General features: G+C 34.0%; 4 protein-coding genes and 1 non-coding gene across 13 annotated transcripts in view; 4 read left to right on the plus strand and 1 right to left on the minus strand.

Annotated features, from left to right (window-relative positions):
• Positions 1 to 9,153: 9,153 nt before the first annotated feature.
• LOC127901673 (small nucleolar RNA R71) lies at positions 9,154 to 9,257 on the plus strand. Its single transcript, XR_008053917.1, has one exon. It is a non-coding gene; the product is annotated as a small nucleolar RNA R71 (small nucleolar RNA).
• A 16,884-nt stretch (positions 9,258 to 26,141) lies between these two features.
• On the minus strand, positions 26,142 to 34,003 carry LOC102629711 (rhodanese-like domain-containing protein 8, chloroplastic). Of its 4 annotated transcripts, XR_003062254.2 has the most exons (9): positions 33,502 to 33,999; positions 31,750 to 31,803; positions 30,620 to 30,769; positions 29,898 to 30,060; positions 28,873 to 28,964; positions 28,528 to 28,631; positions 27,480 to 27,752; positions 26,487 to 26,721; positions 26,142 to 26,394 (listed from the first exon to the last, which is right to left on the minus strand). XR_003062254.2 is itself a non-coding variant. In XM_006466057.4 (8 exons), the coding sequence occupies exons 1-8, from the start codon at positions 33,841 to 33,843 to the stop codon at positions 26,568 to 26,570; spliced, it is 1,332 nt and encodes a 443-aa protein (XP_006466120.2). In that variant the 5' UTR covers positions 33,844 to 33,999; the 3' UTR covers positions 26,142 to 26,567. The 4 variants fall into 4 exon arrangements, 2 of the variants coding, with proteins under 2 accessions (XP_006466120.2, XP_052294747.1); XM_006466057.4 differs by having other exon boundaries at positions 26,142 to 26,721; XM_052438787.1 differs by having other exon boundaries at positions 26,142 to 26,721; positions 30,620 to 30,764; positions 33,502 to 33,596.
• Positions 34,004 to 43,025: 9,022 nt separating this feature from the next.
• On the plus strand, positions 43,026 to 49,746 carry LOC102620492 (pleiotropic drug resistance protein 1-like). Its single transcript, XM_052435844.1, has 21 exons — positions 43,026 to 43,267; positions 43,393 to 43,513; positions 43,596 to 43,684; positions 43,762 to 43,846; positions 43,935 to 44,094; positions 44,172 to 44,248; positions 44,907 to 45,051; positions 45,160 to 45,461; positions 45,556 to 45,837; positions 45,921 to 46,237; positions 46,320 to 46,480; positions 46,589 to 46,692; positions 46,787 to 46,943; positions 47,032 to 47,258; positions 47,369 to 47,701; positions 47,844 to 48,134; positions 48,235 to 48,318; positions 48,447 to 48,580; positions 48,669 to 48,896; positions 49,014 to 49,185; positions 49,295 to 49,746. Exons 1-21 carry the CDS (start codon positions 43,026 to 43,028, stop codon positions 49,583 to 49,585), a joined length of 4,002 nt encoding a protein of 1,333 aa, XP_052291804.1. The 3' UTR covers positions 49,586 to 49,746.
• A 10,950-nt stretch (positions 49,747 to 60,696) lies between these two features.
• LOC102620755 (pleiotropic drug resistance protein 1-like) lies at positions 60,697 to 67,022 on the plus strand. Of its 6 annotated transcripts, none has more exons than XM_052438285.1 (22): positions 60,698 to 60,909; positions 60,987 to 61,071; positions 61,154 to 61,313; positions 61,402 to 61,478; positions 61,696 to 61,840; positions 61,948 to 62,030; positions 62,151 to 62,249; positions 62,394 to 62,675; positions 62,764 to 63,080; positions 63,164 to 63,324; positions 63,404 to 63,507; positions 63,593 to 63,749; positions 63,836 to 63,958; positions 64,044 to 64,204; positions 64,307 to 64,639; positions 64,748 to 65,038; positions 65,125 to 65,208; positions 65,320 to 65,453; positions 65,547 to 65,774; positions 65,866 to 66,037; positions 66,123 to 66,377; positions 66,558 to 67,022. In XM_052438285.1, the coding sequence occupies exons 2-22, from the start codon at positions 60,988 to 60,990 to the stop codon at positions 66,813 to 66,815; spliced, it is 3,708 nt and encodes a 1,235-aa protein (XP_052294245.1). In that variant the 5' UTR covers positions 60,698 to 60,909; position 60,987; the 3' UTR covers positions 66,816 to 67,022. The 6 variants fall into 6 exon arrangements, with proteins under 6 accessions (XP_024951720.2, XP_052294245.1, XP_052294246.1 ...); XM_052438286.1 differs by having other exon boundaries at positions 62,163 to 62,249; XM_025095952.2 differs by having other exon boundaries at positions 60,697 to 60,909; positions 61,948 to 62,249; positions 65,140 to 65,208.
• A 3,381-nt stretch (positions 67,023 to 70,403) lies between these two features.
• The window catches only part of LOC127900659 (uncharacterized), a 2,052-nt gene continuing 693 nt past the window's right edge, over positions 70,404 to 71,762 (plus strand). Inside the window, exons 1-2 of the mRNA XM_052435845.1 lie at positions 70,404 to 70,983; positions 71,338 to 71,762. The exon at positions 71,338 to 71,762 is cut by the window's right edge and continues 693 nt beyond it. Of these exons, the coding sequence (XP_052291805.1) occupies positions 70,404 to 70,983; positions 71,338 to 71,762 (1,005 nt within the window). The remainder of the gene's footprint in view (positions 70,984 to 71,337) is intronic.

Raw genomic sequence — 71,762 nt, forward strand, 5'->3', positions numbered from 1 at the left:
CAATGCCACATCATCGGTCAATGCCACGTCATCATCCGTCTATGTGAACAGTGTCGTGAACAGTAACGTATACAGTACCGTACACGTGAATAGTACCATTTTTCCTTTTATGCTCCTCCTAAGGTTTTCGACCGTCCTGAGTTCAAAAGTGATGTCCGTTTTGCCGTCTGATCTCTCCTTTATTGTGAAATGACTATAATGCCCCTAAAATACTTAATTAAAATAAAACACATGTAATTAAATCACAAGAAGGTTAAATATATAAAAGTAAGGGTTGTTAGTAAGACTTAAAATGTAAAATGACGGTTTTCTCCTTTATAAATATGCATTTTCTAACACTCAACACACCCCCCAACCAGCTTATTGCTAGTCCCTAGCAAATAAAGCGAAAACAAAATTCAAATTCAAAATAATTTTTTTTTTGTTTTAATAGAAGCACTCGTATTTATTCCATCAGATTAATGATAGCAATCAAATAAAAGTATAAGCATTATCTCCAGTCTAAAGCAACATCACACCCATATCAACCATCCACATGAATTAGCCCAGTAGACTTTGTTTTAGCTACTCTCAAGAATGACATGTCAAACCCCAAAATCTCACTGGAAGTAGTGACACTCTCACAAATAAATTAATCCCAATAAAAATAGTCACTCCAATGAATGGTAATTGAGAGAGAAAATAATAAAGAAGTGATATCACATGCTCTCACCAAGATGAAATAAATATGCCCTCAGCTTAGAAATAATACGATCTCAAGTCAAATAAAATGTTAGTCAACCCACTTTATTTATCTTTTTTTTTTTTAATTATGCATCACTACATCTTTTTAGCCCATATAACTAGCTTCTACTTCGGACTATAGTTCCCTAAAATCAAGAAGGACTTTTATTAGGACGTAACGTAGGCTAGGGACATGGTTAACAAAGAAGGGAAATAAGGAAAACAAAGTGTATGTTTGAGAAAAATGCAGAGAATTTTTTTTTTTTTTTTGGAAGTTGCAAGGTGGATTTCACCTATTTTTATTCTTTTGAAACAACAACTTTTGTTTTTGTTTTTTTTTTTGTTTTTTTTTTGTTTTTTTGTTTTTTGCTTTTATTTGGCATAACTTCACTGAACAAAATAATTATTTACATTTTCTCAAACATAAATAGGTGATGGGACTTATAAGATATCGGGTAATACTCCAAATCGGAGTGGGTCAAGATGATAAGTTGACAAAGAAAAGGTTTTTTTTTTTTTTTTTTTTTAAAGGCTCAAAAGGGTTAACTATGGATATTAAATAAAATGGATGGCTTGAAAGGCACAAACGGATCAAAGATGGCCTCTCCATCGTCTTTTAGGGCTCTAAATAATCTTCCATATCTACTAGTTAGATGGGCCTCCAAATGTAACAACACACTTTTTTTTTCTTTTTCTTTTTTTTTCTTTTTTTTTATTTTACAATTTTTTTTAAGGGTTAACTCAAAAGTAATTTAGAGATCGTGTATAAAATAATAAACTGCTAAGCTGTATAAAGAGTGGGCAAAAGGGTTATTCTCCAAGAAAAATAATAGGCTCAAAAACTCACTTGGTACTTATTATGACATGTTCATTCCTTCAAGCAACTCACATTTGTCTCCGACATCAACATGTAAAGTAGCAAATATAGCGTAACATCACTTAAGACCAAAGATAATACAAATACTAAAATTTGAAATTAATCATGTCATCCAATGTTAAAACAAATCACACATTTTTTTTTTAAACATCATTCTACCCCCCTACTTATTCTAAACATGAAAGGAAAATATGCATGCAGAAATGTGAAAATGATGCATAAAAACTAATTAGAAAAGTTACACGTAAAATGATAGAAAACGAAAATGAATTTTTTTTTTTTTAAAAGAAGATGCGTTTCTAGAGGAACTACACTCCATATTCAGCCATCTTCGACTCAAAAGTTGGAAAATGTATATTTATAAAGGAGAAATTAAAAAGAAGAAAAATAAACATAAACACATAATAAAGAAAAAGAAAATGTCTGAATTTTTTTTTTTTATAAACGATGAAGATGCGTTTCTAGAGTCACTACACTCCATATTCAGTCATCTTCAACACAAAAAGTTAGCAACAGTTAGTTCTACAACAAAAATTAGTAAAAACTTAACCAAAATTCCACAATTGTCGACTATTCCCTCCCCCCAACCAGAACGAAACATTGTCCTCAATGTTTGAAAGGAAAGAAGTAGAGTTTAGAAGACATCACCTGGGTGGTGCAACACAGAAGAAAATATTTATAGGCGGAGAGTTAAATCTAATTTGTACTTCTTACTGCTGCTACTGTTACCATCATTATTTGGACGCTCCAACACGAGGGTCCAGGGGTCTGGCTCCGGTCTATAAGCTTGTAACAGATCAAGTAGCTCATTAGCAGTGTGAGCACAAATAAAAAGTTTTTTCACATTAGCGGGAATGAAATAGTTTTTTATTGCATGGTTAAGAAATGCAATAAAGCCATCATAAAAGTTATTGACATTTAACAAACCGATGGGTTTCTGATGGATGTGGAGATGGGCCCAAGATGCTAGCGTGATAAGTGCCTCTAGTGTTGCAAGATCTCCTGGAAGGAAAATAAAAGCATCAGCATGATTAAGCATTTCAGTTATTCTTTCCTGCATACCTGAGACGACTAACTCTTCTCCAGTTGATGAGTCAGACGAACTGCCCAATGGTTTTAAGACTCTTGGGATGATGCCTAACACTTGACTTCCTCTGATAAAAGCTGCTTCTGAGACCATTTTTGATAACCCTCGATTGCCTCCTCCATACACCAAGTGTAATTTTCTCGCTGCTATGCTTCGACCAAGATCTATGGCTGCCTCAACGAACTCTTTATGTTTGCCATATGTAAATCCAGAAAGCACACAAATGTTCTTGAATTGTCTATTGGGAGTAGCTGACATTGTGATACTTCTCAAAAATAATTTGTGAGTGCTTGACAAAAAAGAAATCACATTTAAGAGTCTTGGTGATAGTGGGTCATGGTTGTGTATGAGGTAATATGTTAGTGTCAAATAACGCGTAAAGCACGTGGCTCGCAAGTCAAAAAGAAAACAGTAAAAAGGGAAAAGCAAACAGTAATAAGGAAAAAGCAAACAGTAATAAAATTATTAAAGACAATAATGCAAACAATAAGACAATAGTGAAATAAAATAACAATAAAGTAAAAGGATATTTACAGGTAGTTGCGACTGTGGCTCACATCTTCCTCTGGTTTTACGTCCAGAAACGGCTTGAACGCCCTCTATGGGTCGAGGATAGGCTTCCTATCCAGTTTTCTTATAAACTGGCAAACAGGGTCGTTTATAGTCAGATTCCCGAGACTATATCGTGCATGCTCTTTCTGGAATAATGGCCATAACTGGAGAATCGCTCCTTGCACATATCCACTGGGATGCGTTTCAAGAGACAAAAGGATATCATCCAATGACTCCTTATTCAAGCCATCCCTAATGAATTGAATCTTATCTTCCCTGTTATCAGACATCATTCCTAAAGAACATGGGTTTTTATTGCAACTCATTCTGGCACACTTATGACAAGCGACAGAAATTCTTCGAGCTCGTCGTTTTCTTGCATAATTTCCTTTACCACAACCAGGCATGTATGCAATAAATTTTGGAGGTAACTCACCCGCCGATCGTACTTTTGCCTCAATTAACCAACGGATATCAGCAGGTATGTTATTCCTCATGAGTAATCGCATGCGTTCGGACCGAGCTTTATAGATCGTAAGGAGGGCATTCTGAGGAAGTGAAGGGAATCGCTTGTGAAGCTTCGCTAGAATCTCGTTTCTGTCCATACCTTCGCCTCAGAATATCAGTTATTATGGGAAATTGAAGTAACCGACTTGATTATCACGGAGTACTGTTATCCGCCACTTCACCGGGGTAACAAACTAAAGCACTCAAATAGAAAAACAAATTAAAACACACAAAGAAAATTAAAATCGTCCTCTTATTGAATTTACCTCAAGCTCCAACTGGATGTCGTAAACACTTCTCTCAATGTCTCTGAGTTGGTGTTCTAAACCCTCAACATAGGCTACTAACTCTGGTGGTTGTAGAGCCCAAATGCGATGTGTTTTACAAAATTGAATTTGTCTTTTGAGATGAGTTTTGACACGTTGAAGTGGTTTAAGAATGTTCAGGAGGAACGGTCTAAGTATGAGACTCATGATTAAAAATGATAAGAGAAAACTTAATGGTAAAATAAACACACTTATGCAAAAACAATTTCAATTAGCAAAAGAATAATAATAAAAAGAAAGAAAGAAAAATCAAATCAACGAAAAGAAAAAAAAATCAATTCAAATTTGGTGGGTCACTCAAATTTATTTCGGTGTCTTCTTCATGTGGTTGGTACTCTAGATATGGCTTTAATCTTTGACCATTAACTTTAAACGTGACACCGTTCTTTGGGTCTTTAATTTCAATTGCCCCATGTGGAAAAACAGTATGAACAATAAATGGGCCAGACCATCGAGAGCGTAACTTACCTGGGAATAGGTGCAAGCGAGAATTGAATAAAAGCACTTTCTGACCTGGGGTGAAAGATTTTCTCATAATTTGCTTGTCATGGAAGACTTTCATTCGTTGCTTGTAAATCTTGGCATTTTCGTACGCGTCATTGTGAATTTCTTCAAGTTCTGCCAGCTGTAATCTTCTTTCTGAGCTGGCTTGCTGCATGTCAAAATTGAATTTCTTGATGGCCCAATACGCACGATGCTCGAGTTCCACAGGTAGGTGGCAAGCTTTTCCATACACTAGCCTGTAGGGTGACATCCCAATCGGGGTCTTGAAAGCCGTTCTATATGCCCATAAGGCATCATCAAGTCTTAATGACCAATCTTTTCTGTCCGGCCTCACCGTCTTTTCTAATATGTGCTTTATTTCTCGATTGGAGATCTCAACTTGGCCACTGGTTTGCGGATGATAAGGAGTTGCCACTTTGTGTGTGATTGAATACTTTGTCAAAAGAGCTTTGAATGCTTTGTTACAAAAGTGGGCACCACCATCACTGATTATCGCTCGAGGGAATCCAAAGCGTGAAACAATATTGCTTTTCAAAAATGCTATCACCACCTTGTGATCATTGGTCCTACATGGAATTGCTTCTACCCATTTTGATACATAGTCAACAGCAACCAATATGTATTGATGACCAAAAGACGGGGGAAAGGGTCCCATGAAGTCGATACCCCATACGTCAAAAATCTCAACCACTAAAATTGGATTTAGTGGCATCATGTTCCTTCGCGTAATGCTCCCCATTCGTTGACACCTATCACATGAAGAACAGAAAGTGTAAGCATCTCGAAATATAGTTGGCCAATAAAAACCACATTGTAAAACTTTAGTCGCGGTTTTCTTAGCACTGAAATGGCCTCCACAAGCTTGTTCATGGCAGAATGAAAGGATATTCTGAATTTCACTTTCTGGGACACATCGTCTAACAATTTGATCCGCACAATACTTGAACAAATACGGGTCATCCCAAAAAAAATTCTTTATCTCTGCAAAGAATTTTGCCTTGTTTTGCTTGGTCCAATGCTCAGGAAGTTTACCTGTAACAAGATAATTAACTATATCAGCATACCAAGGTAATACTTCCACACTCATTAATTGTTCATCTGGAAATGACTCATTCAATATTAATGGCTCTGTAATTGTGTCAAGATGGAGACGAGAGAGGTGGTCCGCCACAACATTTTCTGTCCCTTTTTTATCTTTGAATTCCAAGTCAAATTCCTACAAAAGTAACACCCAACGAATTAGTCTAGCTTTTGCATCTTTCTTTGTGAGAAGATATTTAAGAGCAGCATGATCTGTGAACACGATTATTTTACAACCAATGAGATAAGATCGAAATTTCTCTAATGCAAATACTACTGCTAGCATTTCTTTTTCAGTAGTTGAATAGTTCAACTGTGCATCATTCAATGTCATACTAGCATAGTAAATAACATGGGGAATTCGATCAACTCTTTGTCCTAATACTGCTCCTACTGCATAATCAGATGCATCACACATGAGTTCAAATGGTAAACTCCAGTTCGGGGACTGAATGATGGGTGATGATGTCAACAAATGCTTTAATTTTTCAAACGCAACAAGACATGAATCATCAAAGACAAAAGGTACATCCTTAGCAAGTAAATTGCATTAGGGTCTAGAAGCTTTGCTAAAATCTTTAATGAAACGTCTATAGAACCCAGCATGCCCAAGGAAAGATCTTACTTCTCTGACTGTTTTGGGTGGAGGAAGATTAGAAATGAGATCCACCTTGGCTTTGTCAACCTCAATACCTTTGCTCGAAATGATGTGACCAAGAACAATACCTTGTTTTACCATAAAATGGCATTTCTCCCAATTTAAGACCAAGTTCTTCTCGACACATCTCTGCAGAACTAGTGTTAGATGATGTAAACATTGATCAAACGAGTCACCAAAGACAGAAAAGTCATCCATAAAGACTTCAAGGAATCGTTCAACCATATCAGAAAAAATGTTCAACATGCATCGTTGAAATGTAGCAGGTGCATTACATAATCCAAATGGCATTCTCCTATATGCAAATGTGCCAAAAGGGCAAGTGAAAGTAGTTTTCTCCTGATCTTTTGGTGCTATGGGAATCTGATTATATCCTGAGTAGCCATCTAGAAAGCAATAAAATTCATGGCCTGCTAATCTATCAAGCATTTGATCAATAAATGGTAAAGGAAAATGGTCTTTACGTGTGACAGAATTCAACTTTCTATAATCAATGCAAACACGCCATCCTGTAGTTACTCTAGTGGGTATCAATTCATTATCAGCATTCGTAACTACTGTGATTCCTGACTTTTTGGGGACAACTTGTACAGGACTGACCCATGAACTATCAGAAATTGGGTAAATGATACCTGCATCTAATAGCTTAAGCACTTCGGTTCTAACAACTTCTTTCATATTAGGATTTAACCGATGTTGCATTTCCCTAGTAGATTTAGCATTTTCATCAAGGTGAATGTAATGCATGCAGTCTACTGGGTTTATACCTTTAATGTCTGCTATGGTCCATCCTAATGCTCCTTTGTGCTCTTTTAAAACATCCAACAACTTACCTTTTTGTTCGTAATTGAGGGATGCTGAGATGATTACCGGCAGAGTGCTTTCTTCTCCTAAAAATGCATATTCCAGAGTGTTGGGTAATGGTTTGAGCTCGAGTTTCGGTGGTGATTCTGATGATGGAATGAGTTGCTTCTCTGATGGTGCTAGTTGCTCAACTCTTGACTTCCATTTATTAGTGTCCATAGATGGTGCTGAGTCAAGCAGGGCATTGACCTCATCGACCGATCTGTCAATATCAAAATCCAAACCAAAGTGAGTTAAACATGTTTGTAAAGGATCACTAAGGTTTGAAACAAAAGTATCATCAACTAATGCTTCAATTAAATCCACATCAACAATTCCATCATCTGCACTGTGATGTTGTTTGGCAATGTTGAAAATGTTTAGCTCCATAGTCATATTGCCGAAAGACAACTGCATATTTCCAGTCCTGCATTGAATGTGAGCATCTGCAGTTGCCAAGAAAGGTCGGCCTAGAATAATGGGGATGTGCTTCCTTGAATCCTGTATTGGTTGAGTGTCAATTACAATGAAATCAACAGGAAAATAAAACTTGTCTACCTGGATAAGCACGTCCTCCACAATACCACGAGGTATTTTCGTGGACCGATCTGCAAGCTGTAACACCACTGGAGTTGGGTGTAATTCTCCAAGTCCAAGTTTCACGAATACAGAGTAAGGCAAAAGATTTACACTAGCTCCTAAATCCAACAAAGCATTCTCAATTGTGTGGTTCCCTATACTACATGAGATAGTGGGGGAGCCTGGGTCTTTGCATTTTAAAGGAATTTTATGTTGGAGTATAGAACTAACGTTTTCTGTTAAAAATGCCTTCTTTTGAACATGCATATTTCTCTTTTTAGTACAAAGGTCTTTAAGAAACTTGGCATAAGATGGAACTCGTTTAATAGCATCAAGTAAGGGGATGTTAACACTTACCTGTTTGAAGATTTCAAGAATCTCACCTGTGGATTTTCCCTTCTTGCCTTTAGCTAACCTCTGGGGGAATGGAGCTTTGGGAACGTATTCTCGTGGGTTGGTTTCTTCTTTCTCCTCCAGTGATGATTCCTCAACATTCACAGGTACAATTTGATTTTCTTTTGTCACCGGCATCTCCACTTTGTTGTCGACTTCTTTTCCTTTTCGCAAGGTCATTACTGCTTTGACTTCTCCATGCTGCTGTGGTGAACTGGTACTTGCTTCATGCACTCCTTTAGGGTTAGGCACTGGTTGACTTGGAAACTTACCTTTCTCAACGGTCATTGCCAAGGTCTGAACTGAAGAAGCAAGTTGTCCCACCATCTTCTCGAGGCTTGAAATTGATTGAGCTTGTGAGTTGAAGCCTGCTCTCAACTCATTTCGTAGTCCATCAATGGTGCGGTTCTGTTGCTCAATCGTGGAGTGAGTAAGATTCTTAAGATTCTGGAATGAATCCTCCCATGGTCTGGGCTGAGAGTAATTCTGGTTCTGATTGTATGGTCTAAATGGTGGCTGAGAGGCTTGAGGAGTTTGAGAAATTTGTTGCATTGGTGGAGCTGGAGCTGCTGGTCCATTCTGTTGGAATCCTTGAGACCATGAAAAATTAGGGTGATCTCTCCATCCAGGGTTATATGTGTTGGAGTATGGGTTGTAATTTGATGGCTTTCTCATTACACCTATGGCATTGGCTTGATCTGAGTATGAGTCATGGTCATGTGGTTCTGTTGATTTAGCAGTCGATAATGATGCTATTTGTCGAGCAAGACCTTCAACCATCTCCTTGACTTCTTTGATTCCCGAAGTTGACTCGCCAATGTGAACCTCATTCACTCCTTTAATCCTTCTAGTATTCCTGAGTGATCGACTCCGTTGTTGGGAATTGTCCGCTTGTCGCTGGAAGAATTCCCAAATTTCTGACGCACTTTTTGACATTAGCTCTCCTCCACTTGTTGCCATTAGCCATTCTTGCACATTTGGTAGTAATCCCTCCAAAAAGTATTGGCATTGATGCCATTTCTCGTACCCATGATGTGGACACTTCAAGAGTAGCCCATTGAATCGCTCCCATGTTTCGAAAAATTGCTCGTCCTCTCTCTGGGTAAACTCCGAGATTTCCCTGCGAATAGCGTTGGTTTTATGCACTGGGAAATATTTATTCAAAAATTTCGTTACCATTTGTTCCCATGATGAAATGCTATTAGCAGGTAAAGTATTTAACCATGAACGAGCTCTATCTTTTAAAGAAAATGAGAATAGTCTAAGTTTAACATCATCATCTGAAAAATTCTCATATTTAAATGTTTGACAAATGGCATGAAAATCATTCAAATGATTATATGGGTCCTCATTTTCTAGGCCATAAAATGTGGGGAGACAATTTAGCACACTAGGTTTTAATTCAAAACTCCTAGCAGCTACATTTGGGTATCTTATGCATGATGTGCTCAAATTAGCTAAGGGACTGAAGTAGTCCTTAAATGGCCTCTCCTGTGGTGCTTGTAAATCCATTTTATTTTTAATTTGTTTGTGTGTGCGAAGTGTTTTTTCTAATTCAAGGTCTATAGGTTCAAGATTAGGTAATAATGACCTACGACCATGCATGCAAAACAAATAAAATGAAAATAAAGATGGGAACAAAACAAATAAAAATAAATAAGAGGGGGAAATTACGATACTAACCTTATTGCGCTATTAAAACCTTTCTATAAAAATACACAAAAATAAATACGTGAAATAAATTAAATAAAAATAAATTAATAAGATAAAGAAAAATAAATTGAAAATTAAATTACAGAATTTTAAAGAAGAGAAAAGAAAAAAAAGAAATACTAACCTTTATATGTAGATTCACTTTTTTTTCTCTTTTTTTTTAATTAAAAAAAATACAAGAAAACAAATAAAAGAAATTATTCACAAAAATTAATTCTATGAATTAAAATTACTTACCTCCCCGGCAACGGCGCCAAAAACTTGTTGTGCAAATTTTAATGTACTCGCAAGCGCACGAATCTATTGTAGTATAGACTAATGGTGACGAGTGTCGATCCCACGAGGAAGTGGATTTTAATTATATGTAGAATTAATTTTGTAAATGAGTGGTTGGATTTATGGTGGAAACGATTTGGAATATGCTAAGACTTAAATTAAAATGGCGAGAATAAATTCTAAAATTGGTATTGAAATGGTGAGAATAAATTGAAGAGAAAATCTATTAAATTGACGTACTTGGGTATCTGGATCCGTATCAACATGCATCATGGGCTAAATAATCTGTATTAATGCCAATTAAATCATGAGGGGGGAATCCACACCTCATGAACCACGCTCTAATCAATATGGTGCTAAGGGCTTATCGTGCCAAATAATAATAACCTTATACTAGAGAGCCGGTGTAACCAAGGCGGTATCTAGACAAGACTATTATTATTTGTCGACGAGAAGTCAAAACATCCACAAAAATTAGAGGGGAAGAGAAAATAAATTTACCAAATTAAGCCCATGACACATGTTGAGACTTCACCTTCAACCCAAGCTTGAAAGAAAATTAGCCACTCATAGTTGAACTAGGGGCAAAATGGGAATTTATTAAAATACGAAGAAAATACAAGATGGAGAGGGAATTACAGAAAATGGATCCCAAAAATGGATTCAGAGATCTCAAATTAGGGGGGGGAGGCCCCCTTTTTATAGATACATGGAGTAAATCATGGCCATCGGATTAAAAACAGTTTGGACGCTCAGGATTGCGCCACGTCATCAGTCAACAGTCCACGGTTTGACCACGCGGATGAACAGTAACACGGTTTGACCCGACTTTGAACAGTAACGCGGTTTGACCCGGATGAACAGTAACGCGGTTTGGTTGAAAATAATCCTGTGTGATGCATGCACCGTACGCGAGATTTTTCGTCCACTGATATGCTGCCACGTCACCATCAACAGTACATAAGAATTTTAGTCCAACAGGATCGTGACACCTCATCAGTCAATGCCACATCATCGGTCAATGCCACGTCATCATCCGTCTATGTGAACAGTGTCGTGAACAGTAACGTATACAGTACTGTACACGTGAATAGTACCATTTTTCCTTTTATGCTCCTCCTAAGGTTTTCGACCGTCCTGAGTTCAAAAGTGATGTCCGTTTTGCCGTCTGATCTCTCCTTTATTGTGAAATGACTATAATGCCCCTAAAATACATAAAATACTTAATTAAAATAAAACACATGTAATTAAATCACAAGAAGGTTAAATATATAAAAGTAAGGGTTGTTAGTAAGACTTAAAATGTAAAATGACGGTTTTCTCCTTTATAAATATGCATTTTCTAACACTCAACACCGCACAACAACATCACATGCGTAGACAGGAGCGTTGCTTGTAGAGATGGAGGCGTTACACGAATTGGTTCAAAATCAACAAGTGGAAGTGGATGGGCTCCGTAATATAATACAAGATCAGCAAGAGCGATTAGGAGCTTGAAAGAGCGAGTCTCCGCTACTGTAAATCAGGATCAACAAGGTGCTATCGTTCCAGGGCAATTAGAACAACTGAGGGGGTTTGTAAAGCCAAATTTCCATGATTTTAAATTATGGAAATTTTGCTTTATTAGGAATTGCAAATGGCATTATTGTCCTTATTAATAAGGATTATTCATGAGATAATTTTAGAAAATACTTATTTTTTCCAAATTTAATAGGATTTCATAAAACTCCTATAAATTTATACTTTTCCCTCTTCTATAACCCTAAGTGCACAATGTTTTCTTCTATTTTCTCTGCTGCTCATTGCTCTCTTTCTCATATCCTAGGATTCAAACTCTTGCTAAGGAAAGAATCATAACAATTGGTAAGTTTTCCTCTCCCTATTCTCCACAAGTTTTCCTATCACTCTATTTAGGTTTTAATTGGCATGATTTTAGATTGTTATAGACCACTACACATAATTTAGGATGCGTTTAAGTTGTGTTTGGGGTTTTGATTTATTGTTGAATCTTGTTAATCAATCCTTCATACAATAAACACACTGGACAATTCTAAACAGCATGAATATCTCGAAATTAAACATATATTTTATGAACGATTCTGAATTTTTGTTTTTAATTTTATTTTTATTTTCAAAACAGACACTGCTGCATTGTAAAACTGCGACTTCAGTATAATGACAAAATTCACAAAATTATTTGTAGTACCAAATGAATTCTAAAAATTCTGAAATTTTAAATAGAGATTGATATATGTGTCTAGTATTCGCAGTTTTAATTCCATAATTTTTTTATTAGTTTCTGATTTTATAAAAATCTTGGCACTCGTTCTGTTCAGTTAAGACATTGTGAAACAGTTTCGAATTTGTCAAGAAACAAGTGTTTTGAAAATGTTTTTGTTATCAAATCTTCTTGAAATTTTACATGAGATACCCATGGATGTTCAGAATAGTATGCCGTTCTGATTGTTAGATTAAGAGTTAAAATTCTAAGAATAAGACTTGTACGGGTATAAATTAGAAAATTAGGTTCTTAGAATAAGTTCTTAATAGTTATATCTTGTATTTGTTTAAGATGCTGGAGGTGTTTGAGGCTTTTAGAGGCTTAGAGGTGTGTTAGATCAATTTTTTCGTCAAGGTAAGTAACTTCATTCCTAATGTACTGGATATGTATAATTATTTTAATATTATTATAAGTATAAGTGTTTTTATACTACTAAAAAGATTAATTGATTTTCATAACAAAATTAGTTATGTAAATGTTTTCAGGCCTGAAAAATTATGTTATTTTTTATTTTATTTTTAAATATTATAAATGCTTTCAAACATGTAATTTATTTTATTACATGATTACCTTTTATGATTTTGTCAATAAAATATTATGCAAGCCTAGATTATGTTTATTGTCATTTATGAATCTGATACGAATGTTTTGTGCCCATGTATGATTTAAATTATTTATGATAGTATGGGGGCCACCTCTTGAGGGACAGAGTGCCACAAATTGTCACATACAGTGTAAAGTGTCACATACAGTACAAAGTGCCACGTACAAATCATTACATATGAAAAACTAATTTGAATGTTTTGACTCATTGTCTGTAGTTATTCTAATTCTAATTCTGATCGTATTATACAATATATATGTCCTGGACCAGTATTGGGTTTATGTTCTGAGTGTGCACACGATATTCTGATTTGAATTTTGATTCTATTTCTGGCCGGGTCACAGGGAGTATATGTGACACTATGTGACATGAGCTAACATTTTGTTTTGTGTATGTGTTATACGATTTCCTTTCATAATTAACTATGCTTTTGATATTCTGAATTGCTATGAATTTATGTCATCTTATTGTAATATGTCGCTTTATGAAATTTATGAATTATAATATATGTTTTAATAAAAAGAAGGCTTGCAATATTTTTGGTATTGATAAGCCTAGTGTGTTGAGAATGATTTTACTTACCAAGTTAACAGCTCACCCCTCGTCATTACTTTTTTCAGATTAAGTGTTGAAAAAAAAAGCATATTAGTATGCTATTTTGAGGACACATTTTGAGTGGCACGCACTTAGCAAAAGTAGAAAATCTTGAGAGGTTTGGATTCTACTCCGTGAACACTTCGAAATAGTATATTTGTATACTTAAAATGATGCTTGGATGAATGAGAAATTGACTCTCAACGTGCACCCTTGACGTTGGAATTTTGAAAGGAAATGGAACTTATCCCACAAGGGAAAAATAAGCAAAAGGATTAGTGTTTATATATAGATACTTATTCATACATGAGTAAGAGTTTTAGGGATAAAGGATCTCTTCATGCACGCGTGCGCAAGGAGCGTGTAAATCCAAGCCTGGTTTAGTTGAATTCGTGTGCACCCGCGCGTCCTGCATATATGAATGCCGGCCCAAAATCACCCAGGCCAGCATGGCCACATTTTTTATTTCCTTTCCTTTTAAATTTTGTAACCATTTTCATAATTAAAAATCAAAATCAGTTTTGATTTGTGAATAAATTTTGAGCTGTTATAAAATTTAATATTTTGAATTCAATGGGCTGTTACATTGTGAATAAACCTTAATTTGCTACAGAATTGAATGTTTTGAATTCAATGGGCTGCTACAAAAGCAAATTAACTATAATTTTTATTCAATAGTTACATACCCTCATGTATATAAAAGGCAATATTTCTCTTATGTTTTATACACAACAAACATACAAAGCACTTGAAAGAAAAAGCATTCCTCTAACGTTATGTTTTGATCAAGATTTTGCACTGTTGTTGTTCGCCAGAATTATTTGTGTGTGCTTGAATATTAATTTATTCCCGTTGTGCCTTCGGAAACAGATACCAACAAACCAAAAGTACCATAATAAGTGGTAAATCTGTTTTAAGGAGACTGTTGTTTAACAGGCCTCAGTTTTCTCTATACTTTCCATTTTTCATTTTCTTTTCTATTATTTATTTTGTTGCTGCTCTATCTCTTTACTGCAGCCTATTTACTAACTTTTACTTGTTATTTACTTATATGTATTTACGTTCTGTTACAATTAGATTAATAAACTTTCAATTGTTGACTTACTATAATTTTCTAATAATCTTAAAACAGATTTTAAGTTGAGATGGCAATTGAAAGCACTAATGCAGTACCAACTATGACTGAGACTGCCCCTGTTTTAACATCTACTGCTAGGCCCTTTGTTGTGAAAGAACCAGCCTCTGTGGCTATTCCTTTGAATCATGTAGAAAGACTAGAAAAATTCACTGGACAAAATTTTAAACATTGGCAGTAAAAAATATTCTTTTATCTAACCACATTAAACCTTGCAAGGTTCTTGACGGAGGATTCTCTTAAACCCAAATAGGGTGAAACTAATTTTCAAATTGTCAGTGCGATTGATGCATGGCATCATTCGGATTCTTGTGTAAGAATTATGTCATGAATGAACTCGGTGATACCTTGTATAATGTATACATTGGAAAAAGAACAACCAAGGAGCTATGGGAGTTCTTAGACAAAAAATATAAGAAGTCCTTAAATAAAAAATATAAGATTAAGTACAAGAGTTTCAAATCATATTATCAGAAATCCTTACTGAAAGGATGATGCTGAGTGAAACTTTTCAAGTGGCTGCTATTATTGAAAAGTTGCCTCTTGCTTGGAAAGATTTCAAGAGTTATTTAAAGCACAAACGCAAGGAGACGAACATTGAAGAGCTGGTTGTTAAAGTTCAAATTGAGGAAGACAAAAGAATTGTAGAAAGAAAGAGGGTTGTTTCTGTGGCTAAGGCAAATGTTGTTGAACATTTATTGAACATGGACATTAAACCAAGAAAAATAAAAGCTAAGTCCGAAATGAGAAGTCTCTAAGAAGCAAACAAAATTTCAAGGAAAGTGCTTCAATTGTGACAAGATGGGTCACAAGCCTTCAGATTGCAGATTGCATAAGAAGAAACGAGAGGAAAATGTAGTAGAAAACATCATTCAAAATGTTTTAGACATTAACCTCTCAGCAGTGGTTTCTAAAGTGAATCTGGTCGGCTTTAATCCGAAAGAATGGTGGATTGACACGGGAGCAGCCAAACATGTTTGCTCAGACAAAGTGTTGTTTATTTAATTTGAAACTATTAGCAACAGAGAGAAGTTGTTTATGGGGAATTCAACTACATTTGAGATCGAGGGTTAAGGGGCGGTGATTTTAAAGATGACTTTTGGGAAAGAGCTAACTCTTAATAATGTGCTCTATATGCTGGAGATTCAGAAGAACTTGTTGTCTAGATCGTTGTTGAACAAACATGGCTTCCGGATGGTGTTTGAGTCAAATAGGGTATTTTTGTGTAAGAATGGAATGTATATGAGAAAGGGTTATGTCAATAATGGGCTATTTAAGTTTAATGTAACGATTGTGAAACCAAAAATTGATAATAAAGCCAATTTTTCTATTTATTTGCTTGAGTCTTCTAATCTTTGGCATGGTAGATTAGGACATGTTCATTTTAATTCTTTGCATAAATTAATTAAAATGAAGCATAATCTCAATTTCCAAATTGATTTAAAACATAAGTGTGAAACTTGTGTTGAGGCAAAACTAACAAGGTAATCTTTTCAAACAATTAAAAGAAACACTAAACCACTTAATTTAATACATAGTGATATATGTGATTTTAAATTATTCAAACAAGAGGTGGTAATAAATATTTTATTACATTTATTGACGACTACACAAAATATTGTTATGTATACTTGTTGAAAAGTAAAGATGAAACTTTAGAAAAATTTGTTATCTATAAAAATGAAGTTGAAAATCAACTTAATAGGAAAATCAAAGAATTAAGGAGTGACCGTAGCGGTGAGTATGTTGTTTTATTTGGGACATTATGTGAACAAAGTGGAATCATACATCAAGTCACGGCTCCTTATTCATCTCAATCTAATGGGAATGCAGTGCTGATAAATTCTAGGTGACCTCAGAATATATGGGGAGAAGTTGTCTTGTCAGCTAATTATTTGTTAAATAAGATACCCTGAAAGCAAGAAGATGAAACCCCATATGAGTTGTGAAAAGGTAGAGTACCATCTTACAAATTCTTACGAGTGTGGGGGTGTCTTGCTAAAGTAATGGTTCCTTCACATAAGAATGTACAAATAGGAAAAAAAACTAGGGAAAATATCCACCGTCCACATATTTTTTACACCTTTTTCAAAAATATACAATTCCTTCATTTTTTGGCTGGAATCCACCTAAAGTTACATTTTTTTTCACTTTTCCACTTCCGTTTGGAATCCGTTAAGAAAACTAACAGAAACTTAAAAAAATGACCAATTTACCCCCAAAACGAAAATTACAATTTCACCTTAAAAAATACCAAAAATAATAAGATTTAATGATGAATATCATTATTGGTACTTTAATGAAGTACAAAAAAATCTTAACTACTAGAGATTATAACTCAATTAATAATAAAACTCTACTTATCTTAAATTCAATTGATGATTTGTGAGATTGGGCTATTTTTAATACTACTGTTATAATTTAGCATTCTAATTACAGACATATTTAAAAAAAAACCTGCACTTGATGGTTGTGGAATTAATTTATTTATTGACCGATGGGGAAAATAATTAGATTTAATCTAATTATTTTTTGTAATTTTTAAGGTGAAATTGTAATTTTCGTTTTGGGGGTAAAATGGTCATTTTTTTAAGTTTCCGTTAGTTTTCTTAACGGATTCCAAACGGAAGTGAAAAAGTGAAAAAAAATGTAATTTTAGGTGGATTCCAGCCAAAAAATGAAGGAATTGTGTATTTTTGAAAAAGGTGTAAAAAATGGGTAGACGGTGGATATTTTCCCAAAAAACTATTAATTGCATTTTCATCAGTTATGCACATAACAGTAGTGTTTATTGATTTCTTGTGCATAAGTCTAAAGTTTCATATGTCCACAAAAATACAATAATAGAATTAAGAAATGCATTGTTTTTTGAACATGTGTTTCCTTGTAATTTTAGAGTTGAATTAAGAGAACTACGATAATTTTATGAAACTACCATTGAAGACAATCAAAATGAAGGAAATGATGAAGCTCAAGAAGAAGAATAAGAAGTTATGGTCAGACGTAGCAAAAGAGCTAGAATAAAAAAGTCTTTTGGTCCAGACTTTCTGACGTTTTTGCTAGAAAATGAACCTCAAAGCTTCCAGGAAGCTGTAACTTCACCTGAAGGCGCTTTGTAGAAAGAAGCCATTAACAGTGAAGTTGAATCCATTTTACCTGGGATGTAGTAGACCTCCCTCCAAGATGTAAACCTTTAGGGTATAAATGGATTTTGAAAAGGAAAATGAAAGCCGATGGATCAATCAATAAGTACAAGGCTAGGCTTAAAATTAAAGGTTATAGGCAGCGAGAAGGCCTTGATTATTGTGATACTTATTCTCCTATTATGAGAATATATTCCATTTGGATGATAATAGTGATTGCAGCTTTGCGCAATCTCGAAATATATCAAATGAATGTAAAGACAGCTTTATAAATGGAGATTTAGATGAAGAAATCTACATGGAGTCGCCTGAAAGTTTTATAGCTCCACGACAATAAAAGAAAGTTTGTAAATTGGCAAAGTCGTTATATGGCTTGAAACAAGCACCAAAACAATGACATGAAAATTTTGATTATACAATGATTACAAGTGGCTTTAAGATCAACAAATGTGACAAACGTGCTTATGTTAAAGAAAAAAAAATGAATATGTCATTTTATGTTTATATATTGATGACAAACTCATTGTTGGGAGTGATAATGACATGATTAAATCTACCAAGAATATATTGAAGTCTAAATTTGATATGAAAGACATGGGTCTTGCAAATGTCATTTTGGGGATTAAAATCTCACGGGCTTCTAATAGACTTATTTTAGGTCAAACTCATTATGTAGATAAAATTCTTAGAAAATTTAATAAAGATGATACTTCTGTGTCAAAAACTCCATTAAATACAAGTTTATATCTATCTAAAAATAGAAGAAAAGGTATTTCTCCAATAGAATACACTAGAGTGATAGGCAACCTAATGTACTTGACAAACTATACTAGACCGGACTTAGCCTATACAATAAGTAAACTTAGCAGATATACGAGTAATCCATGAGCTGATCATTGAAAAGATATCGTAAGAGTACTCATCTATTTTCGATACACTCGTAACTATGGACTGCACTATACTAGGTATTCAGAAGTATTAAAAGGTTATAGTGATGCTAACTGGATATCAGATGCAAAAGATTCAAAATCCACTAGTGGCTATGTGTTTACACTAGCAGGTGTAGCTGCATCATAGAGGTCTTCTAAATAGACAATAATCGTCAGATCTATAATGGAATATGAATTCATTGTGTTAGATAAATGCGGTGAAGAAGCAGAATGGCTATGAAATTTTTTAGAGGGTATTCCAAAATGACCAAAGCCTGTGCTTACAATTTGTATTCATTGCAAAAGTCAATCAGCTATTGGTGGGGCATAAAGCAACATGTATAATGGTAAGTCTAGACACATACATCGTAGACATAATACTATTAGACAACTTATTTCTACTTGATTTATTTCTATTGACTATGTGAGGTCAAAGGATAACATCGTGGATCCACTAACCAAAGGATTAAATAGAGAGCTAGTAGAAAAATCATCGAGGGGAATGAGACTAAAACCCATAGAATGATAAGTCAATAACGAAGGAAAACCCAACCTAGTTGACTAGAGATCCTAAGATCTAGATTCAAATGGACAACCTAATTGTTAAAGACTAAAGTTGGATCACTGTGGGGGTCATCCTCTTGTGAAGGTTACCTCATTGACCATTCCTATAATGAAACAGTGATGCCCATAGGGCAAAGGTTGAGTTATGCTCTTAATGATTCTTATGCATTGAAAATCCGAGCAGAGTAATGTGGGTTACTCTTAATTAAAATATCACTTATGTAAGAGAGAAGTGGGGCCACTTCAAAGGGAATTAATAAGGGTTCAGTTCTTAGAAACTTGCAGCACCAGGTGGATGTTTAAGGCCAAAACAAACATAACCATGAGAACTCAACAGTGTTAAGAGAGATACCTATGTGTAGTATATCATCCTTTACATAAATGGCAGAACAATTCAAAGTCCCATCCACTGATCAACCAGTAAAATAAATATACTATCACAAAGGAATGTTCAAAGAATGAGACCTACCTATCCTATGCAAGGTTTCAATCTAGTGAACTCGATTATTAAGGTCAAAAGTGGTTTTGATGTGAAAATTTAGTGTTTTTCTATTTTATTGCCAATTTTCATTCATGTGGGGGATTTTTGAAAAAATAGCATATTAGTATGGAAGTTTGGGGCACATTTTGAGTGGGACCTACTTAGTGAAAGTGAAAAATCTTGAGAGGTATGCATTCTACTCTATAAGCACTTCAAAATAGTATATTTTTATACTCAAAATGATGCTTGGATAAATGAGAAATTGACTTTCAAAGTACACCCTTGAAGTTGGAAATTTGAAAGGAAATAGAACTTATCCCATTAGAAAAAAAATAAGCAAAATGACTTGTGTTATTCATACATGAGCAAGAATTTTAAGGATAAAGGCTTTCTCCAAGCATGCATGTGGGGGGGGGGGGTGTAAATCCGAGCACGATTTGGTTGAACTCATGTGCACCTGCGCTTCCTGCGTACGCGCATGTTGGACCAAAATCACCCAGGTCCGCATGGCCATGTTTTTTTTATTTCCTTCTAAATTTTGCAGCAATTTTCACAATTAAAAATCAAAAGCAGTTTTGATTTGTGAATAAATTTTAAGTTGTTATAGAATTGAATATTTTGAATTCAATGGGCTGTTACATTGTGAATAAATATTGAGATGTTACAAAATTGAATTTTTTTTAATTCAATGGGTTGTTGCAGAAGTAAATTGAATCAAATATTCAATTTTATTAACTAGTTACATAATCAAATATTCAATTTTTATTAAATAGTTACATACCCTCATGTATATAAAAGGCAGTCTTCCTCTTCTATTTTATACACAACAAACACACAGAGCACTTGAAAGAAAAAAAAATTCCTCTTCTAATGTTCTGTTTTGATCGAGATTTTGCACTGTTGTTGTTCGCCAGAATTATTTGTGTGTGCTTGACGAATAATTTGTTCCCGTTGTGTCTTAGGAAACAGATACCAACAAACCAAAAGCACATAGTAGGTGATAAATCTGTTTTAAGGAGACTGTTGTTTAACAGGCATCGGTTTTCTCTATACTTTCTGTTTTTCATTTTCTTTTCTATTGTTTATTTTGTTGCTACTCCATTGATTTACTGCAACCTATTTACTAACTTTCATTTGTTGTTTACTTATATGTATTTACGTTCTGTTACAATTAGATCAATATACTGTGAATTGTTGACTCGCTACGATTTTCTAATATTAAGTACCTTGTTAAGAGGTGTGATTATCTTTGGAGTTAGAGATTCAATTACATTTTTTAGTTGGCTAAAAGAAGGATAAACTCATGTTTCCTGTACGTTTGTTTATTTTATAAACTTGTAATTGGGGAGTTTCGAGACTTCGGTTATATTTATGTCTTTGGGAGAGATTGTTTAGTGTTAGATTTGGGGTGTTACAATTGTGGTATCAAAGCATAGGTTTAGGATTCTGTAGGCTTTGTTTGAGGTTGATTTTCTTAAGCACAATCAATTAGATCAATGATATTTTTCACCATAAGGTTATTGGAGAGAGTCGATCCTTAAGGCAGGGAGTAATATAGCTAGAAATTTGATTTAAACCCTTTTTGACCTTTTAGTGACTTATGACTACGTGCTAACTACTTTCATAGAGGATTCCTAGTATGAACATATCATGAATTACTTATTTTCTCTTGTTGAGAACCTTTAAATTTGGTTATCTATTTTCTCCACTTATTTATTACTTAGTGTGTTGGTACAACCTTTATTTATTACCTACTTTCCATCTATTTGTTTTTTTTTTAATTTGTATCCTTATTCGTCATGGTTTAGTCAAAGATGTCACGTAGGGAAGGTGCTAGGAATGCCTCTAGCTCGAGAAATGCTTCCGTTGTCAATAACGACACTAACCCAACCTTACATGAGATGACCATTGAAAGTAATCTCATTAGCACGCAATAATTAGGTTGATGGAACAACAGAGTAGATTGATACAAGATATGGCTAGGGATAAGATTAGGCCACATGGGAATATGCTAGTTGAAAGGCAAGGTGGCCCCAGAGATCAAGGAGCTATAGTGAACTCAAAACAATTTAAGAAATTTGAACCACCTACCTTTCAGGAAACTGTTGATCTTGTGATCACAGAGGTATGGCTAAAATAGATGGAGAAGATATTTGTGGCTATGGGTTGTAACGATGATTAGAGGGTGATTTTAGTCTCATTTGTCCTTCAGGGTGAGGCAGACCACTGGTGAGATGCCAAAGCCCGTCTTTTAAGGGTTGGGTTAAGAGAGCTATCACTTGGGAGTTGTTTCTGGAGGCTTTCCAAGAGAAGTATTTTCTTGAACAAGTTCGACATCAAATAGAGGCTAACTTTCTAAAATTAACTCAAGGAACAAAGTTTGTTGCTGAGTATGAGGAACAAATTACAACCCTTTCTCGATTAGCTCCTACTTTGGTCGCTAATGAGGGTAGTAAGTGTATGAAATTCCTATAGGGGTTACGTACAAACATCAAAGGGCGGTTGACCATCCTCAAGCTTAATAATTAAGCCAATTTGGTAGATCCTGCCATTCTTGTAGAAAGGGATGTAATTCAATCTCACGCTGCATGATCTAATTAACTTAATAACCAGTCGGGAAAATATGATGGAGTGGTAGCGAAGATGAACATAAAGACTTTAATGGTGGTTCTATTCAAAAGAATGTACCATTTTGCAATCGTTGTGGCAAGTACCATTATGGCACATGCTGTTTAAATATAGGAGCTTGTTTTGGCTGTGGACAGTTTGGGCATAAGGTTATAGATTGCCAAAGAAACACAGTGGTAACATAGATTCTGCCAAGAACCAAAGGAAAAAGCAATGTGTCTTTGCCATGATGGACCAAGATATTAAGAAATCAAATAATGAAGCCTCAGATGCATTACCTATTTTTCATAGAAAGCCTTGATTTTGGATTAATTGGTGTTGTGCTTTTCCTCCATCCCTTCTAATTGGTTGTATCGTGGCTAGAGTTTTTTAGCATAATAGTTTTCTTGCATCTCTTGAATTTTTGTGGTGCATTAGTAGGATATGAGGTATGATTTTATAAGGCTATTTAGGATTAACTCAGGGCCAGATGGAGAGGGATTAAGATGATATTTTCTCAATTGCCCCCTGATTAGTGGTAATTTGAAAAGTACCACTTGAGACTGAATTGCTTATAAGTTGAACTAGAATTCACAACAAATTTCGAGGACAAATTTTTTTAAGGATGGGAGAATTTATAACGCCAAAAATTATGAAAATTATGCCTTATTAGAAATTACAAATGGCATTATTGCCCTTATTAATAAGGATTATTCATGGGGTAATTTTGGAAAAAAACTTACTTTTTCCAAATTTAATAGGGTTTCTTAAAACTTCCTATAAATTTATATTTTTCCCTCTTCTATAACCCTTAGTCTACAATGTTTTCTTCTATTTTCTCTGCTGCTCATTGGTCTCTTACTCATACCCTTAGGATTTAAACCCTTGCTTAGGAGAGAATCATAACAATTAGTAAGTTTAACTCTCCCTATTCTCCACAAGTTTTCCTATCACTCTATTTAGGTTTTAATTGGCGTGATTTTAAATTGTTACAAACCATTACACATGATTTAGGATGCGTTTAAGTTGTGTTTAGGGTTTTCATTTATTGTTGAATCTTGTTAATCAATCCTTGATACAATAAACACACTAGACAATTCTGAACAACATGAATATCTTGAAACTAAACATATATTTTATAAATGATTCTTAAGAAGAACCTTATCTTTCTGAAAACTAGACATGCAGGGCTTATTGAATAAATTTTGTTTCATCAAATTTGACTTCGTTTTCAATTTTATATGTATTTTCAAAACAAACACTGCTGCATTGTAAAATTGCTACTTCGGCAAAATGGCAAACTTCACAAAATTATTTGTAGTACCAAACGAATTCGTAAAATTTTGAAACTTTATATAGTGATTGATATATGTGTCTAGTATTCGCATTTTAATTTCATAATTTTCTGACTAGTTTATGATTTTATAAAAATCTCGGAACCCCTTCTATTCAGTTAAGGCACTGTGAAATAGTTTTGAATTTGTAAAGAAACAAATAGTTTTGAAAATGTTTTTGGTATTAGATCTTCTTGAAAAGTTTACATGAAATACCCATGGATGTCCAGAATAGTAATGTAGAATAGTATGTCATTCTAGTTTTTAGATTAAGAGTTAAAATTTTGAGAATTAGACTTGTACGGGTATGAATTAGAAAATCAGGTTCTTAGATATAAGTTCTTAATAATTATATCTTGTATTTGTTTAAGATACCAAAGGTGTTTGAGGCTCTTAAAGGTTTAGAGGTATGTTAGATCAATTTTTTTATCGAGGTAAGTACGTTCATTCCTAATGTACTGGATATATATAATTATTTAAATATTATTATAAGCGCTTTTATACTACTTAAAAGATTAATTGATTTTCATAAAAAATTAATTTATGTAAATATTTTCAAGTCATGAAAAATTATGTTATTTTTTATTTTTTTAACAAAATATTATAAATGCTTTAAAAATTGTAATTTATTTTGTCGTGTGATTACCTTTTATGGTTTTGTCTATAAAATATTTTGCAAGCCTAAATTATTGTTATGGACATTTATGAATATGATATGATTGTTTTGTGCCCATGTACGATTTAAATTATTTATGATTGTATGGGGGCCATCTCTTGAAACTATATAGGGCCATCTCTCAAGGGCCAGAGCGCCGCGAAGTGCTACATACAGTGCAAAGTGCTACGTACAACTCATTAAATATGAATAACTAATTTGAATGTTTTGGCTCATTGTCAGTAGTTATTCTGATTCTGATTCTGATCATATTATGCGATATATATGTTCTGGACTAGTACTGGATTTCTGTTCTGAGTGTTCATACGATATTCTGATTTTGTTTCTAACCGTGTCACTAAGAGTATGGGTGACGCTAAGTGACATGAGTTAACCTTTTGTTTTCTGTGTATGTGTTAAACGATTTGCTTTCATAATTAACTATACTTTTGATATTCTGAATTACTATGAATTTATGTCATTTTATTATAATATGTCGTTTTATGACATTTATGAATTGTAATATATGTTTTAATAAAAGGAAGACTTGTAATATTTTTTGTATCGATGAGCCTAGTGTGTTGGGAATGGTTTTACTTACCGAGTTAACGGCTCACTCCTCGTCATTACTTTTTGCAGATTAAGTATCTTGTTGAGAGGTGTGCTTATCTTTGGAGCTAGAGATTCACTTACTTTTTCTAGTTGAATAAGACAAGGATAAACTCATGTTTCCTTTACGTTTGTTTATTTTATAAACTTGTAATTGGAGAGTTTCGAGACTTCTCTTATATTTATGTTTGTAGGAGAAATTATTTAGTGATAGATTTGGGGTGTAACACGTTTAGAGGAACGGGTCTTTCCTACAAATGAAGGCAACGACTCTGGTTCCGGGCCCTCGAACGTGCCTGGCCATGGTTAGTCACACATCCTCTACTGCCTTGATGCAGTTCAGACAGTGAAGCTGAGACTTCACTGGGATGTAAATTTGATTTTATGAATTGTGACCATGTTAAAGTACGTTAAATATTGCTTGGCAAGGAATGTCAATAGTATTTGACATATTGTTACTGGGATTTAAAGCTCAGATTTAACATCTTTGGTATATTCTATAGCTGAAGAGCAGATTTAGTCTCCCAGAGTTTTTATGGGATCGTAATTGTGAATGTAGACATAGCAAGTCCAGAAATTTTCGTTTCCAAAGTAATTCAATTTTTCAGTACCATCCAACCCGCTAAACGCTAAATACCTATCAGGGGATTCAGGGCAATAGATTATGCAAATAATCATCACATGCCTTTCCAATTTGTGTACGTGTTTCTGTCTATTAGTGAATATTAGTATGAGGAGTTGTGATGTAATGAAATTAACATTAACAAAGCCTGTTAGATCGGTTGGTTAGAGAGCGTAGTTTATTTGTAGAAAAAATATTGGTCATCGGCCAAATTGAAAACTTTTCTAAACTTTCAATGGACCTTTTTCTCGATTTCTTACCAAAATACTCGAAACAGTCTGGACTGTAAAAGGCATTCCACAAGCACAAGCTTAAAAACTTGACACCCAATCATAAAAATATACCAATAAGATTCCACCCATGAAAACAATTTGGTTGATAGAAATTTTTGGTCTATGGAATATTACTAACTTATTTTATTAATACAGTAAAAAAATGATAAAAAAAAAAGGTAAGCAAAAAGAGTTATGGAAAAACTACAAAAATATATAAAACAAAATTCAAGTTCTTACAATAAGGAGTTACAGTTTGTGCAGATCTAACAAGGCGTAAGCAACTCTGTTGTGCATCACATTTACACTAGAGCATGTGTACTATTTTCCAATGACGCACTTCTGTGCACATACCAGGAAAATAGAGGTCGCCAATGCCAGATGCACAGATCACATCAAGATTTCCTTCCCAATGATGTCTATTGATCCTGGAATCCCTAGCAAATCTTGCCGGAATAAAAAAATTTAAGACTTCTCAGTAACCACTGGAAGTTGCATTATCATTCTGAATTGCCTAAGAACTAAACTAGATCCTCACCGGAAGATATTGTAGTGATGCAGCAAAAACAGATGAAGACCAGAAAGTTATCTACTTCTGATCTTGCAAATGAATGAATGATCAAATTGTTAACTGGCTTTGGACTTCTGAATCACGATATAAGTGCCATTTTTTGTATCTTTGATGCCCAGGAAGAACAGGTCTACATCGAGGGGCAGTAGTGCAATTTAAACAGCAACAACCACGTAAATTCTTCAAACAATCTGCACAGCATCTGAAACAGAGACATATTGACCCAATCAGCTTAAATTGTCCTTCCTAGTCTAAGAAAAATACCATGCACAAGAAATACAATGTCCACGTCAAATAACAATCATTACATTAAGGGAAGTTGTCAACCAAAGGGATGACAGAAAATTGAAAAGGCATCAATTGAACTCTGAGGGACTACTTCAGTTTAATTTTGAAAGATAATAAATTTTCTACCTCGTAGCTGTCATTCAACATTTGGACTTTATTTTACTTCTTGGAAACAAAATGGGTTTCAAAATCAATAAAAATGTCAAACACACACACACACACATATATATAGATATAGATATAGATATAGATATAGATATAGATACATACATACATATTTTTTCACATTAGGTGTTTTCCTGCCTGAGCAAGCATTGAGATGCTTCACAAAATTTTGTGTAAGTACCAATAACAGCTCCTTTTAAACTATGGCGATGTGATGAATTACTAGTATAGATGTTAGACTCCATTCGCAACCCATACATATCCCTTTTTTGAAATTCCGTATTTCTCATGATTGAAATTAAAGGAAAAAAAATACATAAGATACTTTGTAAGGCATAATTAGAGGTTTCTTTTCAGGATACAAGGATGACAACAGCCCTATGATTTTCATTTGATACACAAACATGCAATTCTCACAATCAGAATCATGAGAGAAGGTGTAAATCTGACAGCCTAATGTCTACCATGAAAAGACAGTTTGGAGGGGAGAGATAGAAGTGAACTTACAGAAAGAGAAGGTTGCAGTCAAGATTTGCACAGTTGCGATGTCGTAGTTCACGAACTTGTGAACTACATATGTAGCATGTGGCAAATGGATTTTCAGGAACCTTTCCAATCATCCTTGCTTCACTTACAGCATCAGGCTTGTAAGCCGAAGGTGGGAGAGAAAGGCGGGAATCAAACACAAACAAATTCCCAACCCATTCTACAGGACCTTCATTCTCAAGATAATGAGAAACACCCCCCTTCAAGGTGTACAAATTATGGAAACCACGTTGTCTGCCAAATTAAAATTGAACCCTTCATAATTACGCAAAGAATTAAAGATGCAGTGCTCTACTTAGCCAAAGAAGACGGCATAAACAGACAACTCGAAGTGCTGGATAAAGCCAAAATTAAAAAGTAAATGTACTCCTGATTACTTTTTCTGATTATTTTTACTAGTAGTCCTCAAGCCCAGGGGAGGTACATGCAATCTTCCAATGTACGATACTACCCCATACAACAAAACAGATTCCTATCATCTGCAAATAAATGGGAAGTTCAATATCGGACGCAGATAAATTTACCAACATAATGGTGTCATAGCTCATGCTTTATTTTTTGTGTGTTCATTTTTTTATGCAAATAAAATCTACCAACATAATAACCTGTCATAAGCCAGCAGACAGTTGTTTAGCACATCAAGTTTGACTGCTTCTGATTAAGTATATTGACTACTAAGTTGCTAGACACTACATAGAATAATAATTTCAGTTTGTGCTTGGACAGCTTTGTTTTAGCATGGATAGCATTCTTTTTGTATAATTTCAAATGTTTTCGAAGGCTAAATCTAGTTTTTCTGGACAGCTTGTTCACTTTTGCAAATCTCCCATACAATCAATGCAAGTTCAGATTGTTGTCAAAAAAGTTTGTTGGTAACTGACTCTTATAAATAGATTGATGCTAAAAAGGAATCAACCTAGTTTAAAGTAGATTCAGATTGATCTACTAAGTTTAAAATCAATCTAAAAATATAATTGGAAGAAGGCAAATGTAGGAAATACTGAGCTACCTCAGGATTGTAGAATATACATCACAACGGATGCCTCCAGTACAATACATCAAGATGTCTGTTTTCTCTTTATCAAGATCTGCTAAAGGATCCGAAGCAAAAGCCTGAGCAAAGAGATTGTATTGACTAAGCAAAGAATTCATAACCATCATGGGGAAATCACAGAAAAGTTTCTGATATGTGTGAATTGCTTAATAGGATGTCCTCCATGAAGACTGCAATTTGTAGTAAATGCAGTCTTCGGGTCATGCTTGTGTATACATTAAATATGTTCATACTAATGTATGAAAAGCTGTTCAAACTAAAAGTTCAGAATTTTAATAAAAAGGCTTAGATTGACCATACCTCTCTCTGGGATAGCCCAAAAGAAGTGCTCCTAAAGCAGTCCACATCAGGTCGTCTAGCACCATGAAAATGACCAATATCCCATTCATACCCTAATTACAAGTGACTACATCATTTTCAATCTTTGATAGCAGAAATTATGCATACAGCATACTGCGACTTCTATGGTAGAGCAGCTATCTGCCTATCAAGGAATCTGAAAACCTAATAATCCTGAAATCCCTAAGAGTGGTGATTGGGCAAATCAGTCACCTAGACTAGACGCGCTGCACTCAGTGGCTATACTCATCTCCACTAATATTGGTTGAAACTGGAGAGCCAATCCAGAAGAGGCCCTCGGCTGCAATAGCTGATAGTGTGAATAAGGGTAGGTCAGTGCAGATGCACCAAAAACCCATAGTAATATCATGTTTTGTAGCGTTACTACTTTCATAGTAAATCCGTAACTCTGTAACTAGAGTTTTGCTCTTCTTTTTTTTTCAATAGGAAACTGAAAATTGTATTAAAGATGAAGAATCAATACAAGGAGTGGACAGCTGTCCACTAAGAAAGCAAAATAATTAAAGCTTTTCTTTAATTATAATTAATACTCTAAAAGTATTTTTATGTCAGAGCATGTAACTTAAAACAGGCAGGCTCTGTAGAAGAAAGAATTCTTTAAGGTCATGGATTAGTACCAGCTGGTTCAGTTGGTAAAATCTCTTGGGTGATACAAGAAATCTGGGGTTCAAATCCCAGCCACATGGGTAGAGAGCAAACTGAATTACTGGTCATGATCTGCTTTAATAATAATAATAATAATAATTATTATTATTATTATAAGGTTATAAGATGATATGAAAGATCAAGAGTTAACTGGGGATTGACTTGTGGTGCTGAAATGAATAAGGCAGGTAATGCATACATTATCCAATTATGCTAGTGTTTACCAATTTTCAAGTCCTATTCAATGAACTTTGAGATAAATTGCCAACTCTAACAATAAAATAAACGCCAAATACAACATATTAGAAGCAAGGAAGTACCATTTCTCACATCCAATAGAATAAAGTCCCTATTAAGATCAGAATTTGATGCTTTATCAATGTCCTTTCCTGCTTCCAATTTGTTTCTCCATTCAGAAGGTGCTAGCGGTATTGCACGCATTGATGGGTCAAGCAAAGGAAGATGTGAAATGCCTCCCTCCAACTAGAAAAGAAATTTTTTTATCAATAGTAGCAAAAACACAAACATATTGATATGGATGCAAACCTGCACCTACATGTTCACGTGAGCATTTGCATGCATATACAGATTGCTTACGGGTTAGAAACAACCAGCAAGAATATGTTCATATTAGGAGGTAATTTTTGTAGGGAAGTCTTTGGGGTTAGAAAACATCAATTTCATATGTTCTTAGTTTCTGTTTCAGTCTCCACCATCGGATAATGGGGAATATAAACAAATATGTGTGTGTGTGTGTGTGTGTGTGTACATACATACATACAAAAACACGATTAAGATATTCATGTAAGAAAGGAACTTCAAAGTACTAAAGTGAAAATAATGATTCAAAAAATACACTGTGGGATCATTATGGGGAAAATGAAAATGAATATAATTCTAAAGACTGAAGATTCTACAGCAATATGGTAATAAATCAAGAAAAAAGGGGTAGCAGCACTATATTAATGGTCGCTAGAGGAGATATGGAGAATAAACAGAATTATATTAAAAAGTAGAAACATGATGATTAATTATAGCTTGCCTGCACTAGTGAAGGTTTATACCGCAGCTTCAGTTTTGGAAAGGCATGCCTATTTAAAGCTGGAGATATCTGAACCAATAAATCAGAAAAATTTTCATCTTCTCTTAGCCATTCAAAATAGGCAAGAGCATCTCTTGATGGCCCACTGTACTGCACAAAGATGAAGCAAATCAGAATGGAATTTTAAGGCAGATGTTGATCAAACGTAATCAATTAGTACTCATCGGAACTTTCCTCTAAATTAACATCCTAACATGGTGATTTAACATCATAGACACAAGAAAGAATGTCATGAGTTGCTTGTGTTTTCAAACAGTCCGTCAATCTCTTATGTTAGAAGAAATAGTGAAGAGGAAAGAAGAGAAGAGAACATTGATGAAGCCCACTACGACATTTAGACAATTAATCCTTTGATGAAACACCATCAATCCCACAAGCTTGTGCTTAGAAGCACTAAACCAACAATATTATTTAAAGTTTTAAAATACTCCCTTACATTTTAAGTCTGGAATTAGTCAACAGGCTTGTCACATGCATCAAACAAAGCAAATAACACAATTTGCTAAAATTTGGTTACTAGGATGGATGGACCTTTTAGATTCGAAAATAAGACCCTCAGTCAAATAGGCTCCAATACCACATTGAAACACCGTAAATCCCAAAAGGTAAACTAATAAGTAATTTCCTAAAGATAGCATTGAAATATAAAAAACGCATTAAGGTTAAAGTTATCTACATTCCAGTTCTAAAGGGTACTGCACTGAAAAAATCTTTAAGACACGTTGGTCACATTAAAACTTTAGTTGTCTGCTTCATCCAAAATGTGCATGTCAAAATCCGTTCATAAGGTACATAAATGTAAACCAAACCCCTCCTCAATCTGGTGTGAGCAGGATTACTAGCTCTAGAGATCTGACCCATTAACCAATTAGTACCCACAACTTGTCAGAAAACTGGGTATCTTTCAAAAGTTCTTTAAAATGATAATAAGACAGAAACAAAAAGTCAGCATTACTAGTCTAACCATCAAATAAACATGGAGAACTATGGTCAGTCTACAGTATCAGACAAACAAAGTAGAAAATCACCAGATGTATGACAGATCCAATTTAGAGAAAGGAATAAGGTACCTGTGCATTAATCCCTTGTTCATTCACATATATACGACCATGTAGGTTGAGACCCTGGTAGTAGATGGACAAAGTTAAGTTTTCACATAAGTGAACAGCTATGGAAAACATTAATATACTTCAGTTACCAAAATGTGTCAGTCAGACATACTAGAAAGTGTTGAATAGATGCATCATCAATCACGTTAGAATTAGAAACAAGTAATTTTCAGTAAAAAAAGATGAAGACATTTTTCTCCTTTTTAAAGAAACTCAAAAATGTATTAATCAAGTAGGTCCAAACAGATAGTGGACCAGCTGTCCACTAAGAAAATAAAAACTAGGACTATTTGTGCCATACAAAAGTATACCCAGTCACCTCTATACAATGCTAAAATCGCCTATAATTCCCTATATCAACACCCCATCCCAATCTAGATGAATGAAGAAATAGGATGAATCTTGAAACTCTTTAGAAACTAAAGCCACAAGTGAAGCAAGAACATGAACTCTATCCCATAGTTCTTCAACATTATCTGCACTTTTCCCCTAAAGAAATACAAACATTTCTTTCCTCCCATGTTACCCAAAATAGAACTGCCACTGCTCATTTCCAAAGAGTTTTAACCATTTTTTCTCTACCAAAAGCAAAGGATTACTCTGTAAGAAGAGAATCACGAGATCCCGGAACGACCCACAAGAATCAAGATATTAGCTTCTTTGCACAACTTATACCAAAACTTTGAAGCCACAAAACAGTGAAGGAAAGATGATTTGAAATTTCCACACTTTTCTTGCAAATCACACACCAAGCAGAGAATTAGGAAACTTTCTTTGAATCACTTCTCCAGCATTTAATTTTCCTTCTGCCAAGGACCACAAGAAGAATTGAATTTTAGGGGGATGCTTGCCTTCCAAATCATTTTTAAGGGTAAAATCTGTCCGGCAGAATCATCACTGCACAACTTCTCAAAAGATGACTTGCAAATATACCGTCCTGAGGCTTCCAGCTTCCATATCCTTTTGTTTTCCTCCAATTCATCAATATTGATATTTTTCGATACTCAACATAGGCATTGCAAGATCTCCAACTTCTCTATCATTCAAATTTCTTTTAAAATTAAACTTCCAATTCCAATTCATAGAGGGTGTAAAGAAAGCCAAAATCAAGATATTACTAGAAAGGTATAACCTGTACAAGTGGGGGAATTTCTCACACAACAAAACATCAACCCCTCCATTTATTCTCCCCAAAACAAATAGCCTTCCCATTTCCCACTTCTAAGGCAGTAAAACTAAGAAAAGCAGGGTACTCTTTAGATATAATTTTCCAGGGGCTTGTATTGGACCCATTACTAACCATGTTTGCATCCCATCCATTTGGAAATAAATAAGATGAGACCCTCATAAATCAAATGAAAATTATGACATCTCCAATCCCCTATACCTGCAATGTACCCCACTCAAACCCCATACCCTCCAAAGGGTCAGACCCAAAGAGGCCTCCCACGAGTTCCTATAAGCCAGCACTAGATGTGGCACCGTAGTTTCCTTTCTCGGTTCCTCACAACCTGCTGCTAGAAACTAAGCTTCTTCACTTCATATAGGAAGGAAGAAGAGTCTCAATTCTCAAAGCAATATTTTATTTCCTTGCTTATTTTTCTCTAATAAGCTAAAGAAAAAAATTTAAAAAAAATAGGTTAAAGCAGCAACTTGCTTGCAACAATTATTAAATAAGCTTTAAAAATGGATTTAAAAAAAAAAAAAGCTAACCTCAACGAAGGCGAGGTGTTTGGCAACTTCTTCTTGAGGTTGTTTAATGGAAACAAATTTATAAAAATTAACCACCACGAAGTCGCCAGTATCATCGTCATCAAAATGTTTAGCCTCGCGGCGTCTCCTGTTCTTGCTTTCTGGTTGAGTCTGTGTGAGTGTAAGTGAAGTTGAGCTTGAGCTTGAGCAGCAACAGATTTTGAATTGAATTTGCCTGTCATTTTTTGTACTCTTCTGCTTCAAGAAGGGCTTTGTATTTGTATTTGCAATGCAGAGTCTTGTTCCAAATGAGACAATTGCTGGTGATAATGTGCCTATCGAAACTCCACAATAGCCTCCCATCTTCTTTCTCACTCACAGCTTCTAATTTCGTTTCGTCTGCTCAGCATATATATTGCTCGCCCCTTTTGATAAAATTATGTTCCACGAGAAATGAAACGATCCGTTTTAAGTTTCGTGATTAAATATTCTCAAAAAATAACATCACCAATGAATAACTATAACGTTATTTTTGAAATGAAATAATTTTAGAATTGCTTATTAGCTCTTGTTTTTAATATACGGCATAGACATCACCAACGGATCAGGTGACAAGTGGTACAGCATGGGCACAGCAAGTGTCCCTACTGCCGACACAAGTACGTTTTGATTGGGTTGAATTGAAAATTTTAAATACATCGGTCGTAAAATTACAATAAGTAAAAAGGTTTGTAATAAATATGTTTCACTAGTGGATTAGCATGTAATCTATTTGCATCAATAAAATATAAGTCAAAGTATATAAATTTAAATGAAAATAAAAATAAAATTTTATGATTTTATAAATAATTTAAAATTAAATCTTTTAATATATTTTATTAGTATAAATTTTTAAATTCATTTAATTCTTAGTGCAAAAGGAATATTTTAATTGTTTTTATATTTATAATTTATTAAATGAAGAATTGATATCATGATTTTAATAAATAAAATCATAAATATCATAATTTTACAAATGTATACATTAATGTTATTATGGATTATCTATGATTTTATATAAGTTCAAGTTGATAATTAAGTTAATCTTTAAGAAATATTTATTATTATTGTTGTTGTTTTGTTGATGATGTTGTCATTAAGTATTAAGAACGAATTCTAATATCACATAATCTAACTTAATAGTTAATATTTACATGATCTTACTATTATTAATTTATTTTTATTAAATATGAATTTAACTTTTAATTATATTGAATTTCACAAAAGGCATGTGAGCCTAAAAAAAGGTAGGTGAACTTAATAAAAAACATGCTAACAGCTTGACATACTCTTTTAAAAAAGATAAAAAATATTGTCAGCACATATACCATGCTGGGCCTAAGAAAAAAAAAACTAAACGTGTAGTAGCTGTGCCGTTCCAGCTCATGAGCCTTTCTTTGCTGGTACGGCAGTTGGTCATCTCTAATGCCACCCAAATCAGAGGATATAATTATAAGGTAAATGTTAAGTTACAATAATTGTAACATACATCTCTCATGTGAACCACACAAATTGTGGGTCCTATAATTTTGTGTGGTTCATATGAGAGATGTATGTTACAATTATTGTAACTTAGAGGCTCCCTAATTATAATTCTTAAAAAAATAATAAGAAGAAAGAACTATTTGAAAACATTATTTATATTAAAACCCGTATCATTACATCGTTTGATATCCATGCCAGTTAATTAGCCAATAAATTTTTAGTACTATCAAGCCTCTTAAATACCCACCAAAGTACGGTTATTTAAAGAATCTTGTGGGTGATTTTAATTCTTGCCATTTGTTTCTCCATAATTTACTGAAAAAATTTGCACATCTGCAACAATTCAAGACAGCATAACGAGCAAAATAGATACACATGAAATATATCAAACATAAATTTAGAAATTAACATCAAACATAGATTTTGCTAAGTTCCACCTTCACATATCTCGTCAAGAGAGAGAATGAAGAAAATTTCCCTTGGGAAAAAAACAAATTCTCATTAAAAAAAAAAAAGCAAATTATTAGGGTTGATTTTTTTCTCAAACAATCAAATATTTTGCTTCTTATGGTTTCTTTTTAAAATTAAGTTTTTAAAATTTTATTAGCTTTAATAGTTATTATAAAATAATATAAAAATTTATATTGCATATGAGCTAAATTGGTTTAGTTAATTTTTAAATAAAAAAATTTATTAAGTTCAAATTATAATGAACTGAACACGGAACAAATATATACATAATCAAATTATATTTATACCCAAAATAAAATGGGGTTAGATATTAAGATAATGAAGCAATTCTACCAATATGTCCTAGTGGGCCTTGTCGATATTCATGCATACTCAATGTACAATTAATGGAAAATTCAAAAGTGTATCTTTTGATTATTGAACACGGAAATAGATCACATTGACATTATATAACTATCAAATCGAGATTATGTTACTATCAATTTAAATAGGGAAAGAGAATAATCACAAGGAAAATCTTTATGCTATTGTATGCTTATGGTTGGAGAAAAATCATAAAAAATAAATTCTCTCAAGCCACGTTAAGTGTTCTACGTATTTCTTATCTCTCTCCTACTTATTTTAGATATTATATATGTGTTCATATAAAAGCTCATATGAGAGTGATAGAAGTCAATCAAAAGACTTTATAACTATTAGAGTTTAATTAAATTTACAATAATCATATGGATTTATATAAAAAAAAGTTTTTAAATTATTATTTTTATGTTGGGTCGGTCCAACCAATCATGGACGCCAATTTCAACCGGCCTTATTTCGATCCCTTGTGTTTTCAAGCACTCTGTCAAACTTCCAAGTTAGAAAGAAGTCGCGAAGAGGTGGAAGGTAGAGTCCAAAGAAGAGAACATTGATGAAGCGACACTAGGACATTTAGACATGGTTAATTAATCCTTTGTTAAAACATTATAAGCAGTAAAATCGATCGACAATAGCCCTTTAATATTTAAAAAGCAACTTCACATTTTGATGTCGGAGTTAATCAACAGGCTTGCATCAGGGCCGGCTTTAGAGTCAAAGGGGCCTTAGGTGAAATTTTTTTATGAGGCCTTTATTTATTTTACAATTTTAATACTCAAAGATATATAAAAAGGATCAAAATTTATTTCATCTTTTATTCTTGAATTTCAACAATAATTAAAAAAAGATAAAAAATTTTAAAAATAGAACCTAAAAAATAGTCAAGAAGATATATTTTTGTATTCCATTAAAACCGTTAAAAACAAACAAACAAATAAATAAAGACAATATTATTTTCAAATAGAATATTTAGAATGATAGAATATAAAAATTTGAAATGATAAATTGATGTTCAAAAATAAAAACAGACTTTATATTTTAAGAAACTAATTATTTTAAATGAACCAATGAATATAATAATTTTCTTTGTAGAGAAAAAAACAAGAAATTTTTTTCATTTACTAATTCTTGAGATTATAAGGATTTTAATAAAAATTAAAAGAAATACTAAAAGTCGAGATTCTAACATTGAATAATTAAAAAGGTAAATATTTTTTTGGAAATATTAATAATGCATGAACTAATGGTTAAATCATATTATTAATTATATTTCTTTAAAATTAAGGTTCCCAAATATATATTTTTTTTATCAAAAATATTTCTTAATTGTAGGATAATTAAGAATAGATAGATATTTAATAAACTTTTTGATTTCTTAAAATACATATTAAAAGTTTTTATTAATTAGAGAATTATTAAAGAAATACTAAAAATATGAGGCCTTATTAAAATATGAGGCCTTAGGCAACTGCTTTGTTCGCCTATACCTATAGCCACCCCTGCTTGTCATATCAATCAATAAATAAAGCTACAATCAAAACTTGCTTGCTAGCTAAGTGGCTGAACTTAAATTGTTACAATGGAGCTAGGACTTGTGAATTCAAGATAGAGAGTAATGATATAGTGGGCAATGATGCTCATTTGATGGTAAGCGACATGTCATGTGGTGCTCTCTAACTAATTTATAGTTTTAATATTATTCACAGGTAGTCATAGAATTCTACCACATATTCATATGTTTGTTCACCATGAGCATTAATATTCACTAGATCATCTTATTCAAACGCAAGATCCCTCAAGTCAAATAGACTTTAATAATATTTTTAAATTTTTGTTTTAAAGAAAAAAGAAAAAAGTAGAGGAATGAATAAATTTTAATCAATTTTTTAACCCCTACCTTTTTGGATTTCGAACTCAGCTAATCAATCAAATAAAACTACTCCAATAATTTTTTAAGATTTGTTGCAATTGTTGTTTTTTCATTTGCATAGCTTGTTAATTTTTTGTTGGGGTGCTAGGATTAGGATGTTAATGTATCCAATTTAAAAAATTAGCCTAATGAGTAGAGGGACCTATTTTATAAGCCTAAATAACTCATTTTGATTAGTTAATATGTGACACAACTCAACAATTCTCTCAAGATGAAATGACTAACTAATATATCAAGATATTATATCCAAAGACTAACATGATGAGTAGAGGGACCTATCCTATTTGTAAACTCAAGTGACTCCCTTTAACTAGCAACTGTATGACATAACCTAACATTTCGATACCTATATCTTTGCTGGATCATCTCCATAAACGAAATTATGAAAGGATACTTAGTTTCAAGTTCTTGTTCATCAAATAAAATTATTATAAATTATATAACGTCCAAACTAAATTCTATATTTAGCCATTGATTGCCCATTATCTTAAATTATGTTAAGGAGAAATTAGGAGCAAGAGAGAAACTGATCCATTAATTAAATTTAAGGTTAAAGCTTCAATTCTTTTAGCACCAACTGCTTAATATGGTTTAGCATGTAATTCACTATCAATTTATTATTTTACTTTATGTAAATTTTGAGTTATTCCTTAATAAATTGATTATTTTTAAAGTATTTTCATCATTTTTGAAAACCGTAAATCACCATCATTTATTGTAAAAGATAACCAAAAAAAAAGGAGTAGATTGATGGAAATTTTTTGTCTTTCTAACAAAAATAAGAGATAAATTAAAAATCTTAAAAATAAAAAAATAATTTAAAAATAATAAATTCATGGTTATCCAAAATTAATTCTTTCACTTTTTCCCTATTTCACGAGAACTCCGAACTCAAAGTCAATTGCGTTTGTCTTATTCGGAATAGAGTCTCGTAAAGTCACACTCTCAAAATTTCTAAAGTCAACAGAATTTTTTTACAATAAATGACATTGTTGGTTTTTTTTTTAAAAAGAAAAAAGAAAAAAAGAAATCTTTGCTGTAGGGTATTGACTATTAATGTTGACATACAAATTAATGGATATTCAATTAGGAGGAGCTTGCTATGTTACAGCTTCTGCAATTAACATAGCCAATGGGAATCTTCCACGGGTGTTAGTGCTGATGCAACCTAGGCAAGGGAGCTGTTGATGCAAGGTCAAAATGCCAAGGCTGTTAGTTGCAACTTCTGCAACTTAGCCGTGTCCTTCAGTTAGAATACTCTATATAAAATTTGCTAAAATGAGAAAAGGGAAATGAACAAAAATTCTCCTAATATTAATCTGGCATCATCAAGAAAGAACAAAAAAAAGTCTAAACCTTCATGACAAAGCATGTTAAGACAAATTAACGAATATTCAATTGGAATACTGTATACAAAATTTACTAAAATAAGAAAAGGGAAATAAACAAAAATTCTCCTAATAATTATCCGATATTATCAAGAAAGAATAAAAAAAAGTCAAAACCCTAATGAACAAGCATGTTAATTTGTATGAATAGGAAATATAGACCCTCAAGGTCTGATTTAGGAAAATTATTATGTAAACCTCTAAACTTTTAATGAGGGATACCAAGAGGCAAGAGCTCCTTTTAACTATAATATTCTTTGGCTCTATTAACTAAAAAGATAACTCCAATATTTTGGCTATGTTAACTCCAAAAACTTGACTCTAATATTATATAATAAATAGAAATATAATATTAAAATAAATGTAACAATATATATGTTTTAAAATAATTTCAATATTTAAAAAATATTTTAATACTTTACAATCTTAATTGTATTAAATTAAATTTTATAAAAAATAAATGCCTCATATTAAAATAAATGTATAAAAAATTAAATTATATTCAATATTTATATAAATTTTTTAAATATTACTAATACGTGAGATATATTTTATTAATTGTAAAATCTATTTAACCCAAAGCTTTATTAAAATTTTTTACAATACATAAAAATATATTGTTAAAATAAATATAATAATTTACATTTTAAAAATTATTTATATATTAAAAATATTCTAATATTCTAATATTTAAATAATTTAAATTATATTTGTATTTATTAAAAAAATTTAAAGTTAATTTTTTTAGTTACTATCTACAAAGGGTATTTAGTCAAAAGAGAGTCTTGATATTCCTTATTGAAAACCTGAGGTCTGCATAACTATTTTGCCAAATATTATGGGCGTAGGTGTCATTTTCCCTATGTAAATATTGTATTATACTAAAGAATAATGATAGGAGATCAAATTTTATATAGCACAACTCCAATGAACCTTCCAATAAACATATGGTATGCATTTTAAATGATTTTTTTTTCACTATTATGATTGCTAAACTCTAAAAAGATAAAAAAATTAATGATCAGAATTGGAATAAGTTAAATTATTACAAACTAGTAAAAAATGCTTAATTAACTATTGTCATAATTATTGTTTTGTATTTTAATTATTGTTATTATTATTATTAAAAAATTATTATTAATAATAATTACTATTAATAATAATAATATTTTTAACATTAATATGTTAATTAATTACAATACTTTTATCATTAACATACTAATAAAAATAATAAAAAATTTTAATGTTTTTACTTTGTCTTAAAATCAGAATGGATTATTGCAATTTACTAAAATTATCTTATTTGATTATTATCCTTATTTATTATAATAGTTGTGATTGTGATTATTACTATTCAAAATAATTATTGTTAATTATAATAAAATTAATAATTTTCATAATATAAAGAATGACATTAATGATGACAACAACAATAGTAGCAGTAGTAATAATAATAAATTTATTTTAATAATAATAATCTTATTATTAATAATAATGACAGTAATGACAATAATTGTAATAATTAAAAAATAAAATTAATAAATTTCACTAATAATATTATTAATATAATAATAATAACATTAATGAATAACAATGATGATGATGATAATACTTATATTTATAATTATATTATTATTATGTTACTAACAATAAATATTGAAGAACTTATTTGTAAAGATTACAAAACTTCTATAGGGACCTAAATGTAAAATGACAAAACTTAATTTACTGTAATTTCAAAATTGTGAAAATTTAATGGGGGTAAAATGGGAAGTTTAAGGAATAGGAACTTGATTTTCCACCCCCATAGAAATCAAGTTCCTATTACTTAATGTCAAAAACATGTGGGCCTCATACGTTTAACGGCCTATTCCTTTTTCTATTTTAACGGCCTCATACGTTTCGTTCCTATTCCCTTTTCTATTTTAACAAGTAAACACCATTAATTATTCTCATTTCGGATTTTGATTTCCAAGTCCTATAAGTAAACACACCCTAAAACTTATTTTTGAACTCTATGTAATGTTGTTTCCTTTTGAATTGATATCTTCATAAGAAAGGTACCTCAAAATGAACTTGTTATCAGCATTCAAATCTGGAAATTAATCTTTATATTTTTACCTAATCAATGTAGGTAAATGAAATATAATCTAGACACGGATCTAGAATAGTTCACTAAAATTCAAATTCTGATCATCCTGCTAGCTAGTCTAGGGTTTATTTTCATTTGTTTTAAGTCATTTTTTGCCTAGTCCACTAGACATTAAATTTTGGGGTCTTGCTAAGTTACATCATATGTAACTTACATAAACACATAAGTAGTTTTTCTGTATGGCTCAACTACTATCAGCAAACAACTAAGGGGTCATGAGAAACTACTTAGAGATTGGTGTAAATTACATATATTGTAACTTAGCTATTGCCGAAACTTTGTTGAATTTTGAAGGAACAATGAAATAGACATGGTCCTTTGAATCAATTTATTAGATCGAGGAGCTCTTTGGGGTCGACTTGAAGAGCTCAATGGTGCTCGCGAACCATGATGCTTAAGTTAGAGTTCTAAGTTTTCTTCAACAAATAAATAAATATTATGGTTTGAAGAAATAATTAGAAAGAAGGGAATTGTAGAAAAATGAAGAATATAAACAATGGAAATAAAATGAGAATTGAATTTCTAGGTTGGAATTCAAAATTTTAATAAAACTTTGTAATAGAGTTCATAATTTTTTTTTTTGACCTTTTTTTGTCCAAAGTTAAGGTAGAGGTAGATAAAGTTCAAACTATTTTTTCACCCTACTTTTCTTAAGAATTGAACTTGAGTGTACAATTAAAGAAAATTAGTTGAAAACAACTCAACATGCCCTGAGGGACTAGTGAATTGTCTTATAGCTTCTTTTATAGTATATTTCTTTATAAAAAAAAATTAATTTTTGGTCTAGAATTCAATATGAATATCAAAATATTTGAAAAAAATTTATGTCTACTTGTTCTTCATAATTTTACAGGAGTTAAAAGTTTTGTATAGTATTTTTTTTAAAAAAAAGAATCAATAATGATATAACCACGAATAAATGGACATGCTGAGTTGTAGCTTATGAGTCATGAAGAAATTAGTTAGACGAAAGCCCAAACATAAGATCGAAATTCTCTCCTAATATCTTTTATTTGAACAAATATACTTACATAATTGGTAGTTAATGAATGAGAATATAATAATTAAGTAAATATTTATTATACATAAATAAAAGAGCATATGTATCAAAAGATTTTTCAAAGTATATATATGATCAGATCTTTTATCCTCAAACGTAATAGTATAACGCGACACCTTGATGATATAAGCAGTTGAGATTACAAAAAAAATTGTAATAGTTGGAAGTAGGGGCGGAGCAAGCAAGTTTATTAGAGAGGGGCAACTCCAAATAACAGAATATTAAAAAAAATATATATTTTTTCATGGAATGTGGTCCATGTGGAGCATACTTCGCATAATTCGCATACAAACATAAGTAGTTAAATACAATTCTTGTAGATACATTAAGCTTATCCTTAAAAGAATTTTTGAAATGATGAAACTTATTTGATAAATTTTAAGTGGTTCTTTTCTCTGAAGGCGGTACAGCTAAATATTTAAAAATGAAAAATGAGTGTACTATGGAGGCCGCTTAACTAACTTTTGATTAGAGGTATCTACAAAGAAAAATAGGAATTCTTGGAGGCCTCCGCCCTTAGCTCGATGATGCGAATAACTCCTCAATGCATGAGACAATATGGTGTCAAATTAACCAAAACTCATCCCCGTGTTTGAATTTCTAAATATTAGCTTGAGTAAAGGAAAGAAAAACCCTGCTGGGTTTTTGTTGGCTTCAGCTGTGATGGCTACTGATGGTTCAACAAGCAGAAGCGCTTCTCCTAGAAGCAGCAGTGAGGGTGCATTTCCAAGGTCTCCAAGAGAAGAAGAAGAAGATGATGAGAAGGAGGCTCTAAAGTGGGCTGCTCATGAGAAATTGCCAAGCCTTGGACTGCAAGAAAGGCAGAGGTTGATTGATAAATTGGTTAAAGTCACTGATGTTGATAATGAGAAGTTCATGTTGAAGCTCAGATACCGCTTTGATAGGTTATTTTCTTTTATTTCAAGTTTTTCAAGGTAGCCAAAACAGAGGAGCTCTGTTCTTGTTTTTTGAAGTTGCGAGTGTTGTGTTTTAAGTTATGATTTTCATTTTTTTCTTGTATTATTTCCAGAGTTGGAATTGAACTTCCAAAAGTCGAAGTTCGATATGAGCATTTGAATATTGAAGCAGAAGCGTTTTTAGCAAGTAAAGCCTTGCCAACATTCACTAGCTTCTTTACCAACATCATTGAGGTAGGAAGCTGCAATTTAGTGAAATCTTTTTTGTCTGTGTTCATTTTTCTGACTAGAGTTGACAACCTGCATATTTTTGAAGGCTTTCTTTAACTCTATCCATATTCTGACAACTAAAAAGAAACACTTGACAATCCTGAAGGATGTCAGTGGAATCATAAAGCCAGGCAGGTGAGAATTGATTTCCTATTATTTCTTAACTTACTTGTATTTTCTTGAATATATGGGAACTAAGCTCAATGATGCAGAATGACATTGCTTTTGGGCCCTCCAAGTTCTGGAAAGACCACACTTCTATTGGCTTTAGCCGGACAGCTTGATTCTAGTCTGAAGGTGATTACGTAGTAAAAATCTCTTAATTTTTTCCGAGAGGTTTGCTTTCAGCACCGGTAGTTCACTCTTTGGTGTTGTCTCCTTTTAGGTTTCTGGCAGGGTGACATATAATGGTCACGACATGAATGAATTTGTGCCTCAGAGAACAGCTGCTTATATCAGTCAACATGATGTCCATATCGGAGAAATGACTGTGAGGGAAACTTTGGCCTTCTCTGCTAGATGCCAGGGTGTTGGATCCCGTTATGGTAGGTTTTTTATTATTATTATTTTTCTCTTTTATTTTGCCTTCAACTATAAAACTCATTGCTATTGGGAAATGCAGACATGTTAACAGAGTTGGCCAGAAGAGAGAAGGAAGCAGGTATAAAGCCGGATCTTTTTATTGATGTCTTCATGAAGGTGAGAAAACTGAAGTTTGTTTAACTTACTCTGTGATATGACTTATTTAATTACTATAAGTATTTATTTAATGCTATAATCTCTTTTTAAATTTATTATTATTGTTCGGTTGATTTTTGAATAGGAGTTTTGAATATTAAATAAGTTATTTTATCTTTATTATCACAAGCTTAATTTTTAGGGTTCTGAGAGTAGAAGTTTAAAAGTTTTTTTAAAATGTTAAAATGTCTAAAACTTTTTTTACTTATTTGACAATCTTATTTCATTCATTTACTAACATAATTTAAAAAATTTACCTATTAAAATAATCTTCACAAAATTTCTTTAATAAAATTTCTAATCGTAAAAGTTCTGCTGAAAAAAATTCTGCTTAAATAAGCCCTATCTGATACAAAAGCTTCATCAGATGGAGACATGTTTAGTGTTTAGCGAATCAAAAAAATCATCAGGAAAGAGTTCAGTTTCGGTAAAACATATCTTCGATCATGTCTTCCTATGGTTTAAAATTTAATCCTAGTATATCAACTTTGATTTTCAACTTTCATCCTGTCATACTCTTGAATAGCCCATTTTACTTTTCGCTCATTAGAAGGGAATAAATAAGTTGAATTCATGGTTACTGAGTTTCTTGTAATTCTCAGTCATTCTCATGTCTCAGGCAGCAGCAACTGAAGGCCAAGAAGCTAATGTGCTCACAGATTATTATCTAAAGGTTCTAGGACTTGACGTCTGTGCTGATACCTTGGTAGGCGATGAAATGGTGAGAGGTATATCAGGAGGACAAAAGAAGCGTCTGACAACAGGTAAATGGCAACTTGATAATAAACTCATTTCCATTGCGCTCACAGATAATTAGAAACCAATATTTTTTATCTAAACATATAAATTAAAAGTTCAATTCTCAATTGTAGGTGAAATAATGGTCGGCCCAGCTTTGGCACTGTTTATGGATGAGATATCTAATGGTTTGGACAGCTCGACAACTTTCCACATTGTGAATTCTCTCAGGCAAAATATTCACATCCTTAACGGAACCGCAGTGATATCGCTCCTACAGCCAGCACCAGAGACTTATGATCTATTTGATGATATTATCCTTCTATCTGATGGTCAGATCGTCTACCAGGGACCCTGCGAACTGGTGCTAGATTTCTTTAAATCTATGGGCTTTAAATGCCCTGAAAGGAAGGGCGTGGCTGACTTCTTGCAAGAAGTCAGTCCGTTAATAGATAAAATAGATTCTTATGAGCTGGTTGAGCATTAGATGTAACTTCTCCTATTCAATCTTCACAAATAATATGTTGCAGGTGACATCAAGGAAAGATCAACGGCAGTATTGGGTTCATAGAGAGATGCCTTACAGATTTATTACAGTCCAGGAATTTTCTGAGGCATTCCAATCATTCCATGTGGGACAGAAACTCACAGATGAGCTGCGAACTCCGCTTGATAAGAGCAAGAGCCACCCAGCCGCTTTGACTACCAAAGGGTACGGTGTGGGTATGAAGGAGTTATTTAAAGCTAACATCTCAAGAGAATTTTTGCTGATAAAAAGAAACTCATTTGTCTATATCTTCAAGCTCATTCAAGTGAGTACTAGATTAGTTTTGAACTGTTTTACTTTTTTCTTGAAATGATAATGATTTCATTGATTTGTTCCCTTGCCTACTAGCTTTCCACTATGGCATTGGTATCTTCGACACTCTTTTTCAGAGCAAATATGAACAAAGATTCAGTCAGTGATGGGGGAATTTACATTGGTGCCATGTTCTTTGCTGTTATTATGACCACGTTCAATGGAATGTCGGATATTTCTATGACCGTTGCTAAGCTTCCTATCTTCTACAAGCAAAGAGGTCTCCGATTCTATCCAGCGTGGGCATATGCCCTTCCTGCATGGATCCTCAAGATTCCTATCTCGTTCCTGGAGGTTTCTATTTGGGTGTTCCTTACCTATTATGCAATCGGGTTTGATCCTAACATTGGAAGGTGAATGTACAATTAACCATAGAAAATTTTATTACATGATCTGTTTATCCAACTAGCTTATAAGGTAATTTTCTTGCTGCAGGTTGTTTAAGCAGTTATTGCTGCTCTTGTTCATTAACCAGATGGCTTCTGCATTGTTTCGATTCATTGCAGCAGCAGGCAGGAACATGATTGTTGCTATGTCATTTGGTTCATTTGCACTGGTCGTGTTTTTTGCATTTGGTGGATTTGTCCTTTCACAAGGTATATCATATATATATATATATATATATATATATAACTAAAAGAGGCTGGTTAGCTTCTTTATCAAAATTTAACTATCATACTTCCATTTCTTTTTTAATGACACAGATGACATCAATAATGGGTGGATATGGGGTTACTGGTGTTCGCCTATGATGTATGCACAGAATGCAATTGTGGCTAATGAGTTTTTTGGGCACAGTTGGAGAAAGGTAATTCTCTGAATGAGCCTTTTCCTTGATTTTGTAATATTCTTTTAACAAAAATGCTAATGTCTGTATATTTCTTTTTTTTTTCATATCACAGTTTACTACTAACTCAACTGAATCACTTGGAGTGCAAGTTTTAAAGTCTCGTGGGTTCTTCCCACATGCATTTTGGTATTGGATAGGATTGGGGGCTATGATTGGTTTTGTACTATTGTTCAACATTGGTTTCACTCTATCTCCTACTTTTCTTAACCGTGGGTACCTTTGCCTTCTTCACTTTAATTATTTCTTCTAAAGCAGAGAGACTAGTTTGTAATTTCTTGCGAATATATATATTTGCAGAATTTGAGAAGCCTCAGGCTGTTATATTAGAGGACTCTGAAAGTAATGATCTGGATAACAGAATAGGAGGAACTGTACAGTTATCAACTTATCGAAGTAATTCAAGTCACAGCGCAAACTCAGGTGTTGTCATGGCAACCCAACCAAAGAAAAGAGGCATGGTGCTTCCATTTGAACCGTATTCCCTCACCTTTGATGAAGTTACTTACTCTGCTGACATGCCAAAGGTAACATCAATTATAAAGCCAATTATGTTATCTCAAAAGCATGGACATTGTCTTGATTTAATACACTCTGATCCGGATATGACAACCAATTGGTTCAATTAACATTCTAGGAAATGAAACTTAAAGGTGTTCATGATGACAAATTGGTGCTTCTAAATGGTGTGAGCGGCGCTTTCAGGCCAGGTGTTCTTACAGCTTTAATGGGTGTCAGTGGTGCTGGTAAAACCACTTTGATGGATGTGTTGGCTGGCAGGAAAACTGGTGGATATATTACTGGGAACATAACAATCTCGGGTTACCCAAAAAAACAAGAAACGTTTACCCGCATTTCAGGATACTGTGAGCAAAACGACATCCACTCTCCTTTGGTCACTGTGTACGAGTCCTTGCTCTACTCAGCCTGGCTTCGTTTACGGACTGAAGTTGATTCCGAAACCAGAAAGGTAGACACTGAACTCTCCTGGAGTGTTACCTCATTGAGAGCTAGAACAGTTTAACCCAAGTCAACTGGAAGAGAAATAACTTGACCCCCTGACCACATTCTTGGGCATATTCATAATTTATACTTCCTCTCATGATTTACAGATGTTTATTGAGGAAATCATGGAGCTTGTAGAGTTGAAACCACTGAGACAATCACTGGTTGGTTTGCCCGGTGAAAGTGGTCTGTCAACAGAGCAGCGTAAGAGGCTCACCATTGCAGTTGAGCTTGTGGCTAACCCGTCCATCATATTTATGGATGAGCCAACCTCAGGGCTGGATGCAAGGGCTGCTGCTATTGTTATGAGAACTGTTAAAAACACAGTCGAAACTGGAAGGACGGTCGTGTGCACCATCCATCAACCAAGCATTGACATATTTGAAGCCTTTGATGAGGTAGAAATTAGGAATATTTGATCAAAGGAGTCAAAAGTTTTTCCTTTTCCTTTCTTTTCCAGCATTTGTTGACTATTATTGTTTAACAAATGCATTGCAGCTATTCCTAATGAAGCGAGGGGGACAAGAAATTTACGTTGGGCCATTGGGTAGCAATTCTAGCGATCTTATCAGCTATTTGCAAGTATGACCTGATGAACATTCTTGTATTTCAACAGAAATCTAACTTGAAATAGCATTATAAATTGACTTGCATGCTTTACATTATGAACGTAGCTGATGCCGATGCATGTAACGTTTATTTTTATGAAGGCCATTCCTGGAGTCGAAAAAATTAAAGATGGTTACAATCCAGCAACTTGGATGTTGGAAGTTACATCTACAACAAAAGAATTAGCTCTGGGGATTGATTTTACTAATATTTACAAACATTCAGACTTGTACAGGTGTGTTTTTGTTGTACTACTAAGTTACCATGCCGATGCATATGCTAATTAGCTCGTAACTGATGCTGATGTATGCCATATGTTTCAGAAGAAACAAAGCACTCATTGAAGAATTAAGCAAGCCTGCCCCGGATTCACAGGACATTTATTTTCCTACTCGGTACTCTCGTTCATTTTTCATGCAATTTTTGGCTTGCTTGTGGAAACGACACTGGTCATACTGGCGAAATCCACCATACAATGCTGTCAGGTTTCTTTTTACGACCGCCATAGCTTTGACATTTGGAACAATGTTCTGGGATATGGGCACCAAAACGTGAGTTACAACTAGGAAGCTGTAAATCTATGTACTTGATAATGTACATGAAACTTATTTTGGGCCTTGTATTTTTTATGTTTCTTTTAACCTTAATTTTGACATTTTAATTTGCAGGAAACAGAACCAAGATCTGTTCAATGCTATGGGTTCCATGTATACCGCTGTTTTCTTCATCGGCGCTCAACTTTGTTCATCAGTGCAGCCAGTAGTCGCTGTTGAAAGGACAGTCTACTATAGGGAAAAAGGGGCTGGAATGTATTCAGGCATGTCATATGCATTTGCGCAAGTAATGTTTTTTTTTTTTTTTTTACACATTACACGTATTTGTTTTAATTCTCCAAAAGAATTGTATTTTCTTTACTGATATTTTATTTTTGTTTTTGTTTTTTTTCCAGGTTATGATTGAGATACCTTATGTTCTCGTTCTTTCAGTAGTGTATGGTGTCATAGTCTATGCCATGATTGGATTTGAATGGACAGCAGCCAAGTTCTTTTGGTATTTATTCTTTATGTTCTTCAGCTTATTGTACTTCACCTTTTACGGCATGATGACAGTGGCTATGACACCAAACCACAACATTGCTGCAATTGTTTCGATTTTATTCTTTGGTTTGTGGAACGTCTTTTCGGGATTTGTAATACCGAGACCTGTAAGTATTGTTTCCCCATTCTATTTTAGATACTGAATAGATTTCACAGCTTTACCGAAACTACAGCCATTGGATTTAAACAACATAACAGTAAACGTGCCTAGCTTACATGGATGGTTTTGGGCTGACATTCATGTACGCAGGACGCGCACGAGTTCAACCAAATCGGTTTTGGATTCGCACCCCCCCCCCTCGCACGCGCGTGTGAAGAGAGCCTTTATCCTTATAATTCTTACTCATGCATGGTTAAGTGTTTATATTTAAACACTAATTCCTAGGCTTCTTTTTTCCATGTGGGATAAGCCTCATTTCTTTTCAAATTTCCAACTTCAAGGGTGAACTTTGAGAGACAATTTCTCATTCACCCAAGCACCATTTTGAGAAAATAAGATTATACTGTTGAAGTATGAACGAAGTAGAATCTGAATCTCACAATATTTTCCACTTTCGTTAAGTAGGACTCACTCAAAATATGCCCTCAAAATAGCATGTTATGCTATTTTTTCAACAAGAATTGACCACCAACCATTGATGTGTCTTATACGATTGTTTGCTTCTTCTGAGCCTTCTGTAATCTCTTGATGGTGTATTTTTAGTCTCAGGGGCCAAACAAATGTTCACCATTTCCTTTATATTTCATCTTTTCATCAAAGATGAAATGATAAAAGTTATAATTAGTAATCATAGCAGCTGTTAGCTGGCACTTGTTTCTTTAAACGTGTCAAAATTCAACTCAATGAAATGTTAGTCCAAATGCTGAAAACATTTTTTAAAAGACACCTCAACAGCCAGATGTCCAACATAAAGATGATTACAGAGATCATGCTCGAAACAGTCGTAGCAAGATTTGGGAATTTAGCATGTGAAAATCTCTTGCTCTTCCAAATGCATCTCAATTTTTGGTTTTTTGATTAAAAATTCTGTTCAAGTAATGAATTTCAGACTGATTCAATCAAACCCCACTAAGCTAACAATCTTATTCAAGATCACTAACAAATGAACCTAAAGAATTACAAGAAATTAAGTAAAAACAGAAAGCACGGTAAATGAACCATAGCCTATCACTCAGCTTATGAACCCACTTTCGGTCAACTTAGGTCAACCAAGCTAACTCCAATTAGTTCCGCACGTCATCATAAGTAGTGTAACTAATTTTCCCGCCTATATTACGGCCTAAATAGCGGTGGCCGACTAAGTTTGTAAGCCTTATAACTATACCCTGACTTATTTACGCAATGGCCCTAAAATTCTGAAAATTTTACAAAACACCCTAACAATAACCTACTCACGAATCTGCCTCAACAATTTTATTTTTTAAAATAATGTACGTTTAGTCTTCTGTCTTTACTCTCGTCTTCTTAGAATTGTAGTTCTTATGTTCACCTTTCTTGAATTGAGGTGATGGATATCGATTTTCTAATCAACGAATTTAATATTTGATTGAGCTCACCAAAAAAAAAAAAAAAAGAAAGAAAGAAAGAAAAAGTACATAGTTATTTTTTGTGTTAAGTATGTGTGAAATTAGCTTATGTCATTAGGCTCACTTTGCTATTGCTTCCTACTAACTAGATCTAGAAGTTAAACTACAGAAATAAAGTATTTGGTGAATTTTTTATGTAGAACTTAATAGTATTACGATTTTATGTTTGATAAAACTAATAAAATAAACTTTGTTACTCTTATCATTTAAATAAGTTGTTATCGATTCTTATTTATAGCTAGAACTTTTAGTTCAATAACAAATAGAGTTTTAGTGTGAAAAAGTTAGAAAATTTAGAGACATAACAAAAGGGTTTGTAATTTGTAAGTAAAAATCTAGGGAGTGTGAATGAAAAATCCAATTGCTAGTGGGTGTCGCAAGTACTAACAAAAACAAAGAACAAGTGCATGCAGGCCGTAGAGCTACATGCCAAGACCGAGAGCGTAAGAAATACACCAAAGGTGGATAATATTTAAAACGCATACATGCGTCACTTGCTGCCCCGCCCAAATAAATTAAAATCTTACATAGTTACGTATAACTAATCCTCTCGCAATAATATATATATATATAATTTCTATAATAAAGAAAAGGTCAGATTAAAAATTAACTAATAAGAACTGCATAACGAATTGTTCCTGATCATATAGAAATGAGACTTCACAGTTCACAAGTTCAGGGATCTGATAATAAAAAATAAAAAATATAAATATAAATATAAAAATGAGAGCAGACAATCTTCCCAAAAGGGGTACCTTTATTTGAAAGATACAATCACGAATTACGCTTGCAAACGTATTTAAGCGAGATTAAATATATAACGATTGAGGAGACATATGCAGTAATAATAAATAATTCAAAGTAATATAAACTTCTCTCTAATAGTACAAAAAGCTTCCAAACCCTTAAACTTGGTAAAACACTCTTTAGTACAAAAATGTGAGAGTATCGAAAATGGGTAATGGGTAATAAGACTTTTGAATGGGCGAGGGTCGTTATTTATTTGTATCAATATTATGTGTTCTATAGATTGAAAGAACTCTTTTTTTTTTTAATACTGCTATACAGTATTGTTACTGATATTACATTAAATATTATAATTAATATATATTTACAAATAGATTATACAACTGTGACCTCCTCTTGACATATACTCCCATGAAGCGTTATCCAAATTCTTTAAACCTTGTCTAATATTCGAGAGCTGTCCACTCTACTTACATTTCGTGAGAGAGAGACTATCTACACTCAATTATTTAATAATTGAAGGAGGATTGAAACTAACCTCATAATGTTTTTATGGAAATTCGAACCTTTACTCTCAACGATGTAAGTTCAAAAGCTCTCTCATTGGGCCAAATGTCTATTGGTTAGATTGACAGAACTCTGGCTAGAAGTGAGATGCTATATATTGAACCAAAATCTAAATGTAGGAAACAATGATGGTGACACAAATTTTTCCATAAAACTCTTACAAAATTAGAGGACAATCACCTACAAACAAGCACTAATGACAAAACTCTCTCTCTCTCTCTCTCTCTCTCTCTATATATATATATAACTCTAAAAAAAATCCTAATAAAGTAGACAGGAATAAAATTCTCAAGGAAAAAAGAGATAGACAATCATTTTATTATTATGATGAAGATGAGATTGATAATTTTCCTCCTCTCCCACAAAGAATCGAAGGTAGGGGTGGTTTAAGTATAGAGAACAAGGCAATCGCCTAAAACCCATATTTTTTTAAGACCTTATTTTTTGACTATTTTCTTAATATTTTTCTAATTATTTTTTTTTCCAAATTATGAATTGTAGAAAAATCATTAGACATCTTTATAATTAACAACTATACTACAATTAATATATATATATATATATATTTTTATAGAAAATCAATATTTGATAAAATTAATGTTAAAGAGATATAATTAATAAAATTGTTTAACCATTAATTCATTCATAATAGTCTTTCCAAGAAAATAATTCAATTCTTTACCTTTTCAGTTTCCTAAAGAAAACTCGATTATTTAACATTGAAATCTTTAACTTTCAATATTTCTTTTAATTTACATTAAAACCTTATAATATAAAAAATCAGTAGATAAAAAGTTTCTTTCTCCTTTCTTTAAAAAGAAAATTCTTATATTCATTGGTTGATTTAAAAAAGAAAAAATTAATTTCTTAAAATACAAAATCTATATCTATTATTTAATAATCAATTCATCATCTCAACTTTCTATTTGCTGCCATACCAATTATTCTATTTGAAAATAATATTATTCTTATTTATTTGTTTATTTATTTTTATAATAATTCTAATGGAAGTAAAAAAAATATCTTCTTGACTATTTTTTTAAGTTTTGTTTTTGAAATTTTTTAAAATCTTTTTATTATTGTTAAAATTCAAGAATTAAACATAGAATGAAATTTTGAGTCCTTTTATGTTTCTTTGAGTATCAAAATTGCAAGATAAAATGGGCCCCACAATAAAAAAAAAATCGCATAAGGCCCTAAATACTTTAGTGCCAGCCTTGAACGAAGGGGAGAAGCTTGTTTAAACAGTTAAGATTTTGTTTGAGATAAAAAGTGAGAGCGACATTCAGAATAATTTATGAACTTCACTGTAACAAAAAAAAAAAAATCGAATTTCAGTTGGTTTACAAATTTGATCAAAAGTTAATTAGACAAAACAATAGGTAAAGTTAAAGAGTTTAAAAGTAAAGCAAGTAAATACTTATCTAGTCACTATATTTTAACTTAAGTGCCTGTTTAATTTTGATATTTTGAAGAATACCTGAAGATACACTCACTATAAAATATGTTAATCTTATCCTTATTTTTCTTTGCTTTTACAATAAGATCATGCAATGATGTTTTTCAAATTAATTTTTTAATCTATAAAAAAAAGTTAATTAGCAAATTAACCAATAAGTACTTACTAGCAAATAAATATCTATGATACAACTAGTATTTTTCATATCCTTGGAACAGTCTTACTAATGTTATTTATAAATAAATTAACACTTGCCAATTTAAAACAATGTTTAATATCCTTGAAAGAACATTACTAATAATTTTTTTACAAAAATTTAATTTACCAAATTAATCCTAAAAGTAAAATAATAACAACTAATTTTTTATTTAACTTTTAGGCTAACTGGATTAATTTACATTTTTTTTCATTAATATCTCCAAAAATACTCTTGGTAGAGTATTATTGTAAAAGTAAAGAAAAAGTAAGGGTATAATTGTAATATAATTACAAGCCTGGATGTCTTGAGATATTTTTTAAAATATAGAGACTAAATAAGCATTTAACTCAAAAAATAGGAACTAAACAAGCATTTACCCAAATAAATTAAAGCACACTAGAGGATTTTTTACGTGGTTCAAGCTACGTAGCTGCACGCTCAGGCGTCAAGTAATTGACTAAGTTCAAGAGATTATAAACTCTTGGAACCTTACATAATATGAGTCTACCCCTTGATAATTGCCGCCACCTTGTTATAATCTCACCAAGTGAACACTTTGCAAGCACCACACATCTTCTACATCCTCTCCCAAGCAGGTTTTCAAATAAAGCGGTATGCCACTTCTCTGTAGAATTTCTATACTACGAGCATATGATCCATTTTCTTGGGAAGATCGAAGATAGTGTCCTCAAATCATTTAAAGATCCCAAGTTTTGTTGCCTCTGTAATCCCTTTACTGCTCCAATAACTTTCACTCTCGTAAAGGTTGGATCAATAAATCACCAAATAAACTACCAAAGATATCGTTAAAGATAAGATCTAAATGCAAACAATAGTCTTTTCTCAAACTAAAGTCTAACAAAAAGATTATTAAAGAGAAGACTAGAAGCCATGCATAAATCGCGACATGTCCCTAGAAGAGTTAACAAAAATGCACCGTTACTCTCTATTCTTTGCTTGTGGCTTACACCAAAATATGTGAATGATTCTCCTTTAAATAGTGCACGGTGAATTACATAAATTGAAGAATCCAATCTTACCAAATCTTTATCCTTTATTTATTTCTAAAGTTTTCAGCTATCTAAGGAACTCTTCATCATAATATAGCAATATTATCTCTTCAATATCTCTTTATTATCTTCCCTAAATCAAAACAATTACATCTCAATCTTCAAGAATCACACCATCTTCAATCTCAGTCTCCTAGGATTTTGCTTGCTTGATCTTGACAGATAATTTCCATGTAGAGATGGCCAACGGGCCGGCCAGGCAGGAAAGCCCATGCATGCTCGTGCTCGTGCCATATCATGCCTACCATGTGCTTCGTGTCGTGTTGTGCCTAATTTTTTTTTGTTATATACTTATTGGGTCCATGTGCCTTTTCTCAAATTCAATAGAATAAAAAGTTTAAAATTCAAGTCCATATTCAATAATAGTAGACTAATAATAGTAAGAGAATGTAATAGTAATTATTAAGTTAGACCCTACGGTATTAGAATTCCTTTTTAATACTTATTAACAACAACAACAACAATAAAGTTTTTCTTATGAGTTCACTTGATTGTTAACTTTGTCTTACATAGAGTCATAGATCATAATTCATAATAACATTAATACATACTTATAAAATCATGCTATTTATAATTTTACTTATTAAAATCATGATATCAATTATTCATTTAATAAATTATAAACATAAATCAATTAGAGTATTTCTTTTTGAAACTAAGAATTAAATGAATATAAAAAATTTGTGCTAATAAAATATATTAAAAGATTTAATTTGAAGTTATTTATAAAATCATAAAATTTTAAGTTTACTTTCATTAAAAAGTGAAACATACTTATTGCAGACTTTTTCACGTTCTATACTTTTAATCCATCTCTAATTATACCGTGCTTTTAAGGATTGTATACCTAAAATTTTAAACCCGGCCCAGCCCTCATGCATGTCGTACCGTGCTGTGCCGTGCCGTGTACCCTACAAAAATCTGCTCTTGTCGTGCCTTGCTATACGGACACATACTGTGTCCCGTATTATACCACATGTCGCCTGACACATTGGCCATCTCTATTTCCATATAGAGTCTGATTTCTCTTAAAGTTAAATTGATCTCGTGGTTCCCCACGAAGTAATACCAAGTCTTCAATCTTCACTATGAATCACACTAACTACACCATACATGTGCTCATGCCAAAATATCTCTCTACACATCCATGTGGATTCTATTCAAATATAATTTGTAAAACTCCAATTTGCTTGTACCAACTCTTGTAACACTGTTGTAACACTTGAAATAAACTATCATCTATGGGAATTACAATATTAATGAAGACTTAATAATGTGTGCAATAAAAATACCAATATCCGCACAGTAAAATTATGAACACAAATAACTAAACCACTCACAATATATAGATATATTAATTCATGATTATCATTTGTTAGCACGAGCCAGAGGCCAAATCTGGTCATATAAAATAGGACAGGACAAAAAAATCGTGGCCTTGAAAAAACTGAACCGAATCAGTGGTTCGGTTCTAATTTGGACCAGTTTTACTTGTAACAAATAACTGAAATATATGGTTTGTAAAAAACCTGGAATGCCGATTTGGTCTTCAGTTCACTTAGCTGAACCAAAAAACTGGGTTATTTTTGGATTTTATTCAAATCGACATGTGTTAAACTTTAATTGGTTGCGTAAGATAACTAAAATAGACTTGCACACACACACAATTACGGGTATATATATGTTACAATTTCTAAATTTCACCCAAAACAAACCCTAAAGCTAAAATCAAAATCGAAATCAAATCACCCACCCAAATCCACTGCAATTATGGCCGACACTGTTCACCGGCGGTAGTGTCACAATTGAATAGCTTGTGCTCACCGTATAATAGCTTCTTCCAAAGTGCGACACCCATTATCTTCTTCTCACCGCATGAAAACCCACAGCTTCTTTTCACCGTGAGACAGCTTCAACTCACAGGCCACTGTGCGATTGCTTTTGTTCTGCTCACCAACCACTGTGCAACAGCTTTTGCTATGCATGCCAGCCACCATACGCTAGTAGGTATGACTGGCCTTGGTTTTTCAATTTTCTACAATTAGTTCGTGTGTGAGTGAGAGCAGAAGATATATGCATGCATGCTACTTGCTTCAATTTTTTAAGTGTTGGCTTAATGGCTTCTTTTGAGGGAAACGTAATGATGTCTGAAATTGTGTGTATTATTCATCAAATTTTCAATAAAGATATATGCATGCATATGTGGCAAGAAATGTTGGCCAGTGACTTGAAATTAAATTGGATGACTCACAAATATGGCTACCGATTATATGTTGGACAATGGGTATATTTAGATTTTATTTTAACATTATGATTGTTCTAATTTTGTAGGATGGTTGACAACGCTGGTGAAGTGCAAAAGGCTAATAATGAAGTGCAAGAAATTAGTGATGAAGTACAACAAGTCAGTAGTGAAGAAAAGGTCAACGGGAGTAAAAAAAGGAAAATTGAGTTGAGATCATTTGTGTGGAAGCATTTTTTGAAGCTACCTGGAGGATGCAGAGCTAAGTGTCATTATTATGGCAAAAGTTATGCAGCCCATAATAATTCTAGAACAAGTGGTTTGTCGACTCATTTGGGTAGATGTAAAGTGCGCAAAAAATTAAAGGCTGCAAATGATGCAAAACAACAAACATTAGTTCGTAAAAAAGGTAAAGGTAAAGATGATGGTACTGCTAAGGTTATACACGTAGGATTTAATAGAGAGGATTGTAGAATGGCACTTGTGAAAATGAAAATCAAAGATGAGTTGCCTTTTAGATTTGTAGAGATTTGTAGAGGCTGAAGGGTTTTTGGAGTTCATGGAAACTTGTTGTCCGAAGTTTGAGGTACCATCTCGAAGAACAATTATAATGGATATTCTTGAATTGTATTAAAATGAAAAGGGGCTGTTGAAAAGTGTTTTGACTACAAATAAATAGAGAGTGTGTATTACCACCGACACATGGACTTAAATTCAAATGTCAAACTTTATGGTAGTTACAGCTCACTTTATCGATGAAGAGTGGGTTTTGCATAAGAGGATTATCACTTTTACACCTATATCTATACACAAAAGAGATGGCATTGGGAAGTTAATTGAAAATTGTTTCATTGATTGGGGGATTGAAAAGTTGTTCACAATTACAGTGGATAATGCAAGTGCTAATACACTTGCAATATCTTATATGAAGAAGAAGTTAGCAAATTGGAGTGGAAATTCGATGGTTTTGAATGGTTTATATATGCATGTGAGGTGTTCGGCGCATATAATCAACTTAATTGTGCAAGATGGGTTGTCACAAGTGAATCAATCAATAGCCAATATCCGAAATGCAGTGAAATATGTTAGATCCTCCTCGACAAGATTACAAAAGTTCAAAACATGTGTTGATATGGAGAAAATCTCACGTGGAGGGCTTATGGTGTTAGACATGCTGACTCGGTGGAAATCAACATATTTGATGTTAGAAAAAATGGTAGCATTTGAGAAAGCATTTGATAGGCTAAAGGAAGATGATGGCCATTATACAAACTAGTTTGATGAGGATGAGAGTGAAAAAAAGGAGGTGGGGCCACCGAATAATGAGGATTGAGAAAATGCAAAGAGGTTAGTCAAGTGTCTTTCAGTTTTTATTATGTGATTTTAAAATTCAGTAGCTCTTTAACAGTCACTTTCAATAATTACTTGAATGAAATGTGGAAAGTTTATATTCATTTGAAGTCACTTGTTGATTCTAATGATTTTTTGTTAAATCAAATGGGTTACAAGATGGAGGAATAGTTTGTCAAGTATTGGGGTCATTCTTTTGAAAAGGTTAGCATGTTGTTGATTATGGCAAATGTGCCTGATTCTCATTGCAAACTTGACTTTGTTATATGGTGTTTTAGTAGCTTGTATGATATTAGAAAGGTTGATGAATTGAGAGTTAACATTAAAGAGTTGTTGTTGAAGCTTTTTGAAAGTTATGGTGGTGAGAGTAATCCAAACATAAGTGAGAGAAGTAGTGATGTGCATGATAGTGCTAGTAGTAGTTATGGGTCATTTGATCATTTTACACAATTTAGAAAGATGAAAGAAAGTTCAAATGATGACATTATTGGAAAAAATGATGTTGAAAAATACTTGTTAGTGACTTGTGAGAGTGCTAGTAATCCCCATTTTGATATTTTGACTTGGTGGAAATTAAATGGGCCTTGGTATCCGATTTTGTCTCAAATTGCCAAAGATTTTTTGGTAATTTTGGTGTCTACTGTGGCTTTTGAATTAGCATTTAGCACAGGAGGGCGCATTCTTGATCCTTTTAGGAGTTCTTTAACTCATAAAACAGTCGAGTAGTTAATCTGCACTCAAAATTGGCTTCGCTCAACTCTATTAGGAGAGTATACAATATAACCAAGTCTGGAGGAAGCTAAATTCTATGAATTAGTTGAAACATGTAATATTGTAATTTATTATGTTATTTTTTGTGATTTCACTTATAACATTTTGAATATTATAATTAATGATTTTAATATAATTGTTTCAATTTCTTGAAGAATTTTTTAGGCCAATGCAATCTCAACAACAACAAGTAGATGAGGAGCAAATGACAGTTGATTGATGTTGCTGATGAGTAAGTTTTCTTTATTTTTTTAAAAAACTAGTATCTTATTTATATAGACTGTTTATTTAATTATTAATTGTTTTTAAATTTTTTTATAAATCCAAATATTGAGCTGGAAAATGCCTAAAGTTGATGCTGATATTGATGAAGATGGGAGAATGTTGTTGGCATTTGTTTTCAAATTTTCTTTTTATTTTGTGCTGTAAGTTGTAACTGTTATTATTTTTATTTGTGTTTACAACATTATGTTCATGTAGATGAAGTATTGGAGTTTCGTTATATATTTTGAAATCTTAATATTTCATATTTTGTGAGTACCTTATTAGTAGTTAGTAAAATATTAGTGATAAAATGTGTTTTGAATACTTTATATTTATTGTTAATATTTGTAATGAAATTAGGATGAACTAATTGTTGAAAAAATTATTTCATTCATGAGGGCCAATGGGCTAAAAATTTAGAAATTCAAAATAGGTTTGATAGGCCCAGAACCGAAAAAACCGAACCGATCCGATCCGAAAAGATCCGTTTATGTTCGGTTTTTTTTAGTTCGGTTCTTATTCAGTTCTTTTTATAAAATAACCTATTTAAATCGGTTTTGCTTCATTTCAACCTAAATCGAACCATGTCCACCCCTAATATAAAATCTCTAATTCAAAAGGTTAAAATAGTCCATTAGTTAATTTTTTTTTTTAATTGACGCTCGACCCAAGAAGAAAACATTAAAATGCCGAAGTAAAAAATCAGTAGCTAGCGGACATCCCAAAGCTTAAATTGTTGTATTTGGTTGTTGCTAATGCAAAATTCCACTTTTAAAAAGTGATTCTCTAATTTTTTTTTTGGGTGTTTTAGAAGTTCTAGTTTAGAAAAAAAAAAAAAAAAAAGAAGGTATCCTAAGAAATTTGACAAAAGATGACACCAACACCAGCTGAAAAAATAATAATAAATAACGTTTAACCTCCAATTATTAAAATATAATATTCAAATAACACTATATAATAATAAATAACGTTTAACCTCCAATTATTAGCAAGCAAAGCCCTGCCAACTTTTACTAGCTTTTTTACCAACATCATTGAGGTAGCAATCCACATATATAAATAATTAAGTTTTCAGTTGAAATTGTTCGTGTTCGTGTTAATTAAAATTGGTTGTGTTTGAAGGGTTTCTTGAACTCTCTTCAAATTCTTCCAACTAAAAAGAAACACTTGACAATCCTGAACGATGTCAGTGGAATCATAAAGCCAGGCAGGTGAGAACTGAACTCCAGTTCTTTTTTATTTTACTTGTATTTTCTTGAATTTATGGGTATAAGCTCAAATGGTGCAGAATGACATTGCTTTTGGGCCCTCCATGTTCTGGAAAGACCACGCTTTTGTTGGCTTTGGCGGGAAAGCTTGATTCTAAGCTAAAGGTAGTTCTATATAGTCAGTAAGAGCTCTAATTATTTCAGAAAGTATGGTCTCTAATTGGAGAATCAAAATGCCTCTTTATAGTTTTCTGGCAGGGTGACATATAATGGTCACGGCATGGATGAATTTGTGCCTCAGAGAACAGCTGCTTATATCAGTCAACATGATGTTCATATCGGAGAAATGACTGTGAGGGAAACTTTGGCCTTCTCTGCTAGATGCCAGGGTGTTGGATCCCGTTATGGTAGGTTTGATTTTTCTTTTTTTAATTTTTTAACCCTTTTGTTTTTACTTTGACTATAAATCCAACTCATTCTTTTTTGGAATTGAAGACATGTTAACAGAGTTGGCCAGAAGGGAGAAGGAAGCAGGCATTAAGCCTGATCCTGACATTGATGTCTATATGAAGGTGAGAAAAGCTGAGATATGTTTCAAACCTGTTGTTTGTTACAAGTTTAGTTTCAACTTAAGAATGTCTTCAATCACGTGTTCATGTCGCTTAAATTAAATCCTCGTAAACCTTATGATCAATCTTATAGAGTTAGATGGGAATCAATCTTATAGGCAAGGAGTTTCATTAATGGTGACGGAATTTCTTGTAATTCTCAGTCTTTCTCATGTCTCAGGCAGCAGCAACTGAAGGCCAAGAAGCCAATGTGCTCACAGATTATTATCTAAAGGTTCTAGGACTTGAGGTCTGTGCTGATACCTTGGTTGGTGATGAAATGGTAAGAGGAATCTCAGGAGGGCAAAAAAAGCGTGTGACAACAGGTAAATGCCAAATTTAAAAATTATTTTCTATTTTGCTCACAGATTAGAACTACTGTCAATTCTTGAAAACTACTATCGACACTTGTGAAAATTTCATTCAATTACAGGTGAAATGATGGTTGGACCTGCTTTGGCACTGTTTATGGATGAGATATCTACTGGTTTGGACAGCTCCACAACTTTCCAAATTGTAAATTCTATCAGGCAAAATATTCACATCCTTAATGGAACAGCTGTGATCTCTCTCTTACAGCCAGCACCAGAGACTTATGATCTATTTGATGATATTATCCTTCTATCTGATGCTCAGATTGTGTACCAGGGTCCCCGCGAACTGGTGCTAGATTTTTTTGAATCTATGGGCTTTAAATGCCCTGAAAGGAAGGGCGTGGCTGACTTCTTGCAAGAAGTAAGTGTAGAAAGAGCTGTTTATGTGATGTTTTCCATTAAAAGAGATTCTTATGAGCTGATTCTTGCAAGAAGTAGGTTCTAAAAACTATATGAGCATCAGATGTAACTTCTCATATTCAATCCTCACATATAATATGTGCAGGTGACATCAAGGAAAGATCAACAGCAGTATTGGGTCTATAAAGAGATGCCTTACAGGTTTGTTACAGCACAAGAATTTTCCGAGGCGTTCCAATCATTCACTGTTGGACAGAAACTTGCAGATGAGCTTCGAACTCCATTTGATAAGTGCAAGAGCCACCCAGCTGCTTTGACTACCAAAAAGTATGGTGTGGGCAAGAAGGAGTTACTGAAAGCTAACATCTCAAGAGAACTTTTATTGATGAAAAGAAACTCATTTGTCTACATCTTCAAGCTCACCCAAGTGAGTATTAACAAACACATAAGTTTTGAATTGTTTTAATCTGTTCTTGAACTGATAATGATATATTGATTTGTTCCCTTGCCTTTAGCTTTCAAGTATGGCATTGGTATCTATGACACTCTTCTTCAGAACAAAGATGCACAAAGATTCAGTAAGTGATGGGGGAATTTATGTTGGTGCCACATTCTTCGCTGTTATGATGACAATGTTCAATGGAATGTCCGATATTTCTATGACCATAGCTAAGCTTCCTGTCTTCTACAAGCAAAGAGACCTCCGATTCTATGCAGCATGGGCATATGCTCTTCCTGCATGGATCCTCAAGATCCCTATCTCGTTCCTGGAGGTTGCTGTTTGGGTATTCCTTACCTATTATGTAATTGGGTTTGATCCCAACATTGGAAGGTAAATTTGCTAGTAACCAGAGAAGATTTTATCACATGATCTCTTTGTACAACTAGTTTACTAGGTAATTTTTGTTGGTGCAGGTTGTTTAAGCAGTTCTTGCTGCTCTTGCTTGTTAACCAGATGGCTTCTGCATTGTTCCGATTCATTGCAGCAGCAGGCAGGAACATGATTGTTGCTATGTCATTTGGTTCATTTGTATTGCTCGTGCTTTTCGCCTTTGGTGGATTTGTCCTTTCACGAGGTATAAAAAGTATATAACCGAAAGAGAAACTTCTTTGTCAAGATTTAACTATGCTTCCATTTAACTTTTAATAACACAGATGACATCAAGAAATGGTGGGTATGGGGCTACTGGTGTTCGCCAATGATGTATGCGCAGAATGCAATAGTGGCTAATGAGTTTTTTGGGCACAGTTGGCGAAAGGTAATTCTCTGAATGAACCTTTTACATGATTGTTTATTTGCCTTTGAAACAACAAATGCTGATGTCTAATCTTTTCATGTCACAGTTTACAAGTAACTCAAATGAAACACTTGGTGTGCAAGTTTTAAAGTCTCGTGGATTCTTCCCACATGCATATTGGTATTGGCTTGGATTGGGGGCTACAATTGGTTTTGTACTATTGTTCAACATCGGTTTCACCCTGTCTCTTACTTTTCTCAACCGTGGGTGTCTCTGCCTTCTTTACTTTAACTACTACTTTTAAAGAAGCGAGTTTATGTTGTAATTTTGTGCGAATATATATGTGCAGAATTTGAGAAGCCTCGGGCTGTTATATCAGATGAATCTGAAAGTAATGATCTTGGTAACAGAATTGGAGGAACAGCGCAATTATCAACCCATGGAAGTAACTCCAGTCACAAAACTTGCTCAGGTGATGAAGCTGTTTTTATTTTTTTGACAAGTACCAGATATTTTGTAAGTGCCTTTTGATGCTAACTATTTATGTTAACAAGTAGAGAGTGAAGACATTACAGTGAAAGACTCCTTTTCCCAGTTGTTATCCCAGAGAGAAGTCACTGTTGGTGCAATTCAACCGAAGAAAAGAGGAATGGTGCTTCCATTTGAACCACATTCCCTCACCTTTGATGAAGTTACATACTCTGTTGACATGCCAAAGGTAACATTAATATTAAAACCAATGAAAGTATGGATGATATCTTGATTCAATACATTGTAGTCCAGACATGACAACTAATTGGCTCAGTTTTAACATTTCTAGGAAATGAAACTTCAAGGTATTCTTGAAGACAAATTGATGCTTCTAAATGGTGTGAGCGGTGCTTTCAGGCCAGGTGTTCTTACAGCTTTAATGGGCGTCAGTGGCGCTGGTAAAACCACTTTGATGGATGTGTTGGCTGGTAGGAAAACAGGTGGATACATTACTGGGAACATAACAATATCTGGTTACCCAAAGAAACAAGAAACATTTACTCGCATTTCGGGATACTGTGAGCAAAACGACATTCACTCTCCTTTTGTTACTGTATATGAGTCCTTGCTCTACTCAGCCTGGCTTCGTTTACCACCTGAAGTTGATTCTGAAACCCAAAAGGTTTGTACTTAAATTGCCTGGAGCGTTGCATCATTGAGACAGTTGATTCCCTGAATATATTTTTGGGTGTGGTCATACTAGTTTATAGTTTAACCCTTTGGTTTACAGATGTTTATTGAGGAAATCATGGAGCTTGTGGAGCTGAACCCATTGAGACAATCACTGGTTGGTTTGCCTGGTGAGAGTGGTCTGTCAACAGAGCAGCGTAAGAGGCTAACCATTGCAGTTGAACTAGTGGCTAACCCGTCCATCATATTTATGGATGAGCCAACCTCAGGGCTGGATGCAAGGGCCGCTGCTATTGTAATGAGGACTGTCAGAAACACGGTAGACACTGGAAGAACAGTAGTGTGCACCATTCATCAACCAAGCATTGATATATTTGAATCTTTTGATGAGGTAAGAAAAATGTTAATACTGTATCATTTTTTTGTTTTCCTTTCTTTTCCTGAGTGCTATCAGCATTATTTAACAATGGATTGCAGCTGTTCCTAATGAAGCGAGGGGGACAAGAGATTTATGTTGGGCCATTGGGTCGCCATTCTTGCCATCTTATACGCTATTTTGAAGTATGACCCTCGTGTTTACATTAGAAATCTTACTTGATATAATATTAAAATTGACTTGCATAATTTACATTATGAAAGCATCTGCAATATGATACCTTTACCTTTATGAAGGGAATTCCCGGAGTAGAAATTATTAAGGATGGCTACAATCCGGCGACCTGGATGTTGGAAGTTACAGCTAAATCGCAAGAATTAACTTTGGAGATTGATTTTACTGATATTTACAAAGGCTCCGAATTATACAGGTACATAACCTGTAAACCAAAATCCATTCACCACTTTGCCAGTGAATTTGTTTAGCTAAGGATTGATGCTGATGTATGTCATGTGTGCATCAGGAGAAACAAAGCACTCATTGAAGAATTAAGCAGGCCTGCTCCGGGTTCAAAGGACCTCTATTTTCCTACTCACTACACTCAGTCATTTTTCATGCAATGTGTGGCTTGCTTGTGGAAACAACACTGGTCATACTGGCGAAATCCACCATACACTGCCGTTAGATTTCTTTTTACGACCGTCATAGCTTTGACATTTGGAACAATGTTCTGGGACATGGGCACTAAAATGTGAGTTACAACAAGGACTCTTTAAAATCTATGTAATTACATTGCAGCTTGATATGTCTTCCATACTAAATTTTGAAATTTTAATTCCTAGGAAAAGGAACCAAGATCTGTTCAATGCAATGGGTTCCATGTATACTGCTGTATTCTTCCTCGGTGCTCAATATTGTTCATCAGTGCAGCCAGTAGTCGCTGTTGAAAGGGCAGTATTTTGCAGAGAAAAAGGAGCTGGAATGTATTCTGCCATGCCATATGCATTTGCACAAGTACTCTTTTTTACTCATTATCTATTTGTTTTAATTTTCAAAGCAACTGTGTTTCTTTACTGATGTTCTATTTTCTTTTCTGCAGGTTATGATTGAGATACCTTACATATTTGTTCTGTCAGCAGTGTATGGTATTATAGTCTATGCCATGATTGGATTCGAATGGATAGCCGCCAAGTTCTTTTGGTATTTGTTCTTCATGTTCTTCAGTTTATTGTACTTCACCTTCTATGGCATGATGACTGTGGCTATGACACCAAACCACCACATTGCTGCCATTGTTTCGATTTTATTTTACGGGTTGTGGAATGTCTTTTCCGGGTTTGTTATCCCCAGAACGGTAAGTATATTGTTTTCAATTTTCCCATTTCTAATTTAGATGCTGGATATCATTGCTTATTAGAAAATTTTTAGCTAATTGTTTCCTTATCTTTTAACTTTAGATACTAGATAGATTTCACAGTTTACTGAAACTTTGTAGCTATTGTTTCTCCTTGTCTTTCAACTTGTCAAACAACAGAGGATTCCTCTGTGGTGGAGATGGTACTATTGGGCAAACCCTGTAGCTTGGACCATGTATGGATTGGTTGCTTCACAGTTTGGAGATGTAGAGGACAAAATGGAAAGTGGTGAAACAGTGAAACAGTTTGTGAGAAGTTATTTTGATTTCAAACATGATTTTCTAGGAGTAGTTGCAGTTGTTGTTGCAGCCTTTGCAGTGCTGTTTGGAGTGCTCTTCGCAGTAGGAATTAAGAGGTTTAATTTCCAGAATCGATAGGAATTCAATTTCATTTTTGAGATCAAGTCCGCTTAATGAAAAAGTAATGCCACCAAACATTCTAAGGCACGAAGGGGAATAGGGGTGCAGGTGCCTTGGCTAGTCTTGGTTGGCAATTTCCTCCCCAGTGTTATAAAAGGGGGCTGTCAGGATTTTGTAAGGTTTTTAAAAAATTATATCGATAGTTATGGGAATTGATTAAAATAATAGCTTTTTCATATTATGTTTGTACCCAGTATTAATTGGTGTCACTTAGAAACTGGTTTTGAAGATTGCTTGGAGAAGCTATCAGCATAGTTTTCAAAGAATGGATAAATTATGAATCAAATAAAATAAGAAATCGACAACGCACTCACACAGCAAAAAAAAATTTGTTTTTGTATGTTTATTAGTATTTATTCTTTGATGTTTATAGCCCAGTTTATACATTTGATCTGTAATAGCTGTCGCTGCACTTGATCGGTGGTCAATATTCACTGCTGAATAAGACAATGAAGATAAGATCTTTATGAATCTCTGCTGATTTAGCTCACAATTTCGAGTTAACAGCTTTCCCACCAAGCCACAACTCGTTGAGGCATTTCGTCAAACACTCTGCAGTTTTCAGCAAAAATCTTTGTTTTTAACACGAAAGAGGTAAAAGTGCTCATACTCAATTTAGTCATGGGGAAGGATCGGTGCCCCCTTAGCATTACACAAGTTCTTATATCAATTTTAAATCATTATATTAAAGATGAATAAATGATTAAGATTGAAAACTTCGAGAAAACAAATTGTCATAAGGTTTTTCGCGATGAGAAATTTTAAAATACATTAAAGGTACTATGTCATTTTATAACAAGCAAATAATGGTATAACATGTATTATTTATTTTAAAAAACCACATACAATTGATGGCTGTATTAAATTTATTTACACATATCATACATACATTAATTGATTATATTACCTCTAATATATTCTAAAATTCCACGTTGGCTCAAAAATACTAATGCAATGGGATTAGCATAAGGATGGATTATATAATAACACTTCAATGTTAAAACACCGGGACTGTTTACTCAGCTGTTGAGTGTTAAAGTCATTTTTCTACTTAATGAATATTGCCATGAACTTTTATAAATTTATGTAATCATAACCGCCTCTACCATACCATTCCATTTATGCTGTTAGATAAAACATAAAAATATACTTAATCACTTGATACATAATCAATAGCCATTTATAATAAGCGACACTGCTCTGTCAAAATTAACTAAAGCACAATATTTCTGTGCAGGAATTTCTATTACCGTTGAACTCACCAGAAGAGAGAAAAGCACTTGTTGGTTTTTGGTTGGTTTTGAATGGACGGTAGTCAGGATATTTTCATGGGCAGTACTAGCTTGTATAGAAGCACTTCTACATGGGGAACAAATTCTCGAGGTGGTTTTCCGAGGTCTTCAAGAATAAGAGAAGGAGATGACGAGGTGGAAACTCTAAAACGGGCTGCTCTTGAGAAATTGCCTACTTATAATCGTTTGAGGAAAGGGATATTAACTACTTCACGAGGGGAAGCTGTGGAAGTTTGATGTTTCAAATCTTGGACCGCAAGAAAGGCAAAAGTTGATCTTTAAATTGGTGAAAGATACTGATATTGATAATGAGAAGTTCTTGTTGAAGCTCAAAGACCGCGTTGATAGGTAAATTTTTTTTTCCCCCATTTTTCAGCAGCTCCAAGCGCCTTGGCTAGTCAAGAATGTGATTCAGGAAGGGCAAGGTCAAACAACAATATAATACAATTTTTTTTAACAAAAATAATAAGTAGCAGAATTTGAACTTTATTGCAAAAGAAGAGAATAAGTTGCAAAGAAATCTTAATTTTTGTACGGAATGAAGGAAATATGAAAGTAAGCGTATATAACTCGTGGTGGGCAGAAGTGAATCGGATTTAAAAAAAAAAAGTAGTCAATTTGATTCAATTTTTTCAGTTTCAGTCCGGTTATTTTCAAAAATTGATTTTTTTTTAAGCGTTATAATCGACTACTAAATATTGGTTTGGTTATTGATTCAAAATTTTAGAATTGAAAAAAAAGTTGAACTTTTTGGTAATTTTAAGAAATTAAACATTTGTCATATTATTATTGGTGCACATATTAATAAAATAAAAATATAAATAAACATATGGAAAATTTTAAAAAAATAAAAATAAAACCAAACCGATTGGTTTTGGTTTTTGAATTCGCTTAAAATCAAAGCCGAATCGATCCGAATTTTTTAGTTCGAACCAAACCGATGCCACCTCTAAGCATAATGAAATTAAATATTGTTGATGCGAGATTCCGGTTCTCCTCGTTCTACGATCAGGATCTCTGCTCGATCAACTTCGTCACGACCAGGAGGTCTCCTCGCCAGGCTTCTTCTCCAGAGGTCCCTGCGTACACAGATAAGTCAGAGTACGCCGGTTGTTTTCCCGGCGCAAACCCTCCGACGCTCAAGTCAGATATGAAGGTTCGGGAAAAGCTTGCCACAGGTCTTATGGCGTTTTTTGTGGTTTTCTCTTCTTTTTAGGTTTTTCCTCTTCTAATCTCCAGAATGCCAACCCTTTTACCTTCGTTGGCTACCTTTTTATAGGCTTCCTCTGAATCTCAGTCTTCCGCTCTTTTCGAGACGGTATGGGACTCCAACTGCTGCGTTATGGGCAAAACATGGGATCTAGCGTGTTACGCCACGGTTCAGGGGAAAGCGTGGCTGCCATGGCTCTGTGAGACCTTGCGTGTTACGCCACGGTTCTGGGGAAAGTGTGGCTGTCATGGTTCTGTGAGATCTTGCGTGTTACGTCGCGGTTCTGGGGAAAGCGTGGCTGTTGTGCCTAGATTCTCGTGCTGGAGAGCACGTCTTGCCAACTGCCGTCGACCGGGTCTCCTCGCCTCTCGATCTCTAGCCGGAATGGCCTTATGCCTCTTATAGGAAATTGGCCTCGCGGACGACAACATCGTGGACGAGCAGGATATTTCTGCTCCTGTTCTTCCACGCACCAGGCTTTAACGGAACACACCGGTTCGCAGAACTCCGCCATCAGATATCTGCTCGTCATTCCTGGTCCCTTCGACGCATTTATCCCAAACAGTATCCCTCCCAAACACCGGTCCCCCAGTTTCTGGTGTTGGGTAATGTAGTGGACCAGCAGTAGAAACTCGATAGTACTCGCTCGCGTGGGATTGGAAAAGGCTGCCAGGAGTCATGTCGCATTTAATTGCGGACGAGGTGACGTGGCAGACATCCCCCCCTCCATTTGAATTTCAAACCGACGGTTACGAGATCCTCGGGATTCGGCGCAGTTATATGCTGGCAACCCAAGAGTCCGTCCTCATTTGGAAAGCCAAATCCTCTCGAACGGCATATTCACCATTCACTCTGTCTCCGTCTACGTCTCTGTTTCTCCAGTAAAGAAGTTCCGGCACAAAGCCCCCCCCTCCTTGCCTTTCTCCGATTGAAGCGGTACTTCAGGTATTACTTCTCTCTCCTCGGTCTTGAATAGTTTGTAGATAACTTCTTTTTTCTTTCGTTTGGGTAGTAGTTGGTGGTGTTGCGGTTAGAGTTTAGGGAATGTCGAAAGGCAAAGAGAAGGTCGTTGAGGTTGATGACGACGAGTTGGACTTCCTGCCTAGTCTGCTCACCAATCCCGCCTTTGACCCCGAGGTCCCCTTAGAGCCTGTTAGGCCTAGTGTCAGGACTAGTGCTAGGAGCATGTCTCCCCAAACGACCTCTACAAGCGGGAGTAATGGTGAGGATGGATCTTCTGACTCCGAGGATACTTTGAGTGGGGGTCGAGGAGATGATTCTGGTGAGGCGTCCCCATCGGGGGCGCCGCGACCAGAGGGGAGGAGTACAATAGGAGGTAGAGCCATATCGCGGGATTATGCTATTGATTACATGACGTGCACGACCACGTTTGATGAGCTCGAGGACCTCCGGCTGAGGTATAGCATTCCTGGCGAGATACCTCTCAAGGTCCCGGGAAAGAAGGATGCTCCCAGCCGGCCTCCTACGGGATATGTTACCCAGTATCTGGACAGCTTTAAGTACGGGCTGAGGTGTCCCTTGCAACCTTACTTTGCCCGGATACTTAACGGGCTAAATCTAGCTCCTGGTCAGCTGAATCCCAACGGGTGGAGAGTGCTCTCTGGTCTGTTCATATTGTGGGACAGATGTTGCCAAAGCGAGCCCACGGTTGATGAGGTGAAGCACCTGTACCAGCTAAAGAGCAGCTCCAAAGATGCCGGCTGGTACTACTTCCAATCTAGCACCAAGAGCAGGAAACCTATAACCGACCTCCCTACTGGTGGTGGTGGGAATTGGAAGAGAAAGTTCTTTTTTGCTGGGGGTCCTTGGGGTCAGGTCGCACAAATAGACGGGAAGGATTATCGGGTCCCACCCCGTTTCACGGTCCCAGGTTGCATGCTCGCTCCAGATGCCTTGTATCCATAATTGTTCTTGTTTCATTGGCTTGTTTCTAACCAAGTGTCTGTTTATGTTGTAGTTTCTTGGGGCGTTCATTTCCCACTCCGACCCGGCCCGCTCAAACGGGTTGAGGCTGTGCTAGTCAATTCCTGCTCGAGCCGGGAACTGATATCCACATACAACTTGCTCGAGTCTCGCTTGATACTTCCTGGCCATAGGATGGAGGACGCTGTGATTGGGGCTCTGACCCGAAAACGTTCTCGACCTCCGACCACGAAGAGGGACGAGAGTAAGGATGCCCCTACCGCGAAGCGGGCCAACATCGTGCAGCAGGCCCCACCCTTGAAGATTTTACCTCCGGCTCCTGTAGAAGTCGGGGAAGCTAGTGGAGTAGCCACAGATCCTGCTACCTCTTCTCCTCCTGTCGGGCCTCGACTTCGCTTACCGGACAGCCGAGCAGAACATCTGGTCCCTTACCTCAATGAGTTAACTAAATCCGTGAGC

This window comes from Citrus sinensis, chromosome 3 (assembly GCF_022201045.2).
Source record: "Citrus sinensis cultivar Valencia sweet orange chromosome 3, DVS_A1.0, whole genome shotgun sequence".
NCBI classification, from domain to species: Eukaryota; Viridiplantae; Streptophyta; class Magnoliopsida; order Sapindales; family Rutaceae; genus Citrus; species Citrus sinensis.

What these genes read in the sequence shown, in the direction of transcription:
- LOC102629711 (XM_006466057.4), bottom strand. Translation starts at nt 33,843, where the DNA reads ATGGGAGGCTATTGTGGAGTTTCGATAGGCACATTATCACCAGCAATT. An exon ending in AACAAGGGATTAATGCACAG is followed by an intron (nt 30,770 to 31,749) that starts GTACCTTATTCC and finishes ATCTTTGTGCAG; the next exon opens with TACAGTGGGCCATCAAGAGA. An exon ending in GACTGCAACCTTCTCTTTCT is followed by an intron (nt 26,722 to 27,479) that starts GTAAGTTCACTT and finishes TCTCTGTTTCAG; the next exon opens with ATGCTGTGCAGATTGTTTGA.
- LOC102620492 (XM_052435844.1), top strand. Translation starts at nt 43,026, where the DNA reads ATGGCTACTGATGGTTCAACAAGCAGAAGCGCTTCTCCTAGAAGCAGC. An exon ending in CTCAGATACCGCTTTGATAG is followed by an intron (nt 43,268 to 43,392) that starts GTTATTTTCTTT and finishes TATTATTTCCAG; the next exon opens with AGTTGGAATTGAACTTCCAA. An exon ending in TATTTGAAGCCTTTGATGAG is followed by an intron (nt 48,135 to 48,234) that starts GTAGAAATTAGG and finishes AATGCATTGCAG; the next exon opens with CTATTCCTAATGAAGCGAGG.
- LOC102620755 (XM_025095949.2), top strand. Translation starts at nt 60,988, where the DNA reads ATGACATTGCTTTTGGGCCCTCCATGTTCTGGAAAGACCACGCTTTTG. An exon ending in AGCTTGATTCTAAGCTAAAG is followed by an intron (nt 61,072 to 61,153) that starts GTAGTTCTATAT and finishes GCCTCTTTATAG; the next exon opens with TTTTCTGGCAGGGTGACATA. An exon ending in GGTTTGTTATCCCCAGAACG is followed by an intron (nt 66,378 to 66,557) that starts GTAAGTATATTG and finishes GTCAAACAACAG; the next exon opens with AGGATTCCTCTGTGGTGGAG.